The sequence below is a fragment of the Wyeomyia smithii genome, chromosome 3 (genome assembly GCF_029784165.1).
Source record: "Wyeomyia smithii strain HCP4-BCI-WySm-NY-G18 chromosome 3, ASM2978416v1, whole genome shotgun sequence".
Lineage (NCBI taxonomy): Eukaryota > Metazoa > Arthropoda > Insecta > Diptera > Culicidae > Wyeomyia > Wyeomyia smithii.
This window is the reverse complement of record NC_073696.1, coordinates 267,245,182-267,305,896: the sequence shown is the minus strand read 5'-3', so window position 1 is coordinate 267,305,896 and position 60,715 is coordinate 267,245,182. Positions and strand designations below refer to the sequence as shown.

General features: G+C 39.8%; 11 protein-coding genes across 12 annotated transcripts; 6 read left to right on the top strand and 5 right to left on the bottom strand.

Annotated features, from left to right (window-relative positions):
* The first annotated feature begins 3,366 nt into the window (after nucleotides 1–3,366).
* On the top strand, nucleotides 3,367–4,758 carry LOC129733094 (rhodopsin-like). The gene is made up of 2 exons (XM_055694664.1): nucleotides 3,367–4,184; nucleotides 4,246–4,758. Exons 1-2 carry the CDS (start codon nucleotides 3,471–3,473, stop codon nucleotides 4,651–4,653), a joined length of 1,122 nt encoding a protein of 373 aa, XP_055550639.1. The 5' UTR covers nucleotides 3,367–3,470; the 3' UTR covers nucleotides 4,654–4,758.
* Nucleotides 4,759–6,299: 1,541 nt separating this feature from the next.
* Nucleotides 6,300–7,783, bottom strand: LOC129733091 (rhodopsin-like). Its single transcript, XM_055694661.1, has 2 exons — nucleotides 6,928–7,783; nucleotides 6,300–6,871 (listed from the first exon to the last, which is right to left on the bottom strand). The coding sequence occupies exons 1-2, from the start codon at nucleotides 7,633–7,635 to the stop codon at nucleotides 6,455–6,457; spliced, it is 1,125 nt and encodes a 374-aa protein (XP_055550636.1). The 5' UTR covers nucleotides 7,636–7,783; the 3' UTR covers nucleotides 6,300–6,454.
* Nucleotides 7,784–14,300: 6,517 nt separating this feature from the next.
* Nucleotides 14,301–16,061, top strand: LOC129733098 (uncharacterized). Its single transcript, XM_055694667.1, has 2 exons — nucleotides 14,301–14,801; nucleotides 14,864–16,061. The coding sequence occupies exons 1-2, from the start codon at nucleotides 14,642–14,644 to the stop codon at nucleotides 15,163–15,165; spliced, it is 462 nt and encodes a 153-aa protein (XP_055550642.1). The 5' UTR covers nucleotides 14,301–14,641; the 3' UTR covers nucleotides 15,166–16,061.
* A 594-nt stretch (nucleotides 16,062–16,655) lies between these two features.
* LOC129733093 (opsin-1-like) lies at nucleotides 16,656–18,062 on the bottom strand. Its single transcript, XM_055694663.1, has one exon. It carries the CDS (start codon nucleotides 17,879–17,881, stop codon nucleotides 16,757–16,759), a length of 1,125 nt encoding a protein of 374 aa, XP_055550638.1. The 5' UTR covers nucleotides 17,882–18,062; the 3' UTR covers nucleotides 16,656–16,756.
* Nucleotides 18,063–18,413: 351 nt separating this feature from the next.
* Nucleotides 18,414–19,783, top strand: LOC129733092 (opsin-1-like). Its single transcript, XM_055694662.1, has one exon. The coding sequence runs from the start codon at nucleotides 18,551–18,553 to the stop codon at nucleotides 19,673–19,675; it is 1,125 nt and encodes a 374-aa protein (XP_055550637.1). The 5' UTR covers nucleotides 18,414–18,550; the 3' UTR covers nucleotides 19,676–19,783.
* A 5,874-nt stretch (nucleotides 19,784–25,657) lies between these two features.
* On the top strand, nucleotides 25,658–26,699 carry LOC129733095 (DNA replication complex GINS protein SLD5). Its single transcript, XM_055694665.1, has 2 exons — nucleotides 25,658–25,797; nucleotides 25,860–26,699. Exons 1-2 carry the CDS (start codon nucleotides 25,714–25,716, stop codon nucleotides 26,433–26,435), a joined length of 660 nt encoding a protein of 219 aa, XP_055550640.1. The 5' UTR covers nucleotides 25,658–25,713; the 3' UTR covers nucleotides 26,436–26,699.
* On the top strand, nucleotides 26,631–29,343 carry LOC129733089 (cilium assembly protein DZIP1L). The gene is made up of 3 exons (XM_055694658.1): nucleotides 26,631–26,759; nucleotides 26,822–27,563; nucleotides 27,625–29,343. The coding sequence occupies exons 1-3, from the start codon at nucleotides 26,657–26,659 to the stop codon at nucleotides 29,264–29,266; spliced, it is 2,487 nt and encodes an 828-aa protein (XP_055550633.1). The 5' UTR covers nucleotides 26,631–26,656; the 3' UTR covers nucleotides 29,267–29,343.
* LOC129733096 (uncharacterized) lies at nucleotides 29,311–30,293 on the bottom strand. The gene is made up of 3 exons (XM_055694666.1): nucleotides 30,006–30,293; nucleotides 29,808–29,946; nucleotides 29,311–29,748 (listed from the first exon to the last, which is right to left on the bottom strand). Exons 1-3 carry the CDS (start codon nucleotides 30,141–30,143, stop codon nucleotides 29,420–29,422), a joined length of 606 nt encoding a protein of 201 aa, XP_055550641.1. The 5' UTR covers nucleotides 30,144–30,293; the 3' UTR covers nucleotides 29,311–29,419.
* A 5,570-nt stretch (nucleotides 30,294–35,863) lies between these two features.
* Nucleotides 35,864–42,665, top strand: LOC129729984 (YLP motif-containing protein 1-like). Of its 2 annotated transcripts, XM_055688918.1 has the most exons (7): nucleotides 35,864–36,563; nucleotides 36,634–38,907; nucleotides 38,962–39,839; nucleotides 39,904–40,158; nucleotides 40,258–40,311; nucleotides 41,570–41,621; nucleotides 41,802–42,665. In XM_055688918.1, exons 1-7 carry the CDS (start codon nucleotides 36,143–36,145, stop codon nucleotides 42,089–42,091), a joined length of 4,224 nt encoding a protein of 1,407 aa, XP_055544893.1. In that variant the 5' UTR covers nucleotides 35,864–36,142; the 3' UTR covers nucleotides 42,092–42,665. The 2 variants fall into 2 exon arrangements, with proteins under 2 accessions (XP_055544893.1, XP_055544894.1); XM_055688919.1 differs by lacking the exon at nucleotides 41,570–41,621 and having other exon boundaries at nucleotides 41,802–42,155.
* Nucleotides 42,666–43,144: 479 nt separating this feature from the next.
* LOC129729263 (uncharacterized) lies at nucleotides 43,145–44,011 on the bottom strand. The gene is made up of 4 exons (XM_055687774.1): nucleotides 43,718–44,011; nucleotides 43,506–43,655; nucleotides 43,328–43,396; nucleotides 43,145–43,267 (listed from the first exon to the last, which is right to left on the bottom strand). Exons 1-4 carry the CDS (start codon nucleotides 44,009–44,011, stop codon nucleotides 43,145–43,147), a joined length of 636 nt encoding a protein of 211 aa, XP_055543749.1.
* An 11,899-nt stretch (nucleotides 44,012–55,910) lies between these two features.
* LOC129731730 (gustatory receptor 68a-like) lies at nucleotides 55,911–58,009 on the bottom strand. Its single transcript, XM_055691956.1, has 5 exons — nucleotides 56,886–58,009; nucleotides 56,676–56,825; nucleotides 56,508–56,576; nucleotides 56,345–56,434; nucleotides 55,911–56,283 (listed from the first exon to the last, which is right to left on the bottom strand). The coding sequence occupies exons 1-5, from the start codon at nucleotides 57,714–57,716 to the stop codon at nucleotides 56,224–56,226; spliced, it is 1,200 nt and encodes a 399-aa protein (XP_055547931.1). The 5' UTR covers nucleotides 57,717–58,009; the 3' UTR covers nucleotides 55,911–56,223.
* Between the last annotated feature and the right edge of the window lie 2,706 nt (nucleotides 58,010–60,715).

Genomic DNA, 60,715 nt, shown 5'->3' with positions numbered 1-60,715 from the left:
AAAATGATCCCAAATTGAGCTCAGAATGGCCAAAATCGCCTTCTAAAGGCCAAAAAAGGCCAAAAAAGAAAATGATCCCAAATTGAGCTCAGAATGGTCGAAATCGCCTTCTAAAGGCCAGAGAAGGCTAAATAAGAAAATGATCCCAAATTGAGCTCAGAATGGCCGAAATCGCCTTCTAAAGGCCAGAGAAGGCCAAAAAAGAAAATGATCCCAAATTGAGCTCAGAATGGTCGAAATCGCCTTCTAAAGGCCAAAAACGAAAATGATCCCAAATTGAGCTCAGAATGGTCGAAATCGCCTTCTAAAGGTCAGAGAAGGCCTAAAAAGAAATGGATCCCAAATTGAGCTCAGAATGGCCGAAATTGCCTGCTAAAGGCCAGAAAAGGCCAAAAAAGAAAATGATCCCAAATTGAGCTCAGAATGGCCGAAAACGCCTTCTAAAGGCCAGCAGACTTGGCATTTCTCTGCACCAGGTGTACTCGTCGACTCGCATGAGGAGCAGCCTACTTGATTCGTGCGAAGAGAATTTTCTTCGCACGCCCTGAACACGCATTGGTTCGCAGGTGCACGTGTATTATTTCTCGAGTACACGCCGTGTAGGTTAATGAAATCAAACGGGAAAACTAATAACCTACGCTATGTTACTTTTATATTGTAAAAAATGGTTCAGTCACACATGTCGAGTAGTTGATTTTTGTGCGATAATGACTAGGAAACAAAAGTATTACAGGCAATATGAAGGTGGACAATTTGGCTTTGGTAGGCGCAACAAACAATGATATTTATGATAGACTAATTGCCTACAGTGATATTTTACAATTTTCTCGACAGAGTACGCCTTTAAACTGGTAGATCTCTCCCTTCCACTACGTTTAGACATCTACTGCAAATTGGGCACACGGATAGTAATCATTGCGTTTGTGGATTGAACCATCATGACAATGAGCACCGGGGTAAGATTATGCCACTGGGGGGTGAGATTGTGCCATACAAACCCATTGTTTGTCAGCCATCTCATGGCGATCACAAGACCCAACCTTCTTGAATAAGTTTTCTCTAATATTCAAACAAGAAAGACTAGTCTTCTGACCCGAAAGAGATGGCCGCCAAGTCACGGGTTGTATGACACAATCTCACCCCCACTAGCACAATCAGATCCTGGCTGACGGTACTTGAAAAGCAACAGAGTGCTCATCAAACAACAAGTCGAACCGCGGCTACTGTCGGCTCGTCTCGTCAGGCAGAAAAAATGCTTGAGATATTCATTTGTTCTTCTCTTTGAATGCTGGGAAAAATTACCTTGGCTTTGAAAATCAATCACACTAGCCATGGCAATAAAATGACGAACGCCGCGTGCCATCGTTCGGCTTTGAGGAGCAAAACATCGGTTTCAGGTGTAAAACTTCGGTTTTCTCTTTTGCTGATGTGTAACCGATTCGTTTTTCCCGTGCAGAATGAGTAGGAGTGAGCAGTTGCTTGTCAGGTGTAGCGTAAATTAATTGCGCGCGCGGAGTCCTTTGATTCCCGCGTAGTGCAAATGTAAAATACACCTTGCTCTTCGGTCACCCGGAGGAGAAAACCAAGTCTGAAGGCCAGAAAAGGCCAAAAAAGAAAATGATCCCAAATTGAGCTCAGAATGGCCGAAATCGCCTTCTAAAGGCCAGAAAAGGCCAAAAATGAAAATGATCCGAAATTGAGCTCACGCATCAGAGCTCACGAGTAGGCTATTGTTAACCGCGAGGTTGGGATAGATAAACTGTTTGTCATGTTGCCAATGAGATGCTATTTCTAGCTTTTCCCATGGATGTACTTAGTTCGCCTTTAATGGCTTTAAAGGCACCTAGAAACGGATCAGGTTCAATGAATTGCTGAGCAGATTGTCTAGCTAGGCTGACGGCATGTTCATTTCCTTCAATTCCGCAGTGACCTGGTACCCAAAGTAGTATAATTCCATGTTTGAGCATAATTCGTCATAACTTAATTCTTTTAACTGAATCTTACGCTGCCCTGAAGTCTATGAACGGCTACGATGATGAATCTACGAGTTGAATTCCCGAAATTTATAGAGGATTTCAAGTGGGATATCTGGTCCGTAGTGGAACGTCCTTTTCGAAAACTAAATTGGTATTCGCCAGCAAAGTTTTACTGCAAAGGCCTCAGTCTATGCAACAGAACGAGGGAGAAAACGGTATTAAGAAGAGTTGTGCCACGATAATTGCTACAGTCCAGGCGGTGACCTTTTCTGTAGATTGAGCATATGAGACCTTCCAACCAGTCTGAGGGCAATTCTTCGTCAGTCCACACTCTCAGCATGATCGGATGGATGGCGTCAGTGACTGGAAATTAATTTTCAAATAATTATTAACAGCAGCTGGTAATTCAAAAATATCTTATTTTTGGAATTACAACCCACAGTAGTCAACACTATGTAAAATTCACTAGGAAGTTGATATCTTTCACGGAAGATTCCCGTAATCATGGCAAAAAGTTGATAACTAAGCGCAATATTTGGCAACTACTAAAAAATTCAATCGGAAGGAAAATATTTCATGCATTTTGGTTGAAATTTTATCCCAAACAGTCATTCTACAAACAATTGAAGGAAATGTTAAAAATTCTCTGCTCAATTTTTAGCTGAAGCTTTCATTATTGTTTATCATTTCACAGACAAAAAAAACGTAATATTTTTTAAAAATGCAATCGTCACGAAGTAATGTCATTAGGATAGATACTGGGCTTCAAGTTTCAATTATTTTATTAATTCATTTATTTGGTAAAAAATTTGACAACTTTTTTTAAATAATGACAAGTACACGCGCACAAATTTTTGTCTGTTCTAATAAATTTTATTTGATGTTTTGAATATATGTTTACTTCGTGGTAAAAGTCCGTTCAAAAACGGTCAAAGAAATTATTTTAAGATGTAAATTTACAGACTGAGAGCATAAGAGTAAAGATTTTTTTATTATATTTTTTACTAGATTTCAATTTAATTTTACGGTATACGAAAAACTACCTAGATATTTGCAAAATAAAAGTTGCAATTCTTGCATATTCAATGCCTGATTAATATCCGAATTAGCAAAACGTTTTTCTTTTGTTTTCATTCTACATTTCACGGCCTTGCCCAGAATGGGAAAAACATAACCTTGAAGAAGACAACGAACTTTTTGCCGCGGGAGGGCTTCAAAGGAGCAAATAATAATTCATAACGGACACTCTCATATGCCAAAGAGGATTAACCAAATATTGCTAAAATCGAATTAGTGAACTAATAACCGTACCTAGCTTTTGCGTACCAAAAATTGCTCAAATCGGATTAGTGCACTAATAAATATGAACGATTTTCGTTCATCGGTGCTAGTTTCTGTTGTATCTCCGGTGATGAATAGCACGAAGTAGTTCGCTCAGTTAGGCGTTTTTCTTCGACTAGTCAGCAGGATTCTGAAATAAAAAACGGCGGAACAATGGTTTACTTCACCGAGCCACAATACCAGGCATGGAGCCACGAGGCGAGGGGTAACCTGACTGTGGTGGATAGAGTTCCCCCGGAAATGTTGCACCTGGTTGACGCGTACTGGTATCAGTTTCCACCGATGAATCCACTGTGGCATTCTATGCTCGGAGTTGCAATCGCTATTCTTAGTGCTATCGCACTGCTTGGAAACGGATGTGTAATTTATATCTTCACGAAAACTAAAACTCTGCGCACGCCGTCCAATATGTTCGTAGTGAATCTTGCTTTCTCGGACTTCCTGATGATCTTCACCATGGGACCACCGATGGTGTACAACTGTTACTATGAAACATGGGTCTTCGGACCGCTTGCTTGTGAGTTATACGGCATGGCAGGATCTCTTTTCGGTTGTGTTTCCATCTGGTCGATGACACTGATCGCACTCGATCGCTACAGAGTCATCGTTAAAGGCCTGTCGGCTAAGCTTTTGACCAGCAATGGTGCTGCGCTACAGATACTTGCGGTGTGGGCTGCAAGCCTTGCTTGGACGATAGCTCCACTGTTCGGATGGAACCGTTACGTCCCGGAGGGAAACATGAGTGTCTGCGGAACTGACTACCTCACCGACACCCTTTTGAGCCGCTCGTACATTGGAGTGTACGCGGGTTGGGTGTACTTTTTACCACTTTTCTCTATCATTTATTCGTACATATTCATTATCAAGGTGAGAGCTTGTCATAATCTTTGTAGTGAGTATTTTTACTGATTCGTAACTCTTCGATTAGGCTGTATCGGCTCACGAGAAGAATATGCGTGAACAGGCAAAGAAAATGAACGTTGCCTCGCTTCGATCGCAGGAGGCTCAGAGCACCAGCGCGGAAATAAAACTGGCGAAGATTGCCTTGGTTACCATCTCGCTGTGGTTTATGGCATGGACTCCGTATTTGGTGATCAATTTTACCGGAATATTCGATGCCGCACCAATCAGTCCGTTGGCTACAGTTTGGGGCTCGCTTTTTGCCAAGGCAAACGCTGTCTACAACCCAATCGTGTACGGTATCAGCCATCCTAAATATCGTGCTGCCCTGCTCCAAGAGTTCCCCTCACTTTCGTGCACCGATCCTGTTGACGACGACGTTTCTAAAGGCACTGGAGCTACATCTGTTTGTACTGAAGAAAAATCATCGGCATAATGTGGCCCTTCTGCTTTTAAGACTGACACGGAGTGCTACGAGGACTATTGGTTTTGGAACTTAGAATAAAATAATATGAATAAATATGCTGAATGTGCAAGCTAATGGTAATTGTTTATCGTTTCTAATGACACCTGACTGAAACTATCGCTTAAATCACTCATTCTGATAGGGGAAAAATCAGAGCAATTGCATGCTCGAGCAACCCAAAGTGGCGGCGTATAAAACAACTATTTACATATCTCTTTAGGTATGTTCCCCACCACACGAATCACGTGCTTTGGTGCTAGAAGTAAACTTTACCTCCCTCCCTATGCGTTGACAGTATAGAGTGAGGGCGTGTGAGGCTTTCCCGCACTGTGACCGGTTACCGCTGGAGGCAAATTCCCCGCTGTAATTCAGCCAGTCAACTCAGTCAGGTGCGCTGTGAATCCCACAGGCACGCGTCGAACTATTGTTTTAATTTATGGCCGCGTTTACGGGACTTGCCTAATCAACATCCATAGTACCTAATGGGCAGCACGCCCTCGGGCGGGCAACTCATCGACGCAACCTGAACTTGTCCAGAGATGATGTAATTTTCAGTGGAAATTGTCCACGAGTAGTCGTAGAGAGAATCAGAGATAAAAAGGAGTAGCTCAACTAGTCATTGTCAAAAATATTTGAAAAAAAAGCCAAGCAGCATTACTATGACAGGGTATTTTTTATCACTTCCAAGCAGTATTTGACTGAGAATAATGTGACGCAAAATAGACAAAAAAACGAGAGGTGTTAATATTTACCTGTGAATGTTTATTCACGCACAGCTACAGTGTAAGTTTGGTTTTTTTTATTTAGTTAAAGCAATCATACACAGAATTTTGAGTTGATTGATTTCAATTACATTTGAGATAATCTTTTGAATTAAGTATGAGTAGCTCGAAATTAACATTCAACTTTGTGCTAGAAATCAACTCAAATTATGAGGCTCTAGGTTATGCAGATAACGACCAAATAGACCGAATATTTATTTTGACTTTCAAAAGATGCTTGCAATGACGACAGCACTCTACTAATGACGACAATAAACAGGAATTTATTGAACGCGAACGGTCAGCATGTTGAAGTTCAAACAGTTCAAAAGATGGGATTGAGTTGAAGTAGAAAACCTGTATCTACATACTTATCTACGGCAACATTGTTTTGTAGCCTATGCGGTTCCCGTTTGATGTTCAATTACTCGGTAGTTTATAGTTGAATATAGTTACTGTTTTCTAGAATACATTTATACTTATCCAGTTTGGTAATAAAATTTCCAGTGTGAAGGAATAAAAAAGACTTATTACCTGAACATTTAATGGCATAGAAACTATTTCCAATGTATCAGTAAACTGTCCTTCCAATATAAGCTTAGAATTAAAGTAAAGTTCAAAGTGGATTATAGATTACAATGAAAACTGACAAACTTCAGCAATTGTTTTACTGTCAAATTAATCTATTGCCGAGCGTTTCAATGAAAATACTTGAAAAAAAAGTTTCCTCTGAAATTTGCTGATCGGAAATCAAAGAAAAAAGAAAGAGTACTCGGTTGTTTTTTGCAGTTCCTGCTGGAAATTTTCTACCTCATTTTTTCCAGTTTACCTTATCTAAATAATGAGACAACTGTATTGCATGATTTGCTAAATTTGCTGAATTATGTTTATTGTTCTCATTTGCAGTATCCGAACTCTGTGCACATTAACTTTAACATCCCATTCCGGTCTGAAGAGCGAAGTCTCTCGTCATTTGTTTTGTTTTGATTTGCCGTTTGTCGAAGTCACCTTTACGCATTGCAGTTGTTATTATCCGAAGAAATCGTTGTTCCTGAAGCCACCGATTGCTCGTCCGCAACCGGGGTATTGTCCGTGGTGCACGCCAACGAGGGGAAGGTTTTGTACAGAGCCGCCCGGTACTTCGGATGGCTGATACCGTACACGATCGGGTTGTAGACGGCGTTGGCCTTGGCAAACAGCGATCCCCAAATGGTGGACAGTGGACTGATGGGTGCCGTTTGGAAAATTCCAGCATAGTTGATCACCAGATATGGAGTCCATGCCATGAACCACAGCGAGATGGTGACCAGAGCAACCTTTGCCAGCTTGATCTCGGCGCTCTGCTTAGCGACGTCCGATGATCGCAGCGAGGCGACATTCATCTTTTTCGCCTGTTCACGCATGTTTTTCTCATGCTCAGATACGGCCTACCAATAGATAAGATTTTGATCATCTTTCATCTAATTTAAAATCATGAAATTACCTTAAGAATATAATAGTAAGAGTAAATGATCAGGAATAGAGGCAACCAGTAGACAAAGACAGAGTATGCCACGATGTACGAAGTGCTGAGAAGATCCAGGGATAGGTAATCTGTTCCGCAGGCTGACATGTTTCCTTCCGGTACGTATCTATTCCAACCGAACACTGGAGCGACAGTCCAGAGAACAGAATTAAGCCACACCATTAGGATTTTCAGCAGGGAGCTATTGAAGGTCATCGGTTTCGCCGAGAGTCCCTTTACGATCACGGTATACCGGTCGAAGGCAATCATCGTCATGCTCCAGATCGAAACACAACCGAACAGTGAGCCAAGGAATCCGTAAATTTGGCACGCGAGCGGTCCAAAAACCCAGGTTTCGTTGTAACAGTTGATTATCAGCGGAGGTGCCATACAGAACATCATGAAGAAGTCGGAGAAGGCGAGATTCACTACGAAGAGGTTTGAGGGCGTGCGCAGCGCTTTGGTAGTCATGAAGATGTACATGACGCATCCATTGCCAGCCACTGATACGCATGCCAGGATAAAAATTGTAAATCCCAATATCGAGTGCCACAGCGGGTTCAGTGGCGGAAACTGATACCAGTGTGCGTCTACCAGATGTAACATCTCTGGAGGCACTTTGTCCACAACGGTCATATTACTCATCGCTGCGCCCCAGGCCATTGGTATGCTCGGTTCATTTAACATGTTGGCACTTTTCGGTCACTTCACTACTAAAAACTTAAAATTTTCTAGGTGTCGTTTTAGCTGAGCAGTCGGTTGAACGCTGTTTCGGGATCCTTTCCACTACTTATCCGCGGTGTCGTCAGATAGGGACTCGTTTCCAAACACTGGAAACTGTTGTCTATTTATACTGCTACTCCTTTATTCGCCATCATATTTCCGTTTTGACATAAATTAGATTAAACCTTCTGGCGCTTCTTAGCGGTTCAGCATGAGTGGTAAGAAGGGGTAGGCTTTCGGATTAACAGCTTGTTTTACCCGTTTGTATAGTCACAAATCCTATCGTCTAACAAGAAGGGTAATCGCAATCAACTGAACGAACACGGGTTCGGTAAATTAGCTCTAAATCAACGGCTGTAGGTCAGTGTGAAGAGGACTGGATCTTTTGGCAGTCACTTCGTGATTACGGTTCCAGTTGGTCGTCCTAGATAAAGGTAGGTTTTTTTTGGAACATTTTTTTGTTTATTTTGAAAAAAATTTCTAAGTTGTACAATTTTATTAAAAAAAGGCTGAAAATGTTATTATGTGCTACCAAAAATTTTTTTTTTTGATTCACGACTAATTTTTGAGAAAGTATGTAAATATGTTATTGATGATTATAAATGTTTTTAGGACCATTTCTTCATGGTCAAACATTCATCAAAATAAGCTGTTTGAGATACGTACACCAAAGTCTTTTTGACGCAGGGAATACGCAGCGCGTAAAACAAAAACGCGTTAATTTCAAAATCATCTGCGTAAAAAACTTTATTTGCTAAAGGTTTTAATTCATTTCTGTTAAATACTTTCGAGAAAGAATCAATTGCAGTGTTATTTTACCCTGCGAGTCGAGCTGAAAATCAAGAAAAAAATATAAAAAGGTTAGGCTAAATCAGTGAATATTCAATAATCGAACTAATATAAACCAGTAAAAACTTACCACGTAAGAAAGGACTTCTTTGAGAAATCCGCGTAATTTCCGAAATTCGTATGAAAAGAGATTTCAGTGTATTTACATTTTTTTGATAATTTTTTTTTTCGAAAGAAATAATTTTCGAAAAGATTTGCTTAAATTTAGTTTTCATCTCTCCATCCTAGACAATTTACCAAAAGTTTTGGTATAATTTCATGTTTCTTTGCGAAAAAAATTGAAATTAAGTGTTTATTTAGATATTTTTTTTTTGTAGTAAAACATTTTTTTTACAGTGTATGTTTTTTTACAATTGAACCAACCAATAGGAAAACGAACACCCGACAGGAATGCCACATACAGATTTATTTAAATTTTGAAAACGTCGTTTTGAGCGTATTAGTAAAGTGATATCAATTATCGTAACAATCAACAGTTTCCATTAAGTTCTACTATCAACTTTAGAAGAAAATATGAAATTTACTCGTCCGCAGATACGTATTTCGAATTACGGCTAGTAATCTTCGTCAGTGGATAATATGTGGACTGGTAAAGATCATAGCGGGAAACCTACTTTTATTTGCTGAGTTGATAGGATACCATTATCCTTATCATTAAGTGAGCAATTCTGAAAAGTTTTTCTAATTGAGGTTAAGTAGTAAATTATGCAGTTGTTTGTGTACTGTACCATGTTTCGGATTTTTTGGGGAGGAGATTGAATAGCCATGAAGAATGATTACCAACGGCTTTGTAAAGGAGCGTGGATGAATGTTGTTTATAAATTTCTACATTCTCAGCTACATCTTATTTCCATAGATTATTAACGGGGCGGAGCATGTGGATAATACCGAAGTCAACGGATAATGCACGTTGAAAATATGTTCAGCTACTTTTGATTTGAAAAAGTTTGGTGAATCGTTTTTTATTAACTTTACATGGTTTTGTAACCTCTGCAAAATGTTCTTTGAAACTTGTCAAGTTTAGTCCCAGTTTAGTTTGTTCAATCTTCAATGTAAACCATATCGCAGTGACAGCATGCAATTTTATAAATTTCCGCTTTGTTCAGGGTAGCAATGGAGTCCTTAGTAGATTCCAATATTGTTTTGAGTTGGGTACTCCTACTGTAGACAATATCCATTCCATTTTTTTTAAATTTTGAACGAAGTTGACGTGTCAAGGCAGCGTCATATTCAACAGATCTCTTTTCAGATCTTCTGTTATTGGGGTGAGTGTTGTGAAAAACTTTCTTTGGGTTCGCTTCATTTTCTTCAAAATGGTTTGGATGGAACTTTCGTTATAACCATTTATTTTGGTATGGCAATTTCTAAAACGCTACTTTACTGAAAAGTAAATTTTTCATACGGTGGATCATATGGTGGAGAGATACCATTTTATGCTGGTTTGAAGTGGTAGATTCGCAAATGCCAACGCTTGTCCACGGAAGAGGTGAAGGGGGTAATTATAATGTCCACGTTGACACGATATTTTTTTTTCCTAAGAAGTGAAAATTTGCCAAAAAATACATTGGCCTATAACAAAAATTTTATTGATGTTTTGGTTTTGTAGAGGAAGGAATCAGCAGGCGTTGAAAAAAGTGACAGTCACGGTGACAAACGGTTTGGTTGTCTATCTCCTAACGATTACGTTGAAGTGTTCGGAATTAGAATCGAAGTCGAATTCTGAATTCTCGTTATTTCGATATACAAAACATGTGTAAATCTATCTAAATAGCACTCAATTGCAACAAAAATAATATAACCAACGAGCTAAACCTTTAAGATCGATAAGAAAATTTATTTTTTGTTGCTTTTTTTTTAGTGCAAGAAGTTACATAATAGCTTAACCCAAATCATTTCGGGGCTTAATTTCCCAATAAAATTATAGATTTTTCAACTTTGGATGGCTTCCGCTTCTCTATACAAAACTAAACTAACATGAAGTGATTTTCTCTGTCAAGCGGCATCTATTGGTGTTCATAAAAGTATCGCCAAATGATGGAAATGTCATTAAATTCCATGTTTAGCCGAGAAATATTCGATGTCGGGTTAAGTGTTCGAAAGTGGATGCAGTATTTTTTTTTTCAACTTGTTAGCAGAAGTGCTTTTATGTTTTTGTAGGGTAATTTAAAAACATTCTTTACAAAGCGTTTAAGCCATTTCAAACCATTTTTTTCATTTTCGACTTCTTCTAGTTTTTGGATACGTTTTATAACCATTTTAACCGAGTTTGGAATTAATGTCTTTTCACTCTTTCAAGCTCTTCGAAATGTTTTCAGATGTTTGAGGCTACATTTACGAGAGTTTTCATGCACTCCAAATAAAGTTTCATATATTTTTTCTTTGTTGAGGTTGGTATTTTTTCCGGTTTATAATTAATTTGAGACCAATTTCTTAGCTATTTATTGTCTGGTTTTTCACTTCAACTTGAAATTATGCACTTATATTTTTCGAAAATGCTTCAAAATGGTTCTCGCTGAAGTTTTTATGGTTCCTTAACTCTCTAGTGCCCAAGTTAATTTCTAGACGGGCTTCGGTAAAATCACTATGAATCATTATAAACACTTTTTAGGTATTTATTGAAGCTTTTCAGAGGTTTGACTGAAGCCCGCCGAATGGCGGCATTGGGCACTAGTGGGTTAAGTTAAAGGTTGAAATGTGTTTAATATGAGTAAAAAAATGTGGAAATGTGCTTTTAGTCTTTTAGTTTTTCAGCATAAACTGTCTTATGCTTTCTTTCTACCTTCAAGAGACTTTGTAAAATTTTTTTTGATAGTAGCTTTCAGTCTTTTTCTGACGCTCAATTGTTTGAATTTTCCTGTTTCTCTGCGAACGTGTTGAACTTTAAATTTGAAATAATAGTTTTTTTTACTTTTGCTGAAATGATTTCAGTCAGTTTGCTTCTCGGAGCGTTTTCTCACTTTTTGAGTCTAATTTGATATATTTCTTTTTTTTATATTTGTTTTAACATGTAGAAAAGTTCTTATCATTCCAGTTTCTACAAAAGCTCTCAGCCAAATTTTGATCTCTTATTTGATTTTTTCGAGCGGTTGAAAACTTTGTTGGAAATTGATTTTCGTTCTGGCAATTTCATGCTTTTTGTTTGACCTCAAATTTTGTTTTGCTAGAAGTGATTTTAGAGTAGTTTATGGAGTCTATTGTTTTTCTCGCGTTTAAGAGTGTTTTCAATCATTCAAAGCATAATTTGTGATTATTTCTTCTAAAATGACGATTTTTTTGTGCACGTAGAATGTGGACGGCCCCTAACTTCATTAGCACAGAGGTGAAGCTGGCAGTACGAACAGAGCGACGCGTCGAATATAGTCGCTTGACTGTTTTTTTTTGTTATGGCCGCTAATTTTCGTGTCTTATGCCTAAAATAAGCATGCTAAGCTAATCTTCACGCATATGTCAATTATGATCCCGTTTTTTTCTAGTTTAAAATAATTTATTTTAATTGAAAACCATAACAGGAGGTCTAAATATAAGTTTAGTCGATTTCTGAGTGGATTTATTTGATGATGGCTAAGTTGTAAAATTTTGTCAAAAATAAATTGTAATGTTGCGTTGTCGCCTACGACTGGCAATAAAACGAATTCATTTTCTATGTCTACAGTAAAATTCACGTTTCGTTGGTTGAAGTCGCCATAAATGTGAAGTTTTACTTCTGGTTATGTGTTGGATATAAAAGTCTGGAACAGTTAGGAAAAATAATTTGTATGATTGCTTGTTGGCATTTTTGGGTGGAAAGTACGCTGCTAAAAAAATATGCACTTCCCCGGATAGTACTACTTTAGCAAAGATGCTTTCAAATTCTTTATGCTTGTCTGTTATTATTTCTTCGGAATTTATGGCTACGACGACTCCGTCTCCAGATTTTCGATCGTGCCGGAATACATCGACTAGATTTCCAAAAACTTCTTCACCTATTTGCCCGAACACAGTGGAATAAAGAAGTTCGCTATAAGTATGTTCACTCAGATACAGGACCGCTCTATCTAATGTTTTGATACTTATACTATGTGAGCTTTTCCCTCGTTTTCCCATATAAACTGACTCTCCTTCAAAATGTGCAAGGCTTCCTACGACACTATAGTAAAAATAACAGTATATACCCGATCAGAAAGACATAACAAAAATGTAACAGAGGCTGTTAGTTTGTTATGTGGAAAACCTTTCAGGTTGTGTTTTAATTTTGATCCCGTTAGGTGTTAAAATAACAGAAATCATAACAAAAAATATTCTACTGATTTCAAACCCATATCAAACTTTGTTACTAACGTATCAGCTTTCTAACAAATTTAGATAGCACATAGAACAGCGTAATAACAACCATTGTTCTAAACAATAGGTTTTGATAGAGACGAAAAAATTGTTAGATTTGTTTCAGAACAACTTCATTTCAGGATTTGTTATTATAACTCATTCTGATTCAATTTTGTTATCGAAAGCAAATGGGAAAATGCACAATCGTATCAAAATAAGTTATTTGTATCTCCCGTTGATATAATTTTGTAATTTTTTAGTTATGTTCTTCTGATCGGGTATACAACACATAATAGTATAGAGTAGAGTAGAGTGAATAATGTCAGGAAAGTCACAATACTGATAATCTTGCCACAGCTGTTGCAACTGTGGTAAGATTATCATCACTTGTTAATCCCCGTTGGATAGTGGTTTACTAGCATTATACTCTGCTTTGTTCGATTCATTCAACGAGCTGTTAAAATCCGGATTATATTAATCGACCAATCATTGTACTCAGTGGCGTAGTGTGACACCCTGAGCGAAAAATTTGGCTGCCACTAAACAAACGACTCCCTTCCGGCGAAAGCATAATCGCAAAAAGATTTTCGATTGTTAGAATTATATTTCCATGTTATGATCAAAGCTGTTTAAAAGAAATAAAATTCCAAAATTTTCAACCTTAATTCTTCGTTGTAATAAATATACATTGAGTTTATCAGCGAGTCCCCCTAGTACACACTACAACCTTAAGCATACTTGTTGGCATGTGAAGACCCAAACAATTTGTCACTCTTTTTGAATAGAAATCGTCAGGAGAAACACTTCTAAACCGATTCCTAGGTGGGTACTTCCTACATGATTATCGTCTACGCAGCTGACGCTAAGTTTTAAACATGCGCACTCATTGGGCAGTAAGTCGTCCCGCATATAAAAACAATTTGCTACCAGCACGGCAGGCTTATTTTACATGCCTAATGAAAATTATCAGCTGTCGAGACTGTTTTTATTTTATTGAAAAACGATCACCATATGAAATATATTCACCATGGCATTATTTTATAAAGAACATTAGTCAATGTCGAATATAATGAATGTCGTTAGTTGAATTATTGTGTTTCGAGCATAATAATGAATGCTTTACTTAACGTGACCTTCTTGTTTGTGGTTCCCCTACAATTTGTAGGTATACTGTTTGCTCTGATTCTTCGGCGAAAATATCCATATTCAGCTAATGATAAAAAGTAGCTTGCGATAAATTTACTGATTATTTTTAAGCAACAATAGTTTTTCAGATTCAAGAGAAATGTTCGATGCCAGTTTCGTTATAGTACCTACATAGTTGTTTCACAATCGGGTAAAACACTTGGATCTGAGTTCTCCTTGCTTGTTTCAGGGTCAGGGTCAAATTGATTCATACTCTACTTCAAAACAAGAGAAGTAGATATTGGATTTTCAACTTTGTGGTCAGTGAAAAGCATTGGTGTCCATAATAGGATGAGCATCGACAGGATACTGCTGTTTATTGTTTCATTACTTCTCTAATTCAATTTGCAATATAATCTTGAGTTGATATGTCAATTGGTTTCAAAATAAAATTAAAAGGATTAGAAGGATTATGGGGCTTAAGATGGTTTCAGCGGATGTCACTGTCTTGTCATTCACAACTCGACCGAAGAAGGCATAGAAATCGATTGTACTACACTCTGTCACGTGGCTGATGGCCCTGACTGAGGACAACGGTGTTTTTATCCTAGCAACCCTATACCAAGCCATAACAACCTAACAGAAACATTGTTGTTAGTTCAATTTCTTATCGATGGCTGCTGTCTGACGGACAATGCTTCCTGTTGCGGGTAATATTCAAACAGCGAGGAAAAACTGCTTCTCCCAGAACTACCCTTTCCGGAAGGAACCCGATGAAGCTGATGAGTGCTATGAGCTGCCCCCCTCGGAGTACGATGATAATTACATCTACCGCCAGTGTGAGAAAAAACCAAGTGAGTATCGAAATATTTGGCCCAAATCAAACAGTCTTAAACCCCGTTACCTAATCATCAAGATCTACGGCGGGAATGGTTACGCGAGCAGTTCCGTAAGAAAGCGACCGAAACGATTATGAAACAGATGGAGGAACAGTACGCGACGTTACACCGCCAGGAAGTGGAACGGATGCCGCTAAGGAAGCGAGCCGATTACTATATGGAGCGCGCGGCGGATAACGAGGAACCGCAGTATAATCTCTACAAAGCAGATGACATGACGACCTACTGGAGCTACCAGGCACGCTCGAACGCGACCAGACGGAAGAACTCAAGCTTCACCAAACCAATCAGCGAGCAGCTGGATCAGCAGTTTGGATGATTCCCCTATATTGCAGATAGATAATAAATTTTGCTTTGTGAATGAACTATATTTTGATTTATTCTCTTTAACAAAAGAAATCCGTAAAATCATCGCATCAAAATAAACACTTTTAGCAGCATAATTTTTTTTTTAAATTTATAATTATTTAATCATACTTTGTGTTTAAATTGATGAAATTAAGAGGCATCGAAAGAATTAATTGTATCTCGAATTAAAATCGAAACGTTTCGTCACAGACAGACGTCCAAGCAAGAACAACATTGATCAAAATTCCCGTGTAAATTTTCAAAGTAAATTGCCTTATAAATCACTTGTACACTAGCGCCGCCTGGTGACCTTATCGCTACAATACATTTTTTTTTCGCTGGTGCACGAGGCTGGCGGTCAGCGATGCCAACCTTTTTTTATAAAAAGCTGGAAGAATTCAAAATAAAAAACTGGAGAAAACTGGATATATAAATATGAAGCTTTTACATACATTTATTTGATTTCGGTTCAAATGCTGCATCGTATTATTGCATGTAACCAAAAAGGCTGAAAGAAAATTGTTTACACATGGAGATTATAGTTACTGGCGTACATGAAATTGAGTAGATTTCGAATAAAATCTTATAACCGAGGCGCATGAATGCACAAAATACTGGAAAGACCATACATGTAATGGGAATGAGTTCAAAAAATGTGGTGATGTACAGAAAACTGGATAAAACTGGAACAATTTTCAAAAAACTGGAAATATTCAACCTTCAGCTGTTTCGCTGACGAGCTTCAAAAAAACTGGAGATATCCAGGAAAAACTGGAGGGTTGGCAACGCTGCTGGCGGTACTGGTAGCGCTATCTGGTTACGGATCGCTACTACAAAAAAAAAATTACACAAGTTTGGAACTCAGCTTGGACGTCTGTCTGCGGTTTCATCAAAGTTCAACACGTTTGCCCTTTTTTCGTCATGGCGAAAAGTAGGAGTCTCATTTTAAACGACGTCTTTCATACCATTTGTTTATTTGTACGCAAATCGTGGAAAAATCAAAAATAGATTTACATTGTCCAGGATTGGAAAATATGATTAGACGGATCTAAAAAATCTTAATAGTAAAGATATCTGTATATCTGTGAATGCACAATTGACGTATTTTTTTCTTTTTTCCTTCGTATACTCCATCCATAAATATCTATGCAACTGAGATGACCTAAGAAGAAGAACTGAAGACCAAAAATTCTTTCCGTTTTACGGGGCCAGTAGGACGAGTAATGGCAAATGAAATGTACGAGAAGCAGCGAAAATTTAAACACAACGAAATGGAAAAGGGGTAAGTACAATGTATAGGCGGACTCTTTGGGGGATAGAATCAAAATTATCCACATAACACGAGTGTTTTGATACCGGCTTAGAAAGTAATGAAACTGGCTTGACAACTCGGCCTATCTTCAGAAGGGAATTGTGATAACTATCTGTGATCGCGCGAAATTAATCCAAATAACGCTTCAATTTATCCTTTGATGCTTGCTTTAAAATTTGCTTTATTATCTAACTATTTTAAACCATGTCTGGCTTTGTTTGTAATGCGTCATCCTGAAAGGGCCGATATCTTAGGCCTTTTCGTCACTAGCCTGGGTGGCGCCAGATGTGGTAGATTGAGCATCGGCACTCGCGTGAGACGAGTTATCCTCCTGGCAGGACAACGATGGGAAAGTCTTGTACAGAGCTGCTCGATATTTCGGGTGGCTGATACCGTAAACAATTGGATTGTAGACGGCGTTGGCCTTGGCGAACAGTGATCCCCAGATGGTGGCCAGTGGGCTGAGCTTAGCAGTGCCAAGGACACCGGTGAAGTTGATGACCAGGTATGGAGTCCATGCCATGAACCACAGCGAGATGGTAACCAGAGCAACCTTGGCCAGTTTAATTTCAGCGCTGGTCTGCTGGGCCTCGGACGATCGCAGGGAAGCGACGTTCATCTTCTTTGCCTGTTCTCGCATCTGAGCCTCGTGGGCGGATACGGCCTTCAGGATGAAGTAGTACGAGTAGATGATGGTGAATAGAGGCAACCAGTAGCAGAAGACGGCATAGACCAGAATGTAAGAGCGGCTTAGCCAATCCCGGGTCAGGTAGTCAGTTCCGCAGGCGGTCATGTTACCTTCTGGGACATATCGGTTCCATCCGAACATTGGAGCCAAAGTCCAGACCAATGAGAACAGCCAGATTCCGAGGATTCTCAACAGAGCTCCGTTGTTGGTCATTGGCTTAGCCGACAGTCCTTTCACGATCACATTGTATCGGTCGAACGCAATCATAGTCATAGTCCAGATCGATGTGCAGCCGAAGAGAGATCCAAACATAGCGTACAGCTCACAGGCGAATGCGCTGAAGTACCAGGTCTCATGGTAGCAGTTCACAACCATCGGCGGTCCCATCGTAAACATCATGAAGAAATCCGAGAAGGCCAAATTGACCACCAGTAAATTGGACGGGGTGCGGAGTGCTTTGGTGTTGGTGAAGATGTACATCACGCAACCGTTTCCGAGCATCGAAACCATTCCCAGTACGAAGATGGCGAATCCGAGGATCGAGTGCCATAGCGGGTTCATCGGTGGGAACTGATTCCAGTGTGGGTGCACCAGATGCAGGATCTCTGGTGCTACTTTGTCGACAACGGTTAGGTTGCCACCACCCGACTGCCAGGCTTCAAAATGCGGCTCTACGAAAGCGGCCATTTTTGCTTTGAATTGCTTTAACGAAAACTTTGCAAGAAAATTTTCCCTAAAATTTACGGTAGTAGTCTCCTAATAGTAAGACTGAAGAAAATCGTTTTTTAAGACGAACTACTTCAGACCACTATTTCACAACTAAAAGGTTGCTGGTCAAACACCAAAATACAACTCAAAGAAAATTGGTGTATATTCAAAGTTTTATAGTAGCTGGTAATTTAATTTATTTTAGTCAATATATTACCTTGAATTTTTCGAAGCTCTGGCATTTGTTAAATATAGACCAGTTACATGAAGTAAAAATAATGTACTCAATTTCCTACCGCACAACTTCGCGGTTATCCTACATCGATTAACTGGCCATAAAACGGAGAACTTACGGTAAAATTCCTCAGCGCATTTCAATTTAAAGAAATGCATGTGCATGGTAAGAACAAACAATGTAAGCTTCTTTTCACGTTCAATTATGTTAGCGATAAGTTCAAGAAAATTTTCCAATCCAATTAGGGGGGCAGTATAAATTGCAAAGATTCCCCGGCACCCTTTCGAGTTGTGTTTTGGGGTTGACCTGCGACCACCTAGTACATACAAAGTGCACGTCTGGAGTAGTTCGTCTAACCAACGATTTTCTTCAGAACAATCAGTTGACAGTATCACCGAAAGAGAACAAGAAAAATGGCAGCTTTCGTAGAGCCACATTTCGAAGCCTGGCAGTCGGGTGGTGGTAACCTTACCGTTGTCGACAAAGTAGCACCGGAAATCCTGCATCTGGTGCACCCGCATTGGAATCAGTTCCCACCGATGAACCCGCTATGGCACTCGATCCTCGGATTTGCCATTTTCGTACTGGGAATGGTTTCCATGCTCGGAAACGGTTGCGTGATGTACATCTTCACCAACACCAAAGCACTCCGCACCCCGTCCAATTTACTGGTGGTCAATTTGGCCTTCTCGGATTTCTTCATGATGTTTACGATGGGACCGCCGATGGTTGTGAACTGCTACCATGAGACCTGGTACTTCAGCGCATTCGCCTGTGAGCTGTACGCTATGTTTGGATCACTATTCGGCTGCACATCGATCTGGACTATGACTATGATTGCGTTCGACCGATACAATGTCATCGTGAAAGGATTGTCGGCTAAGCCAATGACCAACAACGGAGCTCTATTGCGAATTCTCGGAATCTGGCTGTTCTCTCTGGTCTGGACTTTGGCTCCAATGTTCGGATGGAACCGATATGTCCCAGAAGGTAACATGACCGCCTGCGGAACTGACTACTTGACCCGAGATTGGCTCAGCCGCTCTTACATTCTGGTCTATGCCGTCTTCTGCTACTGGTTGCCTCTGTTCACCATCATCTACTCGTACTACTTCATCCTGAAGGCCGTATCCGCCCACGAGGCTCAGATGCGAGAACAGGCAAAGAAGATGAACGTCGCTTCCCTGCGATCGTCCGAGGCCCAGCAGACCAGCGCTGAAATCAAACTGGCCAAGGTTGCTCTGGTTACCATCTCGCTGTGGTTCATGGCATGGACACCATACCTGGTCATCAACTTCACCGGTGTCCTTGGAACTGCTAAGCTCAGCCCACTGGCCACCATCTGGGGATCACTGTTCGCCAAGGCCAACGCCGTCTACAATCCAATCGTTTACGGTATCAGCCACCCGAAATACCGAGCAGCTCTGTACAAGACCTTCCCATCGTTGTCCTGCCAGGATGATAACTCGTCTCACGCGAGTGCCGATGGTCAGTCAACCGTTTCTGGAGCTACAAACGCCTCAGAAGAGAAAGCTTAAGCCAAGTTAGAAGATAGATCACGATTGATGTTATTTATGTTGGATGATTATATTTTGTTTACCATGTTTAATATAAAACACCGTAGCAAGATTTATGCAATTGAAAAAGTTACGTTCTTATTCTGTTCGAAAGTTGTTAACTATCTCAGACTAACACAGCTCGTCTTCGATTTAGAAGTCTCGCAATTTTAAATTTGGTTCGCTCTTGCTTACACAGGTTTTTTTCGTGAGTGATAATGATGGCTTACAGGCCTTTCAGAAAAGCAACCCTTTTGAGAATCGTTTCATTCTGACTATTTCACGAAGTTTTTATTCTTAAGCATTGTTTTAAGTTCTAAGCCACTTAAAGTTGATTGAAGCAAGTGAAATAGTATCAATTTTTTGCCACCGAAATCTATCGTGGAACACACACAGTCTGAGGTTTACAGCTTGTGGAACGAAATCAAACGAATTAACACTTCGACTGCGACACTAGTCTGTGCATGCGTCAAAAAAGTAAGCCCACGTTAAAAAGATGATATCTTCAACCCTCTTTCCATTTTGCTAACTCGAATTTAATTACAGTTTGAAAACAAGTGATCTCTTTTGGATTGCATCTTTTTTACTTGGGCTTACTTTTTTCAGCGAAAAAAGTAATGAACAAAAAAGAGCACATTTTTTGGCTGAATAATTCAGGTAAATCTCGCTCATTTTTTTCGCTCATTTGATAAGCACATTTTTGAACAACTTTGTATGACAAACTTAAAGTCCTCAAGTAGTACTACAATTTTGTCGAAGAAAATATTGCCCGCACTCAAACACCGGAGCCGTGAGAGCAGATTTAAGAAAATTATCGCGATAGTTTGCCAAAATGTCCTCTCACAGCTCCGGTGTTTGAGTACGAGCAATACTTTTTTCGACAAAGTTGTAGTACTACTTGAGGACTTCAAGTTCGTCTAACAAAGTTGTTCCAAATATCTTAAAATAACAATATAGTTCACTCTCGAGTTTCCCATATATTCACGTGAAGACAGACAGGGAACACCCCCTCTTGTGGTGAAAAAGGTAACTAAACTCATTGCACAGTGGTACAATAAGGCAATTTGGGCGGACATAAGCTTTTCGTTGCGATTTTGGTTTGCGGTTTAAAGCCATAGTTTTTGTAAAAAGTTGTTTCTTATACATTGTCCTCTATTTATGTGCGAATGAAAATTAGGGTGGTCCTAAAATCAACGAAATAAAAACAAACTTACTTGTTTTTATTTGCCTCAATAATTGTAAACATTCTTTGGCAAACTTGTAGACCAACTAATTCTAAGTAACTTTGCAAAAAAACTTTTTTGAAGACATGAAATTTGGTTTCCAAAAACAGTCTTTTCGCTCTATAGTTCCAATTCAAATTTAAAAACAAAGTTTTCTTCGGTAACTTTAATCAAAAATACGCCAATTTTGACGAAAAAACATTGTCGATATATTGTACAGATGAAGAGTTTTCATTATTTCTATTTTAAAAATAGGTTTTTTTGATATATTGATGTTTCCGTTTAGGGCAAATCAAAATGATATTAAAAAAATTTTAATTTTATAATAATATTAAATAAATAGTAAAATAAATGTTATCCAATTTGTACTGTATCACTGTGCATTGTTGTTGAAATTCTATGAGCGTGTGACATTCTCACACACGAAACTGAATTCACTCAATTTTAGATTTAGTTGACTCAATTTCATACTTTCACAGAAAAAAATATGTTGCAGATTTCGTGCGTATATTGTTAGTATGTAAAGCTAACACCATTCCGGGAGTTAAATATTGATAATATAATAGATGTAGCTTATCGAGGCACGAAGAAGAAACATTCAAATAATCAGGCCAGGTTGCTATATGTGTAACTTCACTAGCTCAGATCCATCACGGGAAGCAACTATGAAATGTGTGGCCGTCAAGATCAAGCTCAATAATCAGGCCACGAAGTGTACAATTAAATGAATATTTCAATTACCTCGTGAAAAGATAAAAGAAGAAACCGCACAATGGTTGTCAATAGTCGTATAAGGTTGTTGTGCAACTTTTGGCTTAGATAACACTTGAATTTTCTATCAATTTAACCATTTAAGTATGGATTTAATGTTTAGTTTTCTTCGTTTTGAAAGTATTTTTTTGTTTTTCTATTCCTCCGAATTTTTTGCTCTCGAGTTCTAAGCTTCGTATTCATCACTTGCAGATTTGCTTTAACAAGCATATTTATGTATTTACTATCTGACCCGGCAAACTCGTCCCGCCTATTTTTGTATTTAATTTAATAATTTTCAAAATTATTAGTTTTATCGGAATGACAACACCCTCGACTTTTGACTTCAGTACATCACCTCTATTCCGAAAACGCTCATATTGGGTGGTATTCAGTTATTTTCGTTGTTTTCCAGAAACTGAAAGTGGTCATCTTCGAATTCAAGATGGTGTCAATGCTTGGCTTCTATACATTATTTCGATTACGGAAATATTCATATGCAGTAGTATTCGGCTGTTTCCCAGAAGTTGCCATCTTACAATTCGAAATGGTGTCTGAGGTCAATTTTTAGCTCCATTCATAATTTTGGTTAAAGAAACACTCATATTGGGTGGTATTTGGTCCCTTTAGGCTATTTTCCAGAAACCGGAAGTCACCACCCTGGATTTAAAAATGGCATTTGGAGACAATTCCTGGCCCCTGAGCGTCAATCTGGTTTAAGAAACACCATAAATAGGTGTCATTTAGTCATTTTCGGCTGTTTTACAGAAACCGGAAGTCACCATCTTAGAATTCAAAATGGTGTCTGTGGTCGATTCTAGCTCCTGTGTATCATTCTGGTATCGAAGCATCTCATATTGGGTGGAAATCGGCCGGTTGAAGAAATACCCATATTGGGTGGTATTTGGTCATTTTCGGCAGTTTCTCATTCACCGGAAGTCGTCATTTTACAATTCATAATGTTATCTGAGGTCGATTTGTAGCTTCAGAGCATCATAACAATCCCGTAAATACCCATAATGAGTGTTATTTGGTCTTTTGCCACTGTTGTTTAGAAACCGGAAGTCGCCATATTGGATTTCAAAATGGCATTTGGAGACAATTTCTGGCCTCTGAGCAACATTCTGGTTAAAAAAAACACTCATATTTGGTTGTTTTTGGGTCATTTTCGGTAGTTTTCCAGTCACCAAAAGTCGCCATTTTACTACTCAAAATGTTGTCTGAGGTCGATTTGTGGTTTCAGTGCATCATCACGATTTCGGAAATACTCATATTGGGTGGTATTTGGTGAGATATGAGATATGAGATATGATATGGTCTTTTGCCACTGTTTCTCAGAAACCGGATGTCGCCATCTTGGATTTCAAAATGGTATTCAGAGACAATTTCTGGCCTCTGAGCGTCATTCTAGTTAAAGAAACATCCATATTAGGTGGTATTTGGCTCATTTTCGGCAGTTTTCCAATCACCGGAAGTCGCCATTTTACAACTCAAAATATTGTCGAAGGTCGACAAACGTTCAAACCGTGGATGTCCACCCGTGGATTGCCTCATACATAGGCGAACTTTATTATTATAAAATATTCGGCCGAGTCCACTTCACAATAAAATGTGCATTTTTTTCAGTGTACCCATTAGCGTAATATTATTGTCAAAAGTTACTCTTTTCGCATGTCGTGTAGAACAAAATCAGAGGTGGCGCACCTAGCGGTCGAAAAGGTGACTAACGTTTCTGTCATTTTCAATTTGTCTTCATAATTTCACGTGAGTGAACTATATTGGTATTTAATATATTTGGTTGTTCAGAATTGTGCTCATTAAATGAGCTATCGGCTTGCGAAAAAAATGAACACTAGTGATAATTTTCAAACTTGTATACAGGCAGTATAGATACTGAATTGTAGCTAAACAAGCTCTTTAGCATTCGTATAACATTCCTTGAACACGATTACACCACCTCCCTGACACCGTAATCTCATTACCTATAGTTTGACAATACCCCCATTATGACGAACCCCTCGATGCCGAGCCCCAAAGGCAAATGGCCGCAAAGGAAAGACATCTGACGTGCTCTTTACTCCCGTTCAGTGTTGCCTTATCTATCGATGTCGCAGTATGAAGCACAGTAGTGTAGCATGCCATTTCATTCCCGCGTATACAAAAGCACAGGCTACGAACGTGTCAGGGAGGTGGATTGAACACGTTTTGTCTGAGTGACGGCTTTCTCTAATTGGGTTGTTTAGCTATATCAGTTTTTAATGTCATCTGAAAGATCTGCATTTTCTAAGTAAAACGTGATTTAAAAAAAAATTCTATCATTGTCCTTCGCTTTTTAAATCACAATTTAAAACTGCTCGAAATCTGCTCGAAATTGCTACAATGACAGTTCGCCCATATACCAACTGTCATTGTAGCGATTTAAAACGAATTTTTATTCTTCATTTAGAAATCGAAGGATAATGATATAAAGTTTTATAAAATCACGTTTTGCTCAGAAAATTACACTCTTTCAGATGATATATAAAAATCGGAAATCCGTTAATAGCTAAACAACCTAATTGGTCGATTTCATGCGACACACTGTTGAATTTTATTATGAGTGGAGGCATTCCATGGAAAATAAGTGAAAAAAAAAATTTTCAGCATGTCATACCTGATTTTGCTGTAACTTTGTTTGTTTCTGATAATAAGGTCATTTTATTATGTCCACTGTTCATGTTGACTCGCGACTGCTGTTTAAGAAGGGCCCACCCAAAATGGTGACTGATAGATAAAATCTTCTATATCAGAAAAACGGCTTGTTTGATTGGAAAAGTTATCTTTTTGCTTTACACTTTTTAAACATCTGTAAAGTTTTGCACAAATTTTAGCAAAACCTTTATCTGCTTCATGTATGCTGGTACGTAACACGTTTGCATAAATTTGTACGAAGAAAAATGGCGGCAAACTCTTTCATGAGAATGATAGCTGCCTTTGTGAAACTCGGCAACGAGTGAAATGTATGCCGAGATAACAGTAATGTTCTTGCTGACCTCAGCATGAACGGTGTTAATAATAAGCTTGGTAAAAAAAATTAGACGGGATTTGTCAAGCCTAGTTTTTTTGACGAAGTCTCGGCAAAATAATCTGACGATTTTTAGCAATCGTTTTTTTATGCTGAAATATCGGTGGAGCCCCAAGTTGCCGAGCGAACTCGAATTTTTTTAGCCGAGCTCGAGATTCAGTTTTAAGTGTGTATATTTTCAAAAGCTCGTTTTTGAACCGTTTTGAAGTATCTCATAAACTTTTATACACCGGATGAAAAATTGAAAGATTTGGATTCAGGAGACAGTAAGTGCCAAGAAGCGTTTATTTAACAAATTTGTTGTGTGTTCAATTGATGTTGTCTAATAGCTATTTATAACGTGAATAGCGCTTAACCAGCCAACAAATAAATACTGGAGCGAGGTTTTTAACAAGTTTCAAACCTACATTAATTTATTGTTCAGCTGATAAATAAATCAACCTTTTCATCGTGGTAATCCATTTCACCTGTAAGCAGACTTTATTGAGCTATTTTAAAATTATTGACTGCTTTATTCAGCCCATCTGTTGGGTCGTTCTTTTAGTATAAATTATGGTCCAAGCCCGATAGTTTGTCTATTAATAAAAATGTGTACCAGAACGAATGTTTGATGAAAATTTTGATGCCATTTTTTGAAAAACCCTTTATCGATAGAACGTATGTGCTTTGGCCAGATAAAGCATCACCGCATTACGCTAAAAAACATAAACTTTTCTTAACAACCACTCGACTTCATTTGTACCTTTTTTGAGGTATTTAAAGAAATTCGAAAATAATATTCTTGACCTCTAATTAACGATATTCCTTCTGCATATGAAGTGAAATGTACTCTTGTATTGTATACTTTCAGTTTACCGTGTACATGTAGAGTAACCAGAAAGCCGCTCGAAGAAACCGTCAAATGAACCTGGCGCGAACTTTATTTTGTTTTTTCCCCTTTAAATTCGTGAATATATTTACTTTCATTGCTAAATCGTTACAAAATGGACCAGGACGATAGTCAACTAGAGGCCCTGGAGGATGACGTAGAGGAGGATGAGGAAGAAATTCAAATGACTTCCAAGCAGGTTAATTGTTGGGTTCGCCTAATAGAACCCACTAATGGCAGGTTTGTTTTTGTATTCTACAGGTGTTGGACGCCTTGCAACGAGCTTGGTTGAATGAAAAATTTGCTGCACAAATTCTACCGTACGAGGAAGCGATTGTCGATATGGTCATGAGCCAACTAGTTTACATGGAGGAGAATCTGGCTAGCACAAACAAAAATGAGATGCTGTACATTACGCACCGTATGGAGGTGGAACGTATCCGGTACGTTCTGGCCAGTTATCATCGCTGTCGGCTGCAGAAAATCGAAGAGTACGCTTACCACATACTCCAGGAAGAGTCGAAGCGTCCACCGAACGCCAAAAGACTTTCCGCGGGAGAGCAACGGTTCGCAGCGGATTTTTACGAAAGTGTGGAGAATCATTTCAATCAGCTCGCGGTTAGACATATGCCCCAGAACCATCAGCACGATGAGCATGTGCGGAAAGTGGTCCCTAATGTAGACTGTCACGTGTTCATTCGAGCAAAAGAAAATGTAGCTGATTTTGCCATTAGCGCGGATCACGAAACGATAAACATTGCGGCTGGGTCGATTCATATGTTTAAATATCGAGATGTGGAGCCATTGCTTCTGGAGGGGTTAATTGAATTACTTTAGGGTTGTATATCTAATTTATAGTGTAGTTAGATCGTTTCTGTCGTTCTACTTTCAAGTTGAAAATGTTTGCCAGGTTTGTTCCTATGGTAACGGAATGTTTAGTTCGTAACGGTAATGTATTTGTAAATCTTTTTTCGGATAAACGTAAATATAAACAAATTTTATTTGTAAGAGAAAAAACTGGTTCATGGTAGTTTCATGGTACTCTTGAGCTGCAGTTGATGGCTCATAAATGGAACCATAATTTTCCGAAAATCGCACGTGATGCTGGATTTATTATTCGTGAGATCTCAGCGGTTCATTGTATAGACTGGAGGTTAATTGGTAGGTTTGGTTCGAAACTTCTGTTTTTGATTACGCAATTGTTATCAGCGGACTATTTTTAGCGTCTATCGATCCGTACTCAATAGTGGGTGAGAGAGATTATGAAAAACTAGACGAATTTATTCCGCACATTTCCGAGGTTCCGATCGGAACACTGCTGCAGAACAGAATATTAGATCCGGCGATCGGAAAGTACTTTATACTGGCGCAATTTAGTATACAGTACTTGGTATTCTGCAAACAGTTTTTAGACGAAACTATCGTGGAGCTTCGCAATACCACGCAGGATATGCAAAAAGAAAACGCCAGGCTGGAGAAAAATTGTCGGAAAAAGAACGAGGAAATTGTTGCGTTACACCGTAAACTACAGAAAGCAGTAAACCATCAAGTTGTTTATCCGTGTTCGAAGTGTACCAAAAACTTTATTAGTTTTGAACTCCTGAACGCGCATATGGCTCGAAAGCATGTTGAACTATCTTTGCCTCATAATGAGGCGAACTCGGCAAACCTACGGAAGCTCTCGGAAACGGATTCAAACTTGATTAACACCATTAAACTAGAACTAGAAGTGAAGCAACTCAAGGAAAGATTGAACATTGCCGAGAGAGGCCTGTTAGATCAGAGAAATTGTGAACATCAATGTCACGGTTGTTCTGCATTACCAAGAAAAAAAGACGAAGCTCAACATCAGAAAGCAGAAGCTGTCCCAGAGTACCATACAGTTGCCATCCAGACTAATTTGGACGATAGAAAAGACGTTAACGAGAAGGAGGTTCAGACAGGCAGACCCAAGTCGCCACGCAGGTTTGTTCATTCAAATAACGATGATTTGTCCTAGTAATATTCTATTCTACCATTTTCATAGTCCACCATCATCATCTCGAAATTCCCCATTACCAGAGAGATCGCGTCCGCTGGACGTTATTTCGAAAGCTGATTTAGAAACAATCCTACGTGAACAAAGGGAGCAATTCGAGTGTTGGAAAACAGCGGAAAGACAGAAGTTGGCGCACGAAATCGATCAAATGCGTCAAAGTATGACAGAGGCGATTCGTGAACTGGAACGAGATAAGCCAGATAGATTGGCAGTGCCTATGGCGATAACCGAGCAGCAACGGAGGGCAAGTTTCAACGATGAAGTCACTGTGTGGAAGGATCGCTATCATGAGATGGAAAAGATGTATCGAGACAGCCAACGACAGGTAAGCGAGACTGTTCAAAATATCGAATCGGCTTATGCGAGAAGATTCAAGCAGTTCGAAGAAATGATGCAAAAGCATGAAGCAGCTGTGAAATTGACCAAAGATGAAATGCTTCCAAAAATTATGGTAGTAGAAGATAAAGCTCAAGCAACTGTCGAAGATGAGCGGCTAACGCCACCTTTGGAGCCGTCTGTGTTGGTTGTTGAAGCACATGAAGACAAGGAAGAATCGGATGTTGACGAAGTCAGAGAACTGGGATCATTATCAGATGAAACTAAAGATTCAGAAAGTGACGAGGAACTTAAATTGTTGGAAGAGGCTAAAGCAAAATATTTGACTAAAGAGAAGGAGAAGTTGATTGTGCAACAAAAAGAATCACCAAAGCAACAAGAAAAAGCACTAATTTCTCCAAAGAAACAAATAATAAACACCTTTAAAAGCCGTTTGAAAGGTTTAGGTATCGATTCTAGAACGAAGTTGTTGCCCACTGAAGATCTGCGTTCTGCGGCTATCATTCTGGCTGAACGACGAGATGCAAACAAAAAGAAAAATCGAAGTTTCTTTATTACCAGAAACCAGCTTTCAACTAAGGTTGATCAAATCGCAAAAAGTAAAATAATTGGTCCACAGCAAAAGCATGACGATGTGCCAGTTATTAAAAAACGAGAAACACCACATCCAACAACTCAGGCAATAACGAAAACGCGATCTCCGTTGTCAAAAACTGGTCGAAAATCGTCTGTCGATATTTTGCCTTCCAAAATAAAGATTCCCGCCAATGATTTTCTCGCACCTCCCGCACCCAATACAAATCTTTTCAAGGCTAAATTTATTCCAGTTACAACTTCGTCTGCGCCTTCTATCGATCAACCGCAAGTTCAACTAACCAGCGATGATTTGATAACCGTCCAGGCAGAAATCAACCAAATACCATCACCAGCTCTGCGTGAGACTAACTCTCCCAAACCTACAGCGAGATCTTCTGTGCCCAGGCCATCAGCCTCGGAATATGATCAGCACCTACAGCGTCTGCTAGAAACACCAATTAAACGGGTCACCAACCCACCACCAGATCACAAACAGGCAGCACAGCTGGAAGGGTCGGATTTGAGCGATTTCCTAGAAACAAGCCCGCAACTACCAAAGCCAATACCTAAGAAAAGAGTAATATTCAATTTGGAAGGTAGAGAACAGGGACTGCCATCTCCGGTAGCAGGTCCAGCAATGTCATCTACGGTCATTAAAGTGTCCAGAGCAGAAGAAGAGTCCGACTGGAATATCAGCAGTTTTGAGGACGAAAAATAGATACAATATTTTGTAGCTTTTTCACAAATAATAAAACAATAATCTTATAATAGCGTCAATTTACCCTCTAAACATTCGATTTTCTGAAACCGCCATGTGAATTCATGAAAGACAAAAAAAGGTTTATTGCTAGCATTTCCAGTGTGTTGAGTTTTATCTTCGCCTTCGATTGCGTACCTGAGTCCAACCGGGTTCCATTTCCTCCTCAAGAAAGCCACTTGTAGAGCCCTGGGTACTTGGCGTCAGACTTTCACCACCAGAAGACCTTGCACTCGAAACTGGCTCTATCTCCATATCCTGATCCAGATCGTTATCATCGTCCTCGTCACTTTCACTGCTGTCGTCCATCGGTTGCATTTTTATCCGATTATCGGACCTAATCCAAATCTCACAGGACCCTAGTCGAGAAAGTTCTGCATTCACGTGTTCCGTTTTTCCTTCTTTCAGAAGGTTTAGATGTTTTATAAGTATGTCGCTGATTTCTGAAAGGATAAACTAAACACATTACATTGCAACATAGAATAAAACAAGACATATATACCATCGATCGATTCATCTTCGCAGATTGTCTGGAATTCTTGATCCATGATTTCTTCTAGGATATCGCGCAAATCACAGGAGTCGACCTTTTTGTTTTCTGTGCAGTAACAGGTGATATAATCTATGATTTCTATAGCGGTCTACAGACAGAATTATAGATTTCAGAATTATTGTTCAATGTTTCCTAAACTAAGCTCACATTTACTCCTAATGCTCCGCCCATGCCATGCTCGACCGCTAATCGAAGAGCCGTCCACCGGTTTAGGATGTTTTCAACCACTTCTTTAAACTGAGCTTGCAACTGTACGAGCGAGGGTGTAATGATCGGACTAGCCATTCTATACACTTTTTTATTATTTGTAGCTCTAGTGAGCTAAATAAAATTCGGCAGATAGACTTTATTCCATAATAAATTATAAACAAAACGTAACCAAACTCTGCCCAAAAGTTTCACGTTGATTGCTGTCAAAAGCCGAGTTTAGGGAAAAAGCTAGATGAAGGGCCAAGTATGATGACAGTTCTACAAGGTATGCTATTCACGTCGATGCATTAGTATTAGTGATCGTTATGAACTTTTTCCAATTTTGTATGAAATTTGAAATAATTTTGCATTTTAAACTAAACTTATAAAACATACTTTCCTGAAAAGTTATAGAAATGATGTTGAAACATGTTTTATTTGTGGGGAATACATAAACATGCTGTGGTTTAGGTAAAATATTCTATTTTTCATCAATTTGCCGGTAACCTTTTTGCACTTTGTTTTTTTATTGTAGTCCAATAGCGCTTCTAAATAGAGTCGCTTATGTTTCATACAGTAACAAAAGTCATGAGCTATGACAATGACTAAGATTATGCTCCAACTATTAGAAATATAGCATTTTCTTATATTTTATTTCGACATATTGTCGCAATTTTTCACAATAAATCTAAATTAATATCAATTTCTAGTGTGTTTCAACTGGAGATTCACTCTCCAATTAAAAAAATCAAATATAAAACAACATAAAACGAGAAATTTCCGAAAATGTTCCGAATTCCATACAAAAAACGAAAATTTTCATAACGAGATTTGTTTGTGTGCGTGGATAGATAAAAATGTGGCATACCTTGTAGAACTGTCATCATACTTGGAGATGAAGGGTTAGAAAAGCTTCGATTCACTCTTCGAAATATCGAAAATAATGACAGCGCAGTAACGAAGAGGTGAATCCATAAAAGACGGCTATTTCTACTAGCTGATGAAAGCAAACTTTTATTATTCATAACCCCTATTTAGAGTTCCAAGCAGTGTTATGAAAATGACAGCAAATTTTTAACTGATCCGGCTCTCATTGTATTGCACAGCTCTCTCTTTTCCCCACACGTTCGGTAAACAGTCCGACAGCAACTGACGACAGCACACATGCAACTCCATACACTAAAATAATCTCACATGTTCAGATTATATGGGAGTGTTATAAATTTGCACTATTAGAACTTCCAATCGAAAATGTGTCATGCATTCTTCATAGGATCGTCTGATAGACTCACATCATCACCAAGCTTTTAAAATAGATAAGCAAATCGTTTAAAAACTAAAGAACATATAACCGATAAGACTCATTGGAAATGCCATAATTTATATTTTGACATACAATAACAATTTCATTGGAAAATCTCATGCATTCCATGTTATTATTCTATAGCAATAACTTCACTAAAGGGACTGTTTCTTTCATATGATATGTACATGAAAACAACTTGAAGTGTTTGTTTATGAAAAATACAAGAATTTTTTTAAAAATAATATTTCTTTTAAGAAATTGGTTACCCGTATATCTCTTATCGGAATAAAGCAATCCTAGCAAAAGCAAAAATGAACTACGTCGATCGGTGGCGGTCACAACTTTCGAGAGATTTCACTACCGACTTCCTGACAAATGATGATTAAAAGAAAATTACCGCTTCAATGTTGGCCACTTGATCCGAGTTCCAATGGTCTGTTTGTTGTTTGCCTGATGATACGATTTGATAAGTGACAATTTCTTCGGTGTGATCTATAGTTGTGAAAATCTACAGGTAAGTTCAAACTCAAATGAAGTAGAGAAAAATAACTTACCTATTGGAGATTAGGAGATATCCTTCCAATCGCACAATAAGACGTCGTCGTGGTGTAGCCATTTTGAATCTGGATGATTCGATACCAAATCCAAACGTCAGAACAAAAGTTCACAGGTAAACTGAGTCCAAAGTCACGGCAACGTGTGTTTTTTATTGGATTTATCAATAAGATTTATATGTTGGTTGCGATACATGACGGTTTTATATATCTACTTTATGAAGTTTATTCCGCAATATTGCCTGTAAATTTAACTTTTTACCACACATGTTGGACGTAGATGAATGTCAAATAAAATGCATGTGAAAATCCGATAATTAATATTTCATTATGCGACTCGTTAAAATTATTGTATCACACTTATTTTACAAATGGATTTCTAATGGAATCAATTATAATTAAGAGATCTTCTGGTACGATAAATTCATTGGACAAATTTAATAAAGAATATATGTCGACTTGTTTCACGGGCTGTTAGTTTTCATCTCCTTATGTCTGTTGGTTATTCCAAGCTGTCGTAAATGACAGCCTATAATCTTCCGACATCCTTCAGCACGAATCCGAACGAAATGTCAGGTGATTATGATACACGACAGTAAGGCAGACCGATGTCATGGCAACAGTTTCCTGAAGCCGCCGCCGATGATGATGGCGCTACTATTGGAAATATGGTCATAAGCTCCGTTCATTGTGCCGCATGTGTTACTGTGCGGATTTTTTGCGTGCTTCTAACTACATTGAATGTAGGGCTATCCGGAACGTGTTGAAACATGTTTGAACGTGAATATTTATATCCTGCACAAGATCCATAAAACGTTCAAGACAAAACAATTGTTTTTCGCTTTCTGCATTTCTTCACACTATTTGCAATCGGCTGCTTCGCAAGCACTGACAGCCTTTTGACGTATAATCGAGCCAGAGAGCCAAAGGAAAACGGCTTCAAGCGAAATGTATGGGGATGACGTATCGTGACAGGGATGTGCAGTAAGGCCGATAAAAGAATGAAAGAGAGATGATGCGAAGCACGTTTTTTCTTACGTGGGGAATAATATTCACAATGGAAACGGTTTGCTTTGTATTCAATATGCCACCGGCCTGTGAAAAAGGAGGATCGAAAAAATGCGAGTCGATGACAGCCGCAGCCGATCAGCAGACTGTCACACTGAGCAAACTAGGCTGTCATGTCCGAAAGAACAAATAACATGCGCAAGAATGAGCTGTCGTACGCAACACAAGACAGTTTCTTTGCCTTATGTAAGCTGTAGCTGTATGTGAGCTTTCATGAACAGCTCATGCATGAGGCTGTTAGAGTGAAAAGACAGAAAAGTCGTCAGTATAGTGTCGCTCTCCAGTCATTCTCCTAAGCTTGGTTCCAAGTGAAGTGAAAAGTTGAAAACCTAGTACAAAATGTTCATTTTTCACGCTCATGAAAAAGGCAGCTCGCAAAAATTTCACTTCGTTTGGAACTGTTAAAAAAAATTGATCCATCGGAATCGAAGGTTGTGGATCTCATCTTTTTCACTAGGACTTACTTCTTAGACCAAGGGGATGATATCCTGCTATCTCTTTCTAATGTGAGAGTGAAGAGTTATTCCTGCATTCATTCAAGTTAAATAGAATTTTTGCTGGACTTTTTTCATTTCTGTCAGGGGAACCACGGAACGTTGAGATGTTGGGTACGCAGCAAATATATGAGATTTGACAGCGATAACACAGTCCTGTTTCAGACGCATGGACAGCAACAATATCGCACGCTTAGCCTTGGGGCTAATAGAGGTCTCGATCAACTAGATTAGTTGAGAGAATTCGTTATCGATATTGTTTTTGGCACATTTTGTATGTGTGGATAAGTACAACGATACACCGTGCCCCAGTGCTGAGTCGAAAATATTTCCAGCTCGAAAAGATCCTCGACTCGATCGATAATCGAATCCGATATCACAACCGTGTGGGAGAGCTAGCCGACCGACATCACTAACCACAGAGTCACGGGGACCACACGCATGGACACACTACCCGAAAAAAAGTACGATGTATTTTGCGGTGTGAACAGTAAATGGACAATGTTAACCATAAATAACATGGTATTTTTACTGTAATACCCCGTTCACACTACACCGCATATCACCTGATATCAGGCGATTCGTGCTATCGAGGCCATATCACCATCCATATTACATCCTATACAATCGAGCTGTCAACGGATATCACCTCAGCTACATGCTATCGCGGATATCATGTTCGAAAACCAATAATAACCACAATTCAAGCAGTTGGCAACACGGCCAAAAGACTTTTCACGCAACCCTACAAATTTCGAACTTCGCGTTGCATGAGAGAATAAAAGGAAGGAAATATTTTTGCTATTTTCATCCCGCACTTGTTGACAATTGCATATGAGAGTTCGCGTTGGTGCAAGCCAACTCGCTGACATCTCTATCCTCCAAGTATGATGACACTTCTACAAGGTATGCTATTCACGACGATGCATCAGTATTAGTGATCGTTATGAACTTTTTCCAATTTTGTATGAAATTTGAAATGATTTTGCATTTTAAATTAAACTTATAAAACATACTTTCCTGAAAAGTTATAGAAATGATGTTGAAACATGTTTTATTTGTGGGGAATACATAAACATGCTGCGGTTTAGGTAAAATATGCTGTTTTTCATCAATTTGCCGGTAACCTTTTTGCACTTTTCGTTTTTTTCTTGTACTCTAATAGCGCTTCTAAATAGAGTCGCTTATGTTTCATACAGCAACAAAAGTCATGAACTATGACAATGACTGAGATTATGCTCCAACTATTAGAAGTATAGCATTTTTATATATTTTATTTCGACATATTGTCGCAATTTCTCACACTAAATCTAAATAAATATCAATTACTAGTGTGTTTTAACTGGAGATTCACTCTCCAACCAAAAAAATCAGATATAAAACAACATAAAACGAGAAATTTCCAGAAATGTTCTGAATTCCATACAAAACGCGAAATTTTTCATAACGAGATTTTTTTGTGTGCGTGGATAGACAAAAATGTAGCATACCTTGTAGAACTGTCATCATACTTGGCTCTATCCTAATCCCATTGCTCTTGTTGTCTTGTTTTGGCTTTGACCTGTTTTCGTTTTTTTCTCTTTTCAATTGGGTTGTTTACCTATTCACGGATTTCCGATTTTTATATATCATCTGAAAGAGTGTAATTTTCTGAACAAAACGTGATTTTTTAAAACTTTATATCATTATCCTTCGATTTCTAAATGAAGAATTAAAATTCGCTCCAAATCGCTACAATGACAGTTGGTATACGGGCAAACTGTCATTGTAGCGATTTCGAGCAGATTTCGAGCTGTTTCAAATCTTGATTTAAAAAGCGAAGGACCCTAACAATAGTAAATAAAGGAGAAAATTAACAAAACCAAAAAACAATATCGCAAGCTTAGCCTGTGAGCTAATAGCGGTCTCGATCAACTAGAGATTAGTTGAGAGAATTAGATACCGATATTGTTTTTTTTTGGCACATTTTGCATGTGCAGGTTAAGTACAACAATGCACCGTGCCCCAGTGCTGAGTCGGGAAAATTTCCAGCTTAAAAAGATCCTCGGGAATCGAACCCGATATCACAACCGTGAGGGAGAGCTAGTCGACCGACATCGTTATTAACAGAGCCACGGGGACCACAAAGTAAAATTAACATGCAACATTTTTGTGTTATTTGTAACTAAATTAGAATTGATTGAAGAAAAACATGGGATGAAAGCTAGGATAAAAGCGTTGCACAATCTGCTTGAAGGTTTTTGTTCCGACAAAAATCATGTTAAAGAAATCTTGTGTTCTCGGAAAGCTTTTGCGACTCAACCCGGTTAAGATATTATGCTTCGAAATCGAAAACCGAGACACCCTGTGTTTCGAAACCTCTTGATGACAAAAGTTGTTGCGAAAAATCGCCGTCGGCCGCCCCGCTGTCAGTCGAAAGCGTAAAACAAAATGGATAATGCCTGAAAGTGATGCGTTCGAATGGAAAAGGTGAAAAATTGTGTAAAAGTGTTCGAGTCGAGTTGAAATCCATCGAAAAAGGTTGTTACAAGTGTAGTGCGTAAAAATAACCGCACGGCTCGGCCGGGAAAAGTGAATTTCTAGTGTAATTCGGGTTTTCGGGTTACGTTGCTTGGCAGCCACATTTTTTCTTTTGCTTTTTCCTTTTTTTTCTCGTAAATTTCAAAATCAAAAATGTCTTGGCCGAACACTTGGCAAGTACAACCGGGATTTAATCCCGGTTATTCGACGACAATGCCACCACAAGCGGTTCAACCCGTTGCGGCTGCTGCAGCGCCAGCAGCTTATCCTACCATGACTCCGGATCAGTATGCCCAATGGCAGCAGTGGCAACAATATCAGCAACAATACGCTCAATGGCATGCTCAGTATGGCGAGCAGTACGCTCGACAAATGGGAAAACCACTGCCAGCCGTGGCCGCCCCAATGCCAATGACACCGGCGATGACCATACCTACTAGCGTTCCTCCGGCAGCAGTTATGCCCACACATACGATGCTACCTCCAACAATGGCAGTGGCTCCTCCAATACCAATTGGGGTGGCTCCACCTCCGCCATCGGAACCTCATCCCGACACTATAGCAGCGGAACAAGGTAAATTGATTTCAGATGCGTAGTTTACTCTTCAGACATGGAGAAAAAGAAAAATTTACTTGTTTTTCAGCACCCGCTCCACCTCCACCGGTATCGGAGGAGCTAACACAGAAAACGGCCGAGGAATTGGCCTTTGACGAGCAGTTTCGCAAGTGGGAAGAGGAGTTCGATAACTGGAAGCGCAAAAACGCAAACCATCCGGATAAGGCAACATATCGCGAGTATGAGAAAAAGTTCGAAGATTGTCGCAAAAAGTTGGTCGAACGACGTGAGTATTTGAAAAAGAAGCGGTTAGCGGAAGCTGCTGCTGTAGCGGCAGCTGCTGCCGCCGCAAATGCACAGAAAAGTGCAGCACCCGTGTCGGTCCCCGTGGTTCAATCCAGATTTAGTCAGCCGCCACCTCCTCCTCCTCCTCCGGAAGAATCAAGTGACATAGGTTTGTTTAAAAACGCTCTTGGTGGCAACGCGGCTACCGGAGGAGGTATTCCTGGATTAGATCTTATTGGAAACGAAGAAAAACGACTGAATGATGATGTTGTGGAAGTTATTGATTTAGATGAGGAGAAGGAGGATAAACCAAATGTCAACCAATTAAACGCGGCTCTGAACAAGAACGCTAATCCGGTGAATGCGTTAGCATCTCTGTTGAAGGATCCCAAAGTCAGTGCCCTTCTGAACGTTATTTCTGCGGGTAATAATACTGAGGCGGCCAGTATCGGTAACTCGGAATTGCTGCAGCAAATTCAAAATGCTGCCGGGGCAGTTATAAATGCAAATCAAAATGGTAGTCCCGGAATGGGAAACCAAAATCAAAGTACGTGGCCAATGCCGAAATTAATGCCACCGGAAGATCGAAGTCGGTCTTCTTTCCATGACGATGGTAGATCCGTGCTCTCTGGAGACGATCGAAGTCGTGATTTTGATGATTTTAGTCGTGGGCCACCTCCTTTATTGGATGATTTGAACCGCAGTGGTCCACCAGGAGCGGAGTTCAATCGTGGCCTTCCACCAGGTGCCGAAATCCATCGTGGTCCCCCACCAGGAGGTGAGTTTAATCGCGGTCCACCGAAAGGAATGGATTTCAGTCGTGGTCCACCACCAGGATTCGAGTTTAATCGTGGTCCTCCGATGGGCAATGAATTTTGTCGTGGCCCACCACCTGGATTTGATTTTAACCGTGGTCCACCACCTGGAAGTGAATTCAACCGTGGTCCTCCACCGGGGAATGATTTTAACCGTGGTCCTCAACCGGGGAATGAGTTTAACCGTGGTCCTCCACCGGGGAATGAGTTTAACCGCGGTCCTCCACCTGGACATGAGTTCAATCGCGGCCCTCCGCATGGAAATGATTTTAATCGGGGTCCTCCGCCCGTGGGCGATTTCAATCGGGGCCCTCCTCCCGCTAATGATTATACTCGTTGTCCACCTCCTAATCGAAAAGGTGATGCGGTCAATTTCAACAAACAACCACCCCCGGCACTGATGAATCTAGATTTGACTCGACCTCCGCCAATATTTGGTGGGCCCCAACCGAACGTTGCTAGACCACAACGTTCCGATCAGACATCCCCCGCGTTGAGTAATACTTCATCAACAGGGTCGCGTCAGCGTCAATCTCGATGGAGCATGCAATCACAGCAGAGTATGAAACACGAAATGCCGGAGGAAATGGATCGGTTCGATCAGCCCCGCCAGCCCCCTTCTGTCAAGCATGAACCGTTCAATGGTTCCGATTTTCCTCCCACAAATATTGCAAGTCTTTACGAGGGACACTGCGATGAACTGCAGATTGATCCAGAAATTGGTGAACCATGCGCCGTTCCTAAACCTAACTGGATGGAGGAAGAAGAGTATCAAGAAATTTTTGATCGATACGAGGATGTTGAGATTTTCGAGGAACGAAAGCATAAAATGGAAGTTGCAATTCGACAGCTTGAACAGAAGAAAAGGGCTGAACGTTTGCCTCCTTTCGACAAAGGTGGTTTTGGAGGTAGTAAGAATGTTTCTTTCGAGGACAAAAAAATGGTCATGCCAGATTTCGGCAATGGAAACAATAGCGATTCAGGTGACCGTGGTCCTAGTCGCTGGATGGGCGGAATGCCAAAACCGTTTATAAAGGAAGAGCCGCCGCACAATCCCGCCAAGCGGCAGAAAACCTTTGCCGAGGAAGATGACTACTTTAAGCCGAAGCAAATTATCGATTACTCAAACGGTGCTCCACGCGTGATCGATTACGGTCACAGTAGTTCAGGCCCGCTGGCTCATAAGGACGCACCACCTCGGCAGGACAACGACTGGAACAGCAGGGGTCGACAGTCTTTCGGTCAGCGTGGCGAGCGAGGACGTAAGTGTTGCTTTGGTTTTCTGTATAAGGTGTAAGGTTGAACTATTTTTTTAGCATTCAAAGACGAAGGCTTCAATCCGCAGCGATTTGACTATAATCACACTCAGCCCATCGGGGCTGGCTGCATCACAGACAATTTTGATCTACCACCACCCTCGTTCATGGTGGACAATCCGCCACATTACACACCGAACTCCACTAACAGGCTAGCGGCTATGCATAACAATCCGAACCCGGCGGAAAGTAATCCGTGCTATCCGAGCAAGTTTATTCTGATGAACGACAATCGGCCAAATCGTCCTAGAACGAAGCGCGGCAAAAGAGCTTCGTCGATTCGGAAACAGCAATTGAAACAGGAGGAAACACCAGCGGGTGCTTCCGCAAATGTAGAGGCACCCATTCCGGGTCAGCCGCTCAGTAAAACTGACAAACCCTCTCTGTCTGTTCTCACTGATTATGAGCTTGAAATGAAGCGTGGTTCCGACGATTATCCAAAACATCTTCCTGTAAATCCTATAATAATGATTGATGAACTTCTGTTGCCTCCTGGACGATTCCGGAGACACCCACGAATTTGCTTTATACTACGAGGCATTCCTGGAAGTGGCAAATCTTATCTAGCTCGCATGATTAAGGAATGTGAGGTGAAAAATGGTGGTCAGGCTCCCCGGGTTCTTAGCATTGACGATTACTTTTTGGTCGAGAAAGAAGTACGTGAACCGGATGCTATCACGGGACGTCCAACGTTGCTGACCAAGTCTGACTATAAATATGATGGTGATATGGAAGAAGTGTACATGCAAAACTTGGTGAAAGCATTTAAGCGTACTATTACGGAGAAGCTGTACAATTTTATAATTGTGGATTGCGTAAACGAACGGCTGCAGTACTACAATGAGTTCCATAATTTTGGTCGCAGCAACGGATTTAAGGTACGCTGGCTTTGAAGGTTTTTTTTTATAATTCTGTTTTAACCCGTCTATGTTCTGCTTCTAGGTTTACACGTGCACGATGCAAACCGATATCGAACTGTGCATTGAGCAAAATATTCATAATCGTAAGGCTGATGAGATTCGATGCTATGCCAACGATTGGGCACTTGGACCGGCTGACCACGTGCTGATTAATGCTAGCATGTTGCTAGACCCACAAGATGATCACCCAGTAACACATGCTGATATGGATATATGCACCGAAGAAGACGATCAGCCACAGATGCCGGACCCGGTCGATGCTACTGAGGAACCAGAAGTATGATTTATCGTTTTTATGTTTTTGTTTCTTGTTTTCCAATTCCGTAGTAACCAAATCTCTAATCAATTATTTTTCGCGATGAAAATGATTCAACAGGTGAATGCTGAACAGCAAGATATTGATGAGGATTCAAATGCTGATGCTCCAGAGGTGAGATGCTAGAGACACAAAATAACCGCATTGCATTTGCTTGTCTATTTTTTTCATTTCCCGCAATGTGGAAGCCTTTTTGGATGCCTAGATAATGTTGTATTACCTATACCTAAGTGAAATTGTAATTTTGTTACAGCCGATTATTAGGGGGTAGTTGCCATTAGCAATTATTGAACGTACAAACAATCATTTTTTCCTATAAAATTTCTAAAAGCAACATATGTAGGAAAAATTATCAATTCTGCAGCTAGCATTATATGGGTTGCTTTTCACCGTAATGAAAAGTGCATATTTTTTAATGCAAACGAATTAAAACCCCGTTTGAATAACTCTTGAATTTGAAGAAATTTTCTTTCAACTAGTTTGAGAAATGAATATACTTGCCGTACTGAAAATTTTGATATGTATTGAAACAATTTTAACACGAGACGATTGATCAAGTAGAGTGCAATTCCAGTCGTCTTTCAAATGGAAAGACTGGCGATTGGTACGGAATTAAACAGTTACTGGAAAATCCTACTGTGGACTCAATTGTGTCTCTACTTGAGATTTGTTGATAACCTTTTATAGGAGCTTCGGTTTAAAAATTACAAAGACATGGCGTGCACAGCGAGACTCCAGAGTAATGCACTAGAGTTTAAACGTTTGGTATTATTATCAATATAGAAAAAATATCAAGGTACAATACTAGAGTGCGTTTCGTTTTAATTGGTTTTCTTTTTACTCACAATATTGATAAGCCCTATGTCCACACAGGACATAACTGATTATAATTTTGATTTGGTTTCAGTATATTTGCAATCAGTTTACACTGAAAGCCTAGTCTGTTATGCATTTATATTCATCGATTAAAATAGTCTCTTTTGATTCTATTGGATGGATAGTTTTTTTTTCTGCACGACACGGAAGAATATTTTATCACGCAGTTTGGTTTTCGTGCCTGATCCTAAGTCATGCTGTACACAGTGTGGCATAATTTTAGACATTGTAAAATGATAGCACATAATTATCAGAGTTGAAACCTTTTCTACAAACGGATTAATAAAAGAATCTTCAAATTATCAACATATTTTTTTTATCGCGAGTCATGTTTTTGGTACCTTACAACCTAGAAACATAGCAGAAGGGTGGGTAACAAGGGTATAAAACCAACTGGCATCTTCGATTATAAATATATCACATCAAATAATCGTTACGACGAACCGTCACGTCGACCGTTTTTAATCTATGACCCTGTTGGCAAATACCTATCTAGCTTGGATTTTTCGCGAGCAAATGGGACACCGATACGACCGAGCAGAACCTAGGTTGGTATCATTTGATTTCCTAACAAAACCTACTCTAAGTTTCACACTGTTTGCGTATTGCATATGAAATTACTACTCGAGATATTCATGAAAGCAGCGATAAATGTACTCCTTAGCGTTGTTGTTACTACGAGGAAAAAATCTAACCGAAACATTCTCTCCTTGTGCGTCGTTTGGTAGCCCGTCTGGATGGCATCAGTAAACCACCACGCCGGCCCCCGACGATAGAAGACTTTCTGCAGCTAGACGACAACGAATTCGCCGACGACGACGACAACGAGGGCGCTCCGTCATCCGGAAAGAAGCGCGTACGCTGGGCGGACTTGGAGGAACGCAAGGCGCAGCGCAAGATGCGCAAAATGGGCTTTGTGGTCGGCGTAACCGATTGGTCCCGGATGATGGATCCGACTCAGGGGGGAAGTGCGCTCACCAGGACCAAATATATCGAGCGCGTACGTAGACAGTTCTAGATGCTGAAACGGGCGGATGTTGACGGTACTAGGTGAGTGTGCTTCGGTTGATTAGGTTATCTTTCAGCCTAATTCCAATTCTATGACGAATATGTTCTTTGTAATGAATAATCATATTGATATGCTATGATACGCATAAATACTAGGAATGCTCTTAACAAATCGGATAGCTAATTGCAATACGGTCTTGGACAGGATTTTCAAGGAATGCTTTTTAGTTACTAGATTGTGCAGTATAGAGAGTGAGATTCTCGATTTTATTTCGCTGAGTTCTACATGCTGGCTACCTAGTTCAGTGCGGAATAATTTTAAAACTCACAGGAATCAAATTGTATAACTCCAGAATCTAGCCCCGTTTACGTGAATGTTTAGAGTAGGATATTTTATTGAACAAGTAATTGGATATTTCATTTAATTTAATGAATTCAATATTCGTTTTTTGAACTGTATGAGATAGTAAAAAAAACACAGGCAAACAACTGCTTGGCATAATTACTACTACAGCAAGTAGCTTAATATAAACTAAAGTAAAACCATTATTGTAATAAATACCGAAACTTAAAAGTGCTAGTAAGTTGTGTCAGTGAGTTGTGGATAATCCGAACCTCTCCTAGTTAAAAGTCAACACAAAACACCTGGAAGTGGCGAACGCTGTACCCTCGTTACAACTGAATCGATTGTCTTGGATAACAAAGAAAAGCGGCAAAGCCCCGTTTGAATTTCTAGAAATGGATTTGGATTTTAACTGGTAAATAGTGAATTAAAATAATTATAACTTCTGTTGAATATTTAAAGCTCGGACATGCGTTATAATGTGTTGAAGATGATCACCTCCTGGGATTTAGAAATCCATCTGAAGGACGACGGAAGTCTCTGTTATTATAAAGACCAAACATTCGTGAGGTTAGTATGAATTAAACAAAAATGTTTTTATGGTCTAATATGTACTTAAACTCTACTCCGCCAATCCAAATTGAACCAACAGCACAAGATAACTTATCAAAGTTGCGGCAGTCTGTGAAAGAATAAGGCTTGTTAGCGCTTTACTGATGCTCATAATTGTACCCAATCCGAACTAAACCCTACCGCATACATGAATGTAAAATCCACCGAAAAAAGACCGAACAAACGTACGCTGTAGTTGTGGTGCAACGTTTCAAGGGTGAAAATTTCAATCTGTAATAAGAGAACTTGAAACTCCGGCAAGTGAGGTTACCGCAGGAGTTTTCACCATACACTAAGCTCAATGCGATGCCCTACGTCGGCTTGAAAAAGCTTCGTCAGTAAGAGTCCTGTTTCTTCAGCCTGAAATGAAGCAAAATTACATCGGAAAGGTCTGTCTTAGATTTCTAACAACCGCAGTCTAAGGTAAATTTTTATCAATTTAGATTGAAATAGACTTCGTGGTACTTACTCTTCTAGTTTGCAAAGCACATAACGAAATCGTATAGAAGAACTGGAGTGAACATATTAAAAGGAGTATCGCAGAGCAAACGGTTTGGCCGATGCTGAGGTCTCTTCCTGTTTCCGTTTCCTTTAGCAGAGTAACGAAATTATAGTACGACTATAAGAAAATTTATTCAATTTGAAACAACGTTTCAGGAATTATGAAATGACATCATTTACTTCGGATAGTATTGTGATAAACAGATTTAGAAAAATTGCTAGCAGCGGAAAACTGAAGGTCCACACCAGCCGTTGTACGTTCGCATCGAGCACCCGATGTAGGTAGCAGAGTTCATCGATTTTGTTCGCTATGTTACGAAGGTACTCCAACTTTCGCTGGTTCCGTGGTATCCAAAACAATTTTTCTCCGCAGTAATGGTCCAGAAGGTTCAGTATTTCTGAAACCTTTGTGTTAATGCTCCGAAACATCGCAGATCCAAACACGGCTGTTGCTTGCAGTATATTTAAAACCATCATAACCACAAAGTAGTTCACGGCAGTATAAATCGACGAAATCAGTAGCAAATAATTACTGCCTATTCCATACGGTATGTATAGAGAATAAGTAGCAGAAAATAACATTAAATCCACTAGAATGATTTTAAAAACATATTTTTTTAAAAGGTTCCTATCTAATTGATTCACATCTTCAACATTTAAATAAAATATTGTTGCTAAATTGTTCAGGCTCAGTTCAATCTGTCGGAAATTGATTGAAAAACATGCGTATGTCGCTGGTAATATCATGTAAAACACAATCATTTGAACAGAAACCAAATGGGCACTAAGTCCTGATCCACTATAGGGTATAGCGATGACCATGTACCACAAGGGCAGTGGCATCCCAGCGGTGAAGAGTAAGGCAAAAACAACCGACGCTAGGGTGAGCCATCGTGATCGCTGGAAAAGCTTCCGGTTAGGATCCCACGACAAGGGTATCACACCAAATCGCTGCAATGGTTGAAGCACACATTTTTCGATGATTTTTACCAGTTGATGGTTTGTGAGCATGATTTACGATGGAATGCGATGAGATAGCGGTCATTTAGTCCTACGAGTCTGGTTGTCTGAATGTTATGGATATGAATAATTACTGCAGTGGGTGATAGGCACATACTGTATCCATGACAAGTTAATTAAAGGATGTTTGAATATTTTTTTCCTCTGATGTGACGATGCAATGATCAGTAATGAAATGATTTATGATCAGAGTGATACGAAACCATATAAACCGTATTTTTCCCAGATTGGGAAGAACACGAGAAAACCATACCTGGAAAAGTTCTCGTTAGAGGATAATCAGTGACATGTTGCATCGAATTGGGTTGTTTCGGACTTAACAGGCCAGAATCGAGGCCTTAAATGAAGCGATACGGCAAGTGTTACTATTTTTATATAATAATAATGCTGACGATAACTTATTATCGTCAGCGTCATTATTTCATTAAACGTAGGTAATCATTATTATATAGGACGTAAGAACACAATGGGAAAAGGAGAATAAGATATTAATTAGGGTATCGAACGTCTTCGTCAGTGGTTTTCTTCGGCCCCCTTTTGAATAATATTGCTGCAGAAAAACTGCCGAAGAAAACCACTGACGAAGCCGTTCGATACCCTAAATCAATCTCGTCATTTCATTATTTTTCTGTTGATGGCTTCAATTTTTGATGCGGAATACAATTGTTAATTACTTTTTCGTATATCAAATCATGCCAGATTTTTATTTAGATGATATTATAGCACTTAATTAATACCAAAAAATAGCTCATATTTAGTGGTAGACACTAAAAAAAATATTTTTATTTTGCACCAAGATGAGAAGACAATACATACGAAAAAAAAAAAAATAAATAAAAAAATATATATCAAAATTCCTAGCTTAGACGAATTCGAACTGGCTATCCTTTGGGGTTCCTTCCTGACTCGAGTTTCGTATGCTGAACAGAAACTTGCTACCTTGGCACTAGGAAAGTGCTATTAGCAATATCCTGCACTGAAGTATGTTTTTCTGGGTTTTCAAACAGTTGCAGACTCCTTTCAAAGACATCTGGCATCTCTGATTCCAACTTCAAATTTAATGAAAGCAGTTCGCGAAAAAATTCGTCGTAATCTTTGTCGATCGGTAAAGATGGTTCAGGAATTCAAAGTGTTTCGCAAAATAAGCCATTTAGGACCACTGTTGTTCGTACTCGTGATGAACAAGCTTCCCGACAAATTGACTAATGCCATGATTCTGATTTATGCTGATGATGTGAAAATTTTCTTGCCCATTAAAGCAAATGACGATTGTTCTAAATTACAACTGGACATGCAAAGTTTTGGGCAATTCTGCTTGGATAGTGGTCTAAACGCTGAAAAATGTTCAGTTATGACATTTTCTCGTAAAATATCTCCTATCGAGTTTAAATATCATTTCAATGGAACTGAGTTACCACGTAAAGAAAAAGTTCGTGATCTAAGCGTTATATTTGACCGACAAGTTTCGTTTACAAACAATATCGACAATGTAGTAACAGACAGCTTAAAATTGTTTTCTCTTGTGAGACGGTACGGACGGGATCTCAAAGAATCTTATTCTATATTAGCCATTTACAAAGCGCTAGTGCGGAGTAAGCTAGACTTTGCGAGCGGTGTTTGGCACCCCCAATATGTAACACATATTCAACGAATTGAAGGAATTTAAAAAAAGTTCGTGCGTTTTGCCTTACGGAACCATAGATGCAATGGTGATCAACGACCTGCCTATCAAGAATTGTGTGCATTAGTTACCATTGACACAGTACATTGCCGACATAGGATTGCTGACATAGTATTCTTCACCAATGTATTAGCAGGACGGACTGATAGTCAAACCCTTTCAGCTCGAATACATCGTAATAGCAATACGGTTACGCTAAGAAATTCAAGAGTGTTCAACCCTCCGCAACGAGCTCGGAATTATTTACAACATGATAGGTTCATGCCGTTTCATGAGATCATTTAATGAACTACAGCATATTGTTAACATCGACATGTCGCCTGCAATCTTAAAAAAACAGACTAAGTTTATATTTAAGAGGACAACTTCATGATTGTTAATTGATTGTAGTTTTGTCTTTATTTTATTGTATTTTAATATTAAGTGTGAATAACGGACCCAAAGCCTATATGTTCCAGAAGAAATAAATAAACATCGAGGTCTGGTGTTATCTAACAAACATTTTTTTTTTAATATTCGACCTTATATGATTTTCGAGCTGAGATTGAGATTTTGAAAAAAAAAATGGATAACACCAGATTTCAATGTGTCATGCATTTTCAACAATTTTTTCTTGGATTTTTTCTACTGTTACGACGCTATTTTATACATTATTAAACAAGCGCATTTTAACTCTTTTTTTTCTTTTTTTTAAATGACATGTATGAAAACTAGCCCCCCCCCCCCCCTAGAAATTTTCCTTAGTTGCGCCCATGGTAACCATATATTTGTTAAATAGTTCATTTATAAGTGTATTATCTGACATCAGGGCCGGCATCACACTATTTTCCGAGTGGGTAGTGAGGAATAGGGAAGGTTCATGGGTGACAAAGGCTCAACTTTTTTTTAGCTGGATGACGTTGTGCGAGTTCACCGACTTGTGTACCACATCAGCCACAGCTGTACCTTGTTGGGGAATTTGATGCCTGAAATGAATGTGTCAGCTCGAAGCTCACTTTCTTCGTTGGGAAAGCAAAATACGAAGTGCCCTACCAGTCGTTGCCATCCTTGGTGAGATAGGTCTCGACTTCCATCACCACCGCCACGTTAGCACCAGCGATATAGCCGCTTTTCCCTGGTCTTCCTCTTCACCATCCTTGGTGAGATAGGTCTCGACTTCCATCACCACCGCCACGTTAGCACGCAGCGATATAGCCGCTTTTTCCTGGTCTTCCTCTTCACCATCCTTTGGAGCTTCTTGTCGCTAAGGGTCGTCAGACGTTCGGAACCGGGCTTTCTTTCGATGCTCTGATTGTTGTCCAATAGTGTCAGGATGTTGTAGTTGCCGGAACGGGTGCGTCCCTATGCCGCACGATGTCCGTTGTCGACGCGGTGGGGTACCGTTCTTTGAACGCGCACACTTCTGAACGTAGTAACTTCACTTTTTTCATCGTCACGTTGAGAGCTCGAGTCAAATTTTTATCAGCTGACTCATGGATTGTTGTAATTGATGCTACATGGGCAGCTTCGTCAGTGCGTGTGAAGGTAAACCCATGAAAAAGACGGCAATTTTTGTACATGGGTCATTCCATACGAAGTGACCACGAAAAAGCACAAACTTGGACACGACCATCACAGATTTTGCTCAAAGTTGGGAGAATTATTCATCTACTGTCACTTTGGAAAAATCCCAAACTTGGTGTCGATTGGAATACCCCCTGTTCTGTGGGACCCCCCTGTTTATTGCAAATTCACGCATTTTTTGTTCAAAATCTCTTTTTTCTTTTTCTTACAATTCATAGACGTAAGCTGTCCGAAAAATACTGATAGATGATTTTTGAAGAAAATAAATCAAGGAATACAAAAAAATGAGTTTTGACCGGAAGAGTTGCCAGATAAATTATTTTTGTATTTGAAAACTAAATTTACATTTTTCGGCAAATGCAGCCATTTTTATTTTAAATTTGATAATTTTATCGTGTTCCTTGGAAAATTTCACATAAGAAACAACTATCATCCCGAGGTAATATGAGCTAATCTAGAGATATAACATTATTACGAAAAAAGTTGTAAACTTCGTAATTAGTTTTTTTTACAATTTATAGACGTAGAACACACGGAAAATAGTGTTAGGTGAATTTAGAAGAAAATAAATCAAGGAATCCAGAAAAATATTATTTTTGACCGGAAGTACTGCCAGATGGATTATTTTTGTATTTTAAAACTAAATTTGCATATTTCGACAAATGCAGCTAATTTTATTTTAAATTCGATGGTTTCATCGTATTTCTTGGAAAATTTAACCTAAGAAACACTTTTCACCTCGTGGTAACATGAGCCAATCTCGAGATATAGAATTTTTACGAAAATAGTTCTGAATTTCGTAATTAATTTTTCGTAAAAATGTTATATCTCAAGATTGGCTTATATTACCTCGGGGTATGAAGTGCTTCTTACGTACAATTTTCTGAGAAACACTATGAAACTATCAAATTTAAAATTAAATTAGCTGCATTGGCCGAAAAATGCAAATTTAATTTTAAAATACAAAAATGTTCTATCTGGCAACACTTCCGGGCAAAAACAATATTTTTTTTGGATTTCTTGGTTTATTTTCTTCAAAATTCACCTTTCACTATTTTTCGGGTGTCTTACGTCTATAAATTATAAAATGGAATATTTACGAAGTTTACAACTTTTTTCGTTTACAACTTTGCTGGTCGGGACAGAAGGTATGGAAAAGCGGACATCGAGAGGCTACCTTTTATCAGAGCTGTGGCACTACCAACGAGCTTGGAACGGGCTTTATAGTGCTGGGTAGGATGCGCCAACGCGTGATCGGGTGGCAGCCGATCAGTGCGAGGATGTGTAAGTTGAGAATTAAGGGCCGGTTCTTCAACTACAGCATCATCAACGTGCAATGCCCACACGAAGGAAGAGCCGACGATGAGAAAGAAGCGTTTTATGCGCAGCTGGAGCAGGTGTATGGTAGCTGTCCGCAACGGGACGTTAAGATCGTCATCGGTGATATGAACGCTCAGATAGGACGGGAGGCAATGTACAGACCGGTGATAGGGCGAATAGCCTGCACGCCGCATCAAATGATAACGGCCAACGATGTGTGAACTTTGCAGCCTCCCGCGGTATGGTAGTAAGAAGTACCTTCTTCCCCCGCAAAGACATCCACAAAGCCACCTGGAGATCATCTGACTTACAAGTGGAGAACCAAATCGACCACGTTCTAATCGATGGTAAATTCTTCTCTGACGTCATCAACGTTCGCACCTACCGCAGTGCGAACATTGATTTGGACCATTACCTTGTTGCAGTATGCATGCGCTCAAAACTTTCGACGGTTTGAAACACGCGTCAAAGTCGCCCACCGCGACCAAACATTGGGCAATTACGGGACGCCGAAGTTGCACGGGAGTACGCGCTGCAGTTGGAAGCAGCATTACCAACGGAAGAGCAGCTTGGCGCAGCTACTCTTGAAGATGGCTGGAGGGACATTCGATCAGCCAAAGGTAGTACTGCTGTAGCGGCGCTTGGTACTATGGCTCCGAACAGGAGAAACGACTGGTTTGACAGTTAGTGGAAGAGAAGAATGCAGCACGAGCGAGAATGCTGCAACACCAAACGAGGGCGAACGTGGAGCGCTACCGACGCGCACGGAACAGGCAAAACTCGGTCTTACGGAAGAAAAAGCGCCAGGAGGAATATCGAGATCGCGAGGCGATGGAGGCACTGTACCGTGCGAATGACACACGAAAGTTCTACGAGAAGCTGAACTGTTCCCGCAAAGGCTATGTGCCACAAGCCGACATGTGCAGGGACCTGGGCGGCAACCTTCTCACGAACAAGTGTGAGGTGATTGACAGGTGGAAGCAGTACTACGATGAGCACCTCAATGGCGATGTAGCAGAGGACGACGACGGAGTGGTAGTAGATCTCGGTGTACGCGCAGATGACGACAGAATCCCAGCCCCTGACCTCCAGGAGGTTAGAGAGGAGATCGGCCGGCTGAAAAACAATAAAGCCGCTGGAGCTGACCAACTCCCCAGCGAGCTGTTAAAACACGGTGGTGAATCACTGGCTAAGGCGCTACACTGGGTTATTGCCAAGATTTGGGAGGAGGAGGTAGTACCGGAGGAGTGGATAGAGGGTACAGTGTGCCCCATCTACAAAAAAGGCGACAAGTTGGATTGCTGCAACTACCGCGCAATCACGTTGCTGAACGCCGCCTACAAGGTACTCTCTCAAATTCTGTGCCGTCGACTATCACCATTTGCAAGGGAATTCGTGGGGCAATACCAAGCGGGATTTATGGGTGCCCGCGCCACCACGGACCAAATATTCGCGGTACGGCAGGTCCTACAGAAGTGCCGTGAGTATAACGTGCCCACACATCACTTGTTCATCGATTTTAAATCGGCATACGACACAATCGTTCGAGACCAGCTATGGCAGATTATGCACGATTACGGCTTTCCGGATAAACTGACACGGTTGGTCAAGTCGACGATGGATCGGGTGATATGCGTAGTTCGAGTTTCGGGGACACTCTCGAGTCCCTTCGAATCTCGAAGAGGATTACGGCAAGGTGATGGATTATCGTGCTTGCTATTCAACATCGCTTTGGAAGGTGTGATACGTAGGGCTGGTATCGACACGAGTGGCACGATTTTTAGAAGGTCTGTTCAGCTCTTTGGCTTCGCCGATGACATTGATATTGTAGCATGAACCCTTGAAAAGATGACGGAGACGTACATCAGACTGAAGGCTGAAGCCGGACGAATTGGGCTGGCCATAAACGCATCGAAGACCAAGTACATGAGAGGAAGAGGTTCCAAAGAAGACAGTGTCAACCTCCCGCCACGAATTCATATTAGCGGTGATGAAATCGAGGTGGTAGACGAGTGCGTGTACCTGGGCTCACTGGTGACTGCTGACAACGACACCAGCAGAGAAATTCGTCGACGCCTTATGGCAGGAAATCATGTCTACTTTTGACTCCGGAGGACACACCGCTCGAATAAAATCCGCCGCCGCACGAAGTTAACCATCTACAAAACACTGATCAGACCGGTAGTCCTCTACGGCCACGAAACCTGGACTATGCTTGTGGAGGACCAACGCGCCCTTGGGGTTTTCGAACGAAAGGTGTTGCGTACCATCTGTGGTGGAGTGCAGATGGAAGATGGATCATGGCGGAGGCGGATGAACCACGAGTTGCATCAGCTGCTGGGAGAACCACTCATCGTTCAAACGGCGAAAATCGGGAGACTACGGTGGGCTGGGCATGTCGTTAGGATGTCGGACGACAACCCGGTGAAAATGGTTCTTGATAACAACCCGACTGGAACAAGGCGACGGGGCGCGCAGCGAGCAAGGTGGCTCGATCAAGTGGAAGACGACCTGCGGGGCCTCCGCAGACGACATGGCTGGCGAGCTGCAGCCATGGACCGAGTTGAATGGAGACGACTTCTTCGAACAGCAAGGGACACTTCGGCCTGGAGCTGACTGGTAAGGTAAGTACAACTTTTTTCGTAAAACTGTGATATCTCGAGATTGGCTCATATTACCTCGGGATGATAGTTGTTTCTTATGTGAAGTTTTCCAAGGAACACGATGAAATTATCAAATTTAAGATAAAAATGGCTGCATTTGCCGAAAAATGTAAATTTAGTTTTCAAATACAAAAATAATTTATCTGGCAATACTTCAGCTCGAAATTTATATTTTTTCTGGATTCCTTGGTTTATTTTCTTCAAAAATCATCTATCAGTATTTTTCGGACATCTTACGTCTATGAATTGTAAGAAAAAGAAAAAAGAGATTTTGAAAAAAATATGCGTGACTTTGCAATAAACAGGGGGGGTTTTCCAATCGACACCAAGTTTGGGATTTTTCCAAAGAAACAGTATGATGAACAATTCCCCCAACTTTGAACAAAATCTGTGATGGTCGTGTCCAAGTGGCATGTACACTTCGTATGGAATGACCCACATTTTTTTCAATGCTGTTTAAAATTATGACTAGGCTCGCGAAATTCAAAATTATGCTCGACACTCGTGAAGGTTCACACAAACGAGCAAATACCAGTGAGCAGGATAGAGCTTTGAAACAATGAGGGTCCTTGAAGTCACGTCCAATTTATCTATTGCCGACTTGCTGCTACGAAACAATTGCAGCACGGCGTTGATTAAACGTTATCGGAATCAACTCGTCGCAGCACTTCCCCATCGACCGCATGATCAAAAAATATTGGCGTTTTGATGCGGTTTAAAGGTTATTATTTAACATTTTGCAGTACTTAAAATCAGAGAGTTTAGTTTACACCACGTCACAGAAATATTGATTGCAGGCAATAAAAATCTTCGGTGGTGCGAATCGCTAAGTATATTTTCAAATCATCGGCGTATATTAATCTGCAACTAATCCAAGTGCATCAGCGATAGAACAAACAATTATCAAGGCCACAAACGCCCTATGGGTATGCAGCAGAGCCATTAGAAAAAGATGGGGTCTCAAATCCAGCATGATACACTGGATATATAAAACAATAATCATACCCAGAATAACCTACGCCTCGTTAGTTTGGTGGCCCAAAACCACTGAAACATCCACTCAAGCTAAGCTAGGTAAAATGCAAAGGTTGGCCTGTGCATCGATTTGTGGAGCTATGAGAAGCACTCCATCAAAAGCACTAGATGTAATACTTCACCTTCTTCCACATCATCAGGTGGTTCAACTAGAAGCGGAAAAAAGTGCTCTAAGGCTAAATCGACAGTGCAACCTAAAAGAAGGAGATCTAACAGGACACCTGAGAATACTGAAAGATATCCAAATAAACAATCTAATAAAAAGTAAGAAGGATTGGCTGGAGAGGAAACCAAATTTCGAAATTCCTTACAGAACAGTAGAGATAGAACGAGAAAGTTGGCAACAAGGTGGACCCACAATTCGGGATGGTTCACTTTGCTTCTATACAGACGGTTCTAAAATGAATGGTTCTGCGGGTGCGGGATTCACAAGACCAGGAATTAATAAATTTTTCCCCATGGGATACTGGCCAACAGTATTCTAGGCGGAAATATACGCGATAATAGAATGCACGAATAGGGGAACAACGGGCAAGACGGTCACCCTAAGGAAATCATTCATTATTCTGCTCAAAACACAATATTTCAACCAACGATATTCATAATATTCGACATTGACTAGTGTTTTTCATAAAATAATGCAAATCTTTCCTTTTTAGAGTGATTTTATATTAGTTTTCACTGAAATAAAAACAGTCTCGAAAAACCACTATTTCTCAACGTGCATATGAAACGGACCAGCTGTGCTGGTAAGACAGACCTATGATAGACTATAGCAAATTTCTTTTCTATACGGGACGACGCGCTACGCAAAAAAGCACGTGTTTGAAGCTTACCGTCGGCTGCGCCGATGGAATCATTCCCATCATTTACATGTAGTATATTTACTTATTTTAACAATGTTTTTAATGATGATTTTTGTTTCAAATGAGAGTTAATGACTTTAGGTCTCATATCGCATGCTAAGAATGCTGAAAAAAAAATAAATGGTGCTATTGTCGTTTTCTCAGATTGCCCATTTTGCTAACACAACATCTGACCGTCTTGCCCAAGAGGCAAACACTTGTTTGGGTCGATGTGATTTCCAAAAAAATAATATTTTCACTAAACTATCTTCACCCACGTGTCTCAAATATGCTCAATTATTCCAATGTAATTGAAAACTATATTTTTTTTGAAGTTCTACCGAAGCAGAAGCTTAAATTCGACACGGCCAAAACTACATCACATTGCTTTACTGTTGAGGGTGAGCTTATCTTGATTATTTCTTAAATAACTAACTATTGTTTCAATCTACATAATATCTCGAAACTCCCAGGATCCTGTTGGTATGTAACTGGCATAACTGATTTGTGTTAATTTCAATGGTTTATATAGAAATGAGCAACGGTCCATCTTGCTCGCCCTGTCCGTGTTGCCCGTTGTTCCCCTACGTGTCTGGAAAGAAATTATCGACACGCAAATATATGCATTTTCAGTGATAGTCAGGCAGCACTTAAAGCCCTGAATTCTCCTTTCTGCCACTCTAAACTAGTGTGGGAATGCATCCTGTCGCTCCGAAAGTTAGCTATGAAAAACCAGGTGAACTTATACTGGGTTCCTGGTCATTGTGGAATCGAAGGAAACGAGAAAGCCGACTTACTAGCCAGACAAGGGTCATCTACTAACTTTGTTGGCCCAGAACCTTTCTGTGGAATCTACCCGAGCGCTCTAAAAGCTGAACTCGGTGAATGGGAAGAAGTGACCATCAAAGCAAACTGGGATGTCATAAGCGGATTACGACAATCGAAAAAATTCATAGAGCCAAATCGCGAGAAGAGCCTCGTGCTGCTCAGATTAAATAAGAAAGACTTGAGGACACTCACAGGTCTTATTACAGGGCACTGTCCGAGTAAGTATCATCTCAAGAAGATAGGCAAACTTGATGATGATAAATGTCGCCTGTGTGGTATTGAAAGCGAAACTATAGAACATCTACTCTGTGAATGCCGAGTATTAATACAACGCAGATTGCGTATCTTCGGTAAGGGACACATAGAACCTACCGAAATTTGGAGGGAAAGTCCTGGTGAGGTAATAAACTTCATACGAAGTGCGTTGCCCAACTGGGATAAATGTGCAATGTAGCAAGGACATCAACTCGCCAAATAGTGATGTACCTGCTCGTACGCACTTAGAGTAAGGTGAAGCACACCACAATAGATCAAACAATGGTCGCAGTGGTTCAGTCTTCTACAAGGGAAAAAAAGTGCATCAGCGAGATCGTTGAAGAAAATAATGAAAAAAAAGCGGTCGTAGGTTACTACCCTGTGGTACACCGGATTTGTTCTATTGCACAGGAATGATTCAAGCCACTTAACGAACCGTGATGAAGCACCAAGACGGGAAATTTTGTTCAGTTTCGTTCGAGTTCAGAAATGCAATTCGAGGTGAAACACAGAAGATCATCCAGGAACGAAACCACGCTGGTCCGAAGAAATGTAGTTTTTTTTTCTTCACAAATTAGAAGGAATGTAGCTGATTGTGCAATTCAATACAATAGAGCTTACCTCAGGAAACTTTCCTTGAGCCAAAGATTAGTTAAAAATGGTGCAAAGTGAAGCAGCCAATATATCGATACAACGGCCGAAGAACGACCGGTTTTCCGTCGGGGCCAAAAGTGTAAGAAACATTAAAGTTTCTTAACGGCGGTAGTAATCGTATCATGCGTGACTTAAAACATATCAAGCTCAACAAGATTGGTTGGCACATTAGCTGCAGCAGACGATGATTTCATGTTTGTATGGTTTTTGCTGCACCACACGCATCGACCGGCAAAGCGGAAGGCTCTTTCTGGAGCAGTAGAGTGCGGCTGGTGGGAAATATTGATATTGATTGAAGAAGGGCGTGAACAAAAACGCTTACAAAAACCGCAAAAAACGCATCAAAATGAGTGTATACCTTCATTTCTCACAACCCATTCCGCCCCAGAATTTTTTTTCCAACTGATGTCCTGCGATAAAGTTTTGACCATCTGGTTAATTTATTAAAATACAAACAGAAGTACTTCCTACTTATTTAAGTACTCAGCCATGCATTAGTTAATGCCAAAATGCGCGTTATTTAATGTCAGTCACGCGGTTGTGCCTTGGATACAACCTTCTGCTTATTTTTTAAATGATGCCAAAAACTTGTGTTGCATTGCAGCAAAGTCCTAACGCCCAGAATGAAGAAATCTATGCGGCATCAATCCAAGATATCATATTGTCAATTGGGTTTGGTTTGGGGAACAATATCGTCTTTTTCACCAGATGTTTATCTATTGGACTGGTGCAAAATGTTTACGATGGCCACTATTTGTGTATTGCTTATTTCTCGTTTGTTTGAACTTGTGAACTCAGAAAATTTAGCCGTGTTCTTGGACTCTATTCCGCCAATCCAAATTGAACCAGCAGCACAAGATAGCTTATCATAGTTGCGGCAGTCTGTGAGAAAAGAAAAAGCTTGTTACCACCCTAGCCTTACCCAATCCGAGCTATACCCTACCGCATACATAAAGGTAAAATCCAACGAAAAAAGACCGAACAAACGTATACTGTAATTGTGGTGCAACGTTTCAAGGGTGAAAACATTTATCTGTAAATAGTGTTTTTGAAGAGAACTTGAAGCTCGATAAAACAAGATTACCGGAGGTGTGTTTTCACCATACACTAAGTTCGATGCGGTGTCCTAAGTCCGATTGGAAAAGTTTCGTCAGTAAGAGTCCCGTTTTTTCAGCCTGAAATAAGATGAAATGTTATTGTTGCATTGTGATTGTAACATGTGCAATATGATTTATTTTTATTAGTTAGGTAAGAACAAGCTTGGTAGTACTTACTCTTCCAGTGAATAGGGCACAAAATGAAATTGCATAGAAGAATTGGAGTAGGCACACCAACAGGAGTAGTGCAGAGCTTACGGTTTGACCGATGCTGAGGTCTCTTCCTGTTTCAGTTTCTTTTAATAAAAGAACGAAGTCATAGTACATCTAGGAGAAATTTAACTTGATTAACATACATTTTAGGAATTGTAAAATCATATCACTTACATCTGATAGTATTGTGATGAACAGAAACAGAAAAATGGCTAGTAGCGGAAAACTGAAGGCACATATCAGCCGTTGTACGTTCGAATCAAGCACTCTATGTAGGAAGCACAATTCATCTATTTTGTTAGCTATATTTCGACGGTACTCCAACTTTTGCTGATTTCGTAGCTTCCAAAATAATTCTCCCACGTAGAAATGGCACAGATGGTCCAGTATTTCTGAAACTTTTGTGTTAATGTTCCAAAACATCGCAGATCCGTACACAGCAGTTACTTGCAGCATATTTAAAACCATCATAACCACGAAATTGTTTACGGCATTGCAAATCCACGAAATCAATAGCAAATAGTTTTTGCCTATTCCGTACGGTATGTACAGAGTATAAACAACAGAAAACAAAATTATATCCACTACAATAATTTTTAAAAGGTATTTTTTTAGAAGGTTTCTATCTATTTGATTTATATCCTCAACTACTACATAATAAACCATGGCTAAATTGTTCAGGCTCAGTACCACCTGACGAAAGTTGATAAACAGAGATGCGTACGCAAATGGTAGTATCACGTAAAACACAATTATTTGTACAGAGACCAAATGGGCACTAAGTCCTGATCCACTATAGGGTATAGCGATGATCATGTACCACAACGGCAGTGGCATCCCAGCGGTGAAGAGTAAGGCAAAAACAACCGACGCTAGGGTGAGCCATCGTGATCGCTGGAACTGCTTCCGGTAAGGATCCCACGACAAGGGTATCACACCAAATCGTTGCAACGGTTGAATCACACATCTTCCGATAGTTTTCACCAGTTGATGGTTTGTCAGCATGATTAACGATGGATTGCAATGGGATAGCGGTAATTTTGCCTTTCGGGTCTGGCTGTTTGAATGTTATGGATATGAATAATTACGGCAGTGGGTGATAAGCACATACTGTAGCCGTGACAAGTTAATTTAACGATGCTTAAATAATTTTTTTCTGGTGTGACGATGCAACGAGCAGTAACGGAACGATGAAGATAATGATTAAAGTGACAAGTTTTCCACAAAAAATAAACAAACTTTATTTTCATAATCGGTGACATGTTTCGTGTTTTATTAATTGCATCGAATAGGGTTGTTCTGGAATTATCAATCCTTTATCGACAGCTTCAATGAAGCGTAATGGTAAGCATTACTAATTTTATATAATATTGATGCTGACGATAACGAGTGAGACATAAGAACACAATGGGAAACGGAGAATGAAACAATTAATTTAATCAATTACCGCGTAAAAATGGCTCATACTCACTTCACCAGAACCTTCCATAAATTCTTTTTATTTTGCACCGATATGACAAAAAGATATGAAAAATAATAAAAATAAGAATACTATATGTTAATATTTCTAGTTAAGTCAAATTCGAACTGGATATTTTTTCGCGGTCCTTCCTAAGTCGAGTTTCGTATGCAGGCTAGAAAGCGATGTACTAACTCAGCACTGAAGAAGTTCCATTTGGAATATCCTATAATGAACTACGTCCCACGATGACTATATAGTGATTAAACGATCTCACTTTTATTAGTTCTATATCAAAATCGAGTTGACCTCTCCGAGAAACGTACTGATTAACGTACCGATACGAACTCTAGCCGAAGCAAGAGTTCTGTCGCTAATTGTTATCAGGATTGTCTAGTGTGGAAAGGTAGTAACCTTCGTGTCGCACGACACTCGCGGTATAATAATTAAACTAGCATCAATGTTACAGTAGGTCATCAAACGCATGAGAGATTCGGTCTAAGTGGTGTACATATTTTCTATTTGCAGTCAGCGGAAAGTTATGTTCGAGGACCTTAAATTTCTAGCCATTGCCAGGAAGCTGATGTATCGTACCTTACAGGTTTTCGATCTTATTTTGTTGTCGTGCTGTTAAGTACAGAATTGCGTCTTTCGTTTCATACGGTTTTTTCTGTGTGGCGCCATTTTCACCGCATTAGTGTTATTTTTACTACATTTTTCCGCCATAAGCAAACCTTAGAAGGAAACGTCCTGTTTGTTGTGGGGCCAATCCTTGATTGCTTATGGGTGTTTTACGACGTCGTACGCATTTGTACTAAACCATACCGATGATATAAAAAAAAACAATTCGAATGTTTTTTCGCACCACTTTTCCAAATTAAATGACTATGTAGATTGTCTGGAAAATGAACTTTCCAAAAAGATTTTGACTGAGTTTGTGTACTGCTGTCGCATGTTCTTTTTGGCCGGTTTTCTATGCCAATGGATGAGACTTTTTTGTAGATCAGTGCCTTTTTGCTGACATTTCAAATGCCGATGATGTGTACCTTTTTAGAAGCTGTAGCTAACTATCCAATGCATATCTCGTATGCTCTTTTATGCGCTTTTATGCGTATACACTTTTCGTGTTCCTCATGGGTCCCCTAACAACTGTGTAACTTTTCAGATCGATCGGTGAAACGCCCGATTTACACCCGATTTTTAAAGTTTCCATACGATTTTATATGGGAAAACCCACTTTTTCAATACTTATTCCCTAGAGATGTTCCCTAGAGATGTCAAAACATATCATAACATGATATTTATAGGAAATTTTCCAGGGAAAAACTCTTCTGAAGACCGTAAGGCGCTACGATGCTTGTAGAAACAGCTATTCACCCGAAACTGATTGAATGTCTGACGGACGGCTCACCATTGAAATTTTCCAGCAACACTGCTACAGCATGCTGCTATTGCAAACTAGCAATACTCAGAGGGAGAGATATGCGAAGAGAGTGTTGTGAGCCAAACGAACATGTCGAAATTCGAGCCAAACGAACAAGAAAGGTAACACATTGAAAGGTATTGCAATAAGGTTAAATAATGAATGTATTTTTTTACACGTTTATCATGTTTTATTGCTAAAACATGAATTGAGAATGCTCCTAAGTCGCTTCATCACAGTGATTTTTACTGGTGGTTCACAAACCCTTTGTATGGTCTACAGAATAATGATGAAAGTATATAAAATTCAACATAAACATAAAATTTAATACCTTCACGGTTTTTGTGATGCACTTTATTATTCCCCAGGACTTCCACCGTCACCATCAGTTATACGAGCCGAATAAAAAAGTTAGTGAACATTGCGCTTTGAGAAGAGATCTGGCACCTCTGATATGTGAAAACTAGTTGCCAAATCAGCGGTTTTTTCATCGCTTATCTCTCCCTCTGAGGATCTCTATTGAAAACTTGCTTTAGTATGAGAAATAATTTCGCCTTGAATTAATTTTCGAAGTGTGATTTTTGCTCATAGTATCTTCAGGGAAGCCTCCAAGATAAATTTAAACGATATCATTTCTCATCACATGGTGGAATTGGCAACAGCAGCATACTGCATCAGTATTGCTAGTAAAATTAAATGGTAAGTCGTTCGTCAGATATTCAATCAGTCTGGGGTGAATATCTTTTTTCACAAGCAAGGTAGCGCCTTGCGGTTTTCAGAAGAGTTTTTTCTAGGAAAATTTCGTATAAATATCATGTATTGATATATTTTTAGGAGCCAACTGGACATCTCTATAGAAAATTTTTTGAAAAAGTGGTTTTTCCCATATAAAATCGTATGGAAGCTTTAAAAATCGGGCGCAAATCGGGCGTTTCACCGATCGATCTGAAAAGTCACACAGTTGTTATAGGACCCATAAGGAACACGAAAAGTGCATGGGAGCGAAAAAATAACACCATCACTCTTTTCCCATATAACCGTGTCCCAGTCTAATGGTCAGTCTGCCAATATTGCTGTGCATGACTGTTTGATCCTCCTAATATAGGTCCGTTCTACGCCTTC

Excerpts from the sequence above, each read along its gene's own strand:
- LOC129733093 (XM_055694663.1), bottom strand. The coding sequence starts at position 17,881 with ATGGCCGCTTTCGTAGAGCCGCATTTTGAAGCCTGGCAGTCGGGTGGT.
- LOC129731730 (XM_055691956.1), bottom strand. The coding sequence starts at position 57,716 with ATGCTGACAAACCATCAACTGGTGAAAACTATCGGAAGATGTGTGATT. Across the intron at positions 56,435-56,507 it reads GACACCGCATCGAACTTAGT|ATAAATGTTTTCACCCTTGA; the intron begins GTATGGTGAAAA and ends CACTATTTACAG. Across the intron at positions 56,284-56,344 it reads ATTTTACCTTTATGTATGCG|ACTGCCGCAACTATGATAAG; the intron begins GTAGGGTATAGC and ends CTTTTCTCACAG.
- LOC129733094 (XM_055694664.1), top strand. The coding sequence starts at position 3,471 with ATGGTTTACTTCACCGAGCCACAATACCAGGCATGGAGCCACGAGGCG. Across the intron at positions 4,185-4,245 it reads CGTACATATTCATTATCAAG|GCTGTATCGGCTCACGAGAA; the intron begins GTGAGAGCTTGT and ends CTCTTCGATTAG.
- LOC129733089 (XM_055694658.1), top strand. The coding sequence starts at position 26,657 with ATGGCTCATAAATGGAACCATAATTTTCCGAAAATCGCACGTGATGCT. Across the intron at positions 26,760-26,821 it reads TATAGACTGGAGGTTAATTG|CGTCTATCGATCCGTACTCA; the intron begins GTAGGTTTGGTT and ends GACTATTTTTAG. Across the intron at positions 27,564-27,624 it reads AGACCCAAGTCGCCACGCAG|TCCACCATCATCATCTCGAA; the intron begins GTTTGTTCATTC and ends CCATTTTCATAG.
- LOC129729984 (XM_055688918.1), top strand. The coding sequence starts at position 36,143 with ATGTCTTGGCCGAACACTTGGCAAGTACAACCGGGATTTAATCCCGGT. Across the intron at positions 38,908-38,961 it reads TCAGCGTGGCGAGCGAGGAC|CATTCAAAGACGAAGGCTTC; the intron begins GTAAGTGTTGCT and ends CTATTTTTTTAG. Across the intron at positions 41,622-41,801 it reads TACGACCGAGCAGAACCTAG|CCCGTCTGGATGGCATCAGT; the intron begins GTTGGTATCATT and ends GTCGTTTGGTAG.
- LOC129733091 (XM_055694661.1), bottom strand. The coding sequence starts at position 7,635 with ATGTTAAATGAACCGAGCATACCAATGGCCTGGGGCGCAGCGATGAGT. Across the intron at positions 6,872-6,927 it reads CTTACTATTATATTCTTAAG|GCCGTATCTGAGCATGAGAA; the intron begins GTAATTTCATGA and ends ATCTATTGGTAG.
- LOC129733092 (XM_055694662.1), top strand. The coding sequence starts at position 18,551 with ATGGCAGCTTTCGTAGAGCCACATTTCGAAGCCTGGCAGTCGGGTGGT.
- LOC129733098 (XM_055694667.1), top strand. The coding sequence starts at position 14,642 with ATGCTTCCTGTTGCGGGTAATATTCAAACAGCGAGGAAAAACTGCTTC. Across the intron at positions 14,802-14,863 it reads CCAGTGTGAGAAAAAACCAA|ATCTACGGCGGGAATGGTTA; the intron begins GTGAGTATCGAA and ends CTAATCATCAAG.
- LOC129729263 (XM_055687774.1), bottom strand. The coding sequence starts at position 44,011 with ATGGTTTTAAATATACTGCAAGCAACAGCCGTGTTTGGATCTGCGATG. Across the intron at positions 43,656-43,717 it reads TTATCACAATACTATCCGAA|TCGTACTATAATTTCGTTAC; the intron begins GTAAATGATGTC and ends ATTTTCTTATAG. Across the intron at positions 43,268-43,327 it reads GGCATCGCATTGAGCTTAGT|ATTGAAATTTTCACCCTTGA; the intron begins GTATGGTGAAAA and ends CTCTTATTACAG.
- LOC129733096 (XM_055694666.1), bottom strand. The coding sequence starts at position 30,143 with ATGGCTAGTCCGATCATTACACCCTCGCTCGTACAGTTGCAAGCTCAG. Across the intron at positions 29,947-30,005 it reads GCGGAGCATTAGGAGTAAAT|ACCGCTATAGAAATCATAGA; the intron begins GTGAGCTTAGTT and ends TTCTGTCTGTAG. Across the intron at positions 29,749-29,807 it reads CGAAGATGAATCGATCGATG|AAATCAGCGACATACTTATA; the intron begins GTATATATGTCT and ends TTATCCTTTCAG.
- LOC129733095 (XM_055694665.1), top strand. The coding sequence starts at position 25,714 with ATGGACCAGGACGATAGTCAACTAGAGGCCCTGGAGGATGACGTAGAG. Across the intron at positions 25,798-25,859 it reads TTCAAATGACTTCCAAGCAG|GTGTTGGACGCCTTGCAACG; the intron begins GTTAATTGTTGG and ends TGTATTCTACAG.